The sequence below is a fragment of the Arabidopsis lyrata genome (genome assembly GCF_000004255.2).
Source record: "Arabidopsis lyrata subsp. lyrata unplaced genomic scaffold ARALYscaffold_4, whole genome shotgun sequence".
In the NCBI taxonomy this organism is placed as follows: Eukaryota; Viridiplantae; Streptophyta; class Magnoliopsida; order Brassicales; family Brassicaceae; genus Arabidopsis; species Arabidopsis lyrata.
Genome location: NW_003302552.1, coordinates 13,799,579 through 13,871,667, shown reverse-complemented (window position 1 = coordinate 13,871,667; position 72,089 = coordinate 13,799,579). Strand labels below are relative to the sequence as shown.

Sequence of the window (72,089 nt, the reverse complement as noted above, 5' to 3'; positions counted from 1 at the left end):
AATAAATATCAAATGAAGCTGAACCCGGCGAAGTGCACATTTGGAGTCCCGTCCGGAGAATTTCTTGGTTATATCGTGACAGAAAGAGGGATTGAAGCCAATCCAAATCAAATTGACGCCTTTCTAAACATGCCCTCTCCAAGAAACTTCAAAGAAGTACAACGGTTGACTGGGTGGATTGCGGCTCTGAATCGTTTTATCTCAAGATCAACAGATAAGTCGTTGCCCTTCTACCAAATTCTAAAAGGGAACAAAGGATTCCTTTGGGGTGAGAAGTGTGAAGAAGCTTTTGGGCAGCTTAAGGCATACTTAACCACTCCGCCTATAGTGTCCACACCAGTAGTGGATGAAAAACTTTATTTATACGTGTCGGTTTCAAACCACGCGGTTAGTGGAGTCTCGCTTCGGGAAGACCGTGGGGAGCAGAACCAATTTACTACGTGAGCAAGTCAATGACGGATCCGGAAACCAGATATACAATGATGGAAAAACTCGCACTCGCGGTGGTGACATCGGCTCGGAAGCTGCGCCCATACTTTCAATCCCATCCGATTGAGGTATTAACCAACCAGCCACTCCGAACAATACTTCATAGTCCAAGCCAGTCCGGACGATTGGCGAAATGGGCAGTGGAATTAAGCGAGTACGATATAGAATTCAAAAGCCGGATCAGTATGAAAGCTCAGGTTTTAGCAGATTTCTTAACCGAGTTACCAATACCTGGAACAATAGAGCAGCCGGAGAACCAAACTTGGAAATTACACGTAGACGGGTCATCAACAAAGCAAGGATCCAGAGTGGGAATCAAGTTGGAATCTCCAACATCAGAAATTCTAGAACAATCATTCCGGTTGTTATTCAATGCCTCCAACAACGAGGCAGAATACGAAGCCCTGATTGCCGGACTTCGATTAGCACAAGGAGTTGGAGGTAAGGAAATATTGGCTTATTGCGATTCGCAATTAGTGGTTAACCAATTTAATGGAGACTATGAAGCCAAAGATTCAAGAATGGAAGCGTACCTCGAAGTGGTGAAAGATTTATCTAAAAATTTCTCGAAATTCGAATTAATCCGCATACCTCGGGGAGAGAATACAACTGCGGATGCACTTGCCGCATTGGCGTCAACATCAGATCCTGAGTTGAAAAGAGTCATTCCAGTGGAATGCATTTCGGAGCGAAGCATTCAAGACAACAAAGAAACCCTCGTCGTTACAAGATCTCGAGCAGCGGCACGTGACCGTGGCGAACCAGAGATCGAACCGCCACCCAACAAACGAAGGAAGTCAAAGGAATCAAACACATCTAACAAGGAACCCGTTGTCTTAGCTGAAGAAGTGATTCCAGAAACAATGTTAGAAACCGAGCCGTTAATCGAGGGGGATGTTCTTGAACCAGACGAGCATCCCGAGCCAGAGCCACGAATATTTCACAAAGTTGACCAAATTCCGACTAAAGACTGGGGGGCTGACTGGAGGGAGCCAATAAAGCACTACATCATGACAGGTGAGCTCCCAAAGAATAAATGGCAGGCCAGGAAAATGAAAGTCGTTAGCGCGAAATTTTGTTTGTCAAAGGATGCGTTATATAGACGAGGTGTCAGTGACCCTTACCTATTATGCATTTTTGGGCCCGAAGTCGAAATTGTCATGAGCGAAGTGCATGAAGGATTATGTGGGAGTCATTCATCAGGAAGAGCTATGGCTTTTAAAGTTAAAAGAATGGGGTATTATTGGCCCACTATGATCACAGATTGTGTTAAGTTCGCCCAAAGATGCAAGCGCTGCCAACTCCATGCGCCATTGATCCATCAATCGTCTTAATTATTCTCCTCCATTTCCGCCCCATACCCGTTTATGAGGTGGTCAATGGACATCATTGGACCATTACACAAATCAACTCGAGGTGTACAGTACCTTTTAGTCCTTACGGACTACTTTTCAAAATGGATTGAAGCTGAGGCGTATGTTGGTATCAAGGATTCGGCGGTGAAGACCTTTATTTGGAAAAACATTATATGTCGACATGGAGTTCCATACGAAATAGTCACTGATAATGGACCGCAATTCATTTCACACGAGTTTGATGCCTTTTGTGCGGACTGGGGAATCAAAGTTAGTTATTCTACTCCACGATATCCGCAAGGAAACGGTCAAGCTGAAGCCGCGAACAAGACAATATTAAGCAATCTCAAGAAACGCTTAAGTCATCTAAAGGGAGGATGGTATGAAGAACTCCAACCCGTCCTGTGGGCCTATCGTACAACCCCTAGGCGGCCTACAGGAGAAACTCCATTCTCTTTGGTTTACGGCATGGAGGCGGTAGTACCAGCTGAACTCAATGTGCCCGGACTTCGCCGAACAGAAGCACCGTTAAATGAGGAAGAAAATTCAGCAATGCTTAATGATTCACTAGATACTATAAATGAAAGGCGTGATCAAGCTCTAATTCGGATCCAGAATTACCAGCAGGCAGCAGCCCGGTATTACAATTCTAAGGTTAAAAGTAGGCCTTTCTTCGTGGGAGATTATATATTAAGGCGCGTCTTTGACAACAAAAAAGAAGAAGGTGCCGGAAAACTCGGTATTAATTGGGAAGGACCTTACATTATTACCGAAGTGGTTCGGAACGGTGTTTATAGGTTGAAAGACTTAGAGGGTAATCCGGTCAAGCGACCTTGGAATGTGATCAACCTAAAGAAGTTTTATGTTTAAAGCTACATGCATTGTTTATGTACATGAACTACGATTTGGCTTGATCCCGAAATGGGTACGTAGGCAGCTCGAAAACGAGTTCAGCTATTAATAAAAATTTGTTTTATTTCTTTATTAAAGGAAAAAGGTTCGGCTGTACGAACATACAAGAGGTTGAAAATAGAGCGTTTATTCAAAGACGGGATGTCGCTCATCGTACACTTCGGACTATGAAAATCTTGTCGATGAGCAGAACACTTCAACTCCTTGACCAGCAAGATCGAGGATTGGCATCATGCAGTCTGGAATTCGAGCAAAGTCGGATATTCCAAGCTCAATCCACTCTCCGGGGTGAGATTCAAGGATGTGAACATCTCTTGACACCATATTAAGCCTGCGTTGCATCCGGCTAATCCTCTTCCGGAGTCTCCTCTTTTCCAGTGTAAGCTTCCGATGCTGAAGCGCGAGTGCCTCTATGAATGCCATCGCTGTCCCTTGGTCTCTGATTGGGAGATCCCTGATCAAAGCACATGGGGCTCGGATCCGAGATTTTAAGAAGCCGCGAGGTGGATGAGGCTGCCTGTTTGGCTCATTTGGAACACCTTCGCTCATCATTCCGATTCTGGAGAAGTCAGGCATAGATTCTGAACAGTGAAGATTGAACTCCATACCTACTAAAATAAAAAGAATGGTGAGGAGTAAAGGGAAATTGAAACTATAATTTATAGGAACCCCATATCCTTAGCAAGCTGCGGATTCTATCCAAAGAATGGAGTGATTCGCGGAGAGATTTATGCCCTCGAGCAGATCCTGCATTAAAAGACGCATCTCCGAGAATATTTGAAAAGAAAGGAAAGTTGCAAATGTTTCCATAAATAAAAAGGGGCCGAAGCCCATTACGAGTTTAAAATAAGGGAAGAAGATAAAGAACATTTATGGAAGAGGCTCAGGAACAGGCTCCTTCATCGCCGGTTTAGTCTTCGAAGTGGACGCCTTGCTCTTGGCATCCACTTCGGGATGATCCCGAACGCGTTTCCGACAGGTGCTGGCCTCCTCTTCGTCTTCTTCTTCGCTGTCAGATGGAACGGCGCAGACAGGGGCGTTCACGGGACCCGGACTCCTTTAGCGCGGAGATACATCCGGAGCATCTTCGGGATCTCAGCGACAGAGTCAAAGTTCCGCCATTCCCATTGAAAGGGGTCACTTTCCAGGGCCCGTATCTTCCTCTCCACCCGAGCAATGCGAGCCTCGAGTGTTTGCCTTTTGAGGCCCAGCCGCTGCCTCTCTTCACATAAGCGACGGTGCTTGTCGGCGACCTAGCATAAAGATGAGTGAATAAGATGAAACGAAAAGTTTTTAAATCAAAAACTTTAAATATTTACCTTGTCAATAAAATCGCAAGCCTCTTTCTTCTCCTTTGAAGGAAAGTGAAAGACGGCGTGAGGGAAGAGAACGCCGGCCGGTTCAAAGCCGTCGCCGGACAAGAAGAGTGGGCTGCCAGGATCAACGGAGGCTACTTTCTCGTTTTCCATTCTCGAAATATATCTCAAGTAGGATTTTAAAATCGTGTTTAAATAAAAGCCTAGAAGTAGGTAAGCCCTTATTTATAATGATTTAGGTTTTGTCTTGGAACCATAAGTCCAATAATGGTAGTGTGCCTGAGTGGTTTAAACCATTTTTGGAAAATCGAGAAAAGGCAGTATTGCATTAAAGATGAGCCGTTTTCCCTACTTTTAAGAAATAAAAAGGGAAAAAGCAACCGTCGCATTAACTACAAAAGTTTCTATGGCCCAGGCCCAATAAATTTATCGAGTTGACTAAACCCGAAGTGGGGAACTCGCTTTAAGCCGAGCTCAGTTCTCGCATTCTTAAGAGAAAGGTCTGATCAGCCTAAAAATCTCAAAAAGCATAACCACAAGGCCACAAAAGGTTAAAAGCGGACTTTGCAAACCCGCATATAATTTTAACCAAACCCCCTTGGGTCGTAACCTAGAAAGGTTTAAAAGCCTCCTCAGGCAAAAATCTTGTTCAAAAAAAAAAAAAAAAATGATAAAGCCTCCTTAGGCCAAAAAAATAAGTTTGAAATTAAGTTTAAACTAAATGGGACAATCCCCAGTTTAAAGTGGACACAGCCACTACGGATTGACCTCCACCTCGGACTCCGGCTCAGCTGACAAAGTTTTGCCCGCCTCTTTAATTGGCGCTTGATCAGATGAAGCTCCCTGACCACCCTCCGCGGTACAACCAACCTCCGGAGTGACCTCCGGTACCATAGGAGCTACGGGCGGGACAACGTCTTCCGTCTCACTTGAGCCTAGAAATAATAATTCCAGTCAATCAAAGGTACAAGGTAAGAAAAGGTAAGCGTCAGGAGCCAAGCGTTACCTGCCCAGTCTAAACCCGATTCACTTATAGGAGGTGATTCAGTAAAGAATTCCTCAAAGTCAAGCGGGTTGAAGGTCGAAGTGGGAAGAGCTGCCAAGCGACTCCGTTTTTCAGAATGATTAGTTGACAGTTCGGTCCTTTCTTGCTCCTCGGAGAAATCTGCTTCATGGATTTGATCCAACAGAATCAGGTTGCTCTCATGCTCCTTGATGTCTGATTCCAAGTCTGACCTAGCCTTCTCGGTTTGCATGAAACGGATGGCCCCTTGGATCAACTCCATCCCGCGTCCCTTAACCTCCATTCTGGCCTTCGATGCCGACCTTGCCAACTCGGAATCACGCAACTTGGCCAGCGCCTTGTACTTCGCGTCAAGCTCGATAAGTTGGTTGTTCAGGGCATCGGCGGCTGATTCGGATTCATGAAGTCTACCCTGAACACCAGAAAGTTCATCCTGGAGTTTGTAGTTCCGATCGTACTGGTCTTGCAGCTCCCCCTTTATCTGCGCAAGCTCGGATGTTAAACTGTCGACCTTGTCCTCCAGATCGTGCTTGGAGCCGGCAGAAGAACTGAGTTCAGCCTCAAGGGCAGAGAGCTTCTTCTTCCACACGTCAATCTCCTTCTCCCGTCCAATGACCAACCCTTCGTAATGTTCGATCATGTCGTTAAGTTCGCTATGAGCCTGGCATTATACATAAACCCGGGATGGCTAGTCAGTTTGCAGAATGGCAATGCAATAAAAAAAAAAAAACAAAAAACAGAACTAACCCGAGATGAGTGATGCGCGTGAAGCAAGTAGCGTTCACGAATCGCAGGGCGCCATTTGTCGAAGTCTGGCAAGATTGAACCCGATCGGGTCTTGAAGCATCGGAAGACGCTGCCTTCTTTCTCCATAGCTGCGAAGAAGGAAAAGTTGTAAAAATCGGAATCTTAGTAGAAACAAAAACGCTAGAGTATGTGTAAATCACCAAACCTGAAAGCGATTTGACTTGAGGGACAAGAACGGGCTTTAACCTCGAGTAAGCATCTCGAGATTCAGAATCTCCCTTTTTAGGAGATGCGCTCCGAGCAGTCTTTTCGCTGTCGGGCTGAGAAGAAAAAGACATGTCAACAGGACGGGGAGGACCCATTGGTTCAGTAGGAGGAGACGATCGAGGTGAACGGTCAGTCCAGGCCCTTGATTTCTCCCTTCGCGGAGACGAGTCACTACGGGATGACTTGTCCCTCTTCCTACGAACCAAATTCTTAAGTGGTTCACTGCTGAAATCGTCCCGGGAAGGACGAGGAGAATCACGACGAGGAGACCGCTCTCTCCGAGGAGAACGTTCGTCACGGCGTTCGCGACGAGGTGTTAACCTATAAGCAGCAACGGATCTGGCTCCCTCGGAGCTGTTGTCATCAACCAGCAGGGTCCTGCTGTAATCTTTTTTGTCGATGGCAGTCGCAAGGAACGCCTTGTTTTCATCACAAGCCTCTGCTATCGGCTTGGAGAGTTTCTTACGCTGGGCAGTGAGGGCCCGAGCTGACATTCCCTGAGTTGAGGGAGGAGGCGGAAGACGATGAAGTAGATTGGGAGGACTCATCCTGAGTTTTCGGTTGGCCTCGACAAACCGGTCGAGGGTGAAAGAATTCCAAAGGGTTTCCCCTTCAAGGATTGTTTTGAAGAACTTGACAAATTCTTCGGTCGGGAGAGTTGAAGCGATGAGAGCTGCGAAATGAAACAACGAATTTGGTCAGTAAAGAAATAATAATGAACAGGAAAGGAATATACGACCTAGTCTCTACCAGGTTTCGTAGACCACTTCGATGGGAGTACATCGGAAAGATTCCCAATCGAAGCAGGAGTTTTCTTAATCAGAAACCAAGGATGGTGCCAGTTTTCTATTGGCATTTGGGTATGCCGAGAAGTATCCTGTTTTCTTTGACGAACTTCTCACACTTAGAAGTTCATTCAGCTCGGGGACTCCAATGACGTAGCCAGCCTCCGCCGCAACGGTTATAATCCCGAGGATGGTTCGGAGGAGATTGGGGGTTAATTGAGGTAAAGCAATCTCGAGAGCCGCCAAGAATCGAACTAGGGCTTCGGGAAGGGGGAAGGTCAATCCGCAGCCCTTGAAGTAAATTTCGTAAACACAAAAGTAGCCGGCACGGTGGTTCTCCGGGGATTCCGTAGGATCGGCTATTTGCGCCTCCGCTATAATTCCAGGAGGAATTTGACAAAGCCCCTTTAATCGCTCAAGGTATTGAAGAGTACAGGTGGATTTGTAATGAGGACCGGCGATATCGTTAGGACGAGTGCATTCGTCATTACTAGAACGCCTCTCGTCGTAAGACGGAGATTCAGGTCTTTCAGAATCAGAAGTCATCGGATAAAAATGAAAAATTCAAGATCCGGCGAAGAGAGGTTCGGTGAAGAAAGGTAGAAAGAAGCTTTGATTAAAGCACAAAAGTAAAAGAAGGAAGTAATGGTGAAAAGAAGTTACCTCAAGCTAATGATGAAACCGCCTCGGAAGTTGTATGGGAAGTGGGAAGGTTTTTTCCCGTTTTAATAGTAATTAATTAATATACGGTCATAATGATGACAGATGTCAATCGGGTAAAAATGGTTAGTGCCGAAATTAAAGGAGTGATGAGATTTTCGGCGGGAAATCAGGAAGATTCTCGAGCGCAATCTTTGGTCATTTAAAGCATTTAAAGTCCTCCGAATTGGAATGACACTTCGAAGAACTTGGGGGGCTAATTGTTGGTGTCGGATCCCGCACCAGAAGTCCGAGACCAACCAAAGATTGCCACGTAGTAAAGGTAATGGCCCATAAAGGACAAAGCCCATTGAACCCATGAGCCGAAGGAACGGTCGAAGTGGTTGTCACCACTTCGAGAGTTCGAAGTGGCTGCACTGTGACACGAGTTCGGTGTAGAAGACACGGGTAAGTCGGTTCAAGGACACTTGGGCCAAAAAGGCGAGGCCCATGAAGATCAGAGTCAACTCAAATTCAAACGTTGAGCATTAAAGTCGAAGAATCAAAACGGACACATTTAAGAGGGAATAATTGTACTTAATTATTCATTTTAATGTCGATTCTCTATGTATAAATATAAAGGCCAATCGCCGTGTAGAGGGGATCTTCCTCTCAAGAGAGAAATACTATAGCAATTTTCGTAGCAATTTAGAAGTTTTTACATATTCATTTTTGTCCCTCAAGAATAATCTTTCCAACTTAATAAAATACTTGAGTGTGTGAATCCGACATCCACACCATCTGGAGAATTTCTTGGCTATATCGTGACAGAAAGAGGGATTGAAGCTAATCCAAATCAAATTAACGCCTTTCTAAACATGCCATCTCCAAGAAACTTCAAAGAAGTACAACGGTTGACTGGGCGGATTGCGGCTTTGAATCGTTTTATCTCGAGATCAACAGATAAGTCGTTACCTTTCTACCAAATTCTAAAAGGGAACAAAAGATTCCTTTGGGATGAGAAGTGTGAAGAAGCTTTTGGGCAGCTTAAGGCATACTTAACCACTCCACCTATACTGTCCAAACCAGAAGTGGATGAAAAACTTTATTTGTACGTGTCGGTTTCAAACCACGCGGTTAGTGGAGTCTTGGTTCGGGAAGACCGCGGGGAGCAGAAACCAATTTACTACGTAAGCAAGTCAATGACGGATCCGGAAACCAGATACACAATGATGGAAAAACTTGCACTCGCGGTGGTGACTTTGGCTCGGAAGCTGCGCCCATATTTTCAATCCCATCCGGTTGAAGTATTAACTAACCAACCACTCCGAACAATACTTCATAGTCCAAGTCAGTCCGGACGTTTGGCGAAATGGGCGGTGGAATTAAGCGAGTACGATATAGAATTCAAAAGCCGGATCAGTATGAAGGCTCAGGTTTTAGCAGACTTCTTGACCGAGCTACCAATACCAGAGAACCAAACTTGGAAATTACATTTAGATGGGTCTTCAACAAAGCAAGGATCCGGAGTGGGAATCAAGTTGGAGTCTCCAACATCAGAAATTCTAGAACAGTCATTCCGATTGTTATTCAATGCATCCAATAATGAGGCAAAATATGAAGCCCTGATTGCCGGACTTCGATTGGCACAAGGAGTTGGGGCTAAGGAAATAGTGGCTTATTGTGATTCGCAATTAGTAGTTAACCAGTTTAATGGAGACTATGAAGCCAAAGACTCAAGAATGGAAGCGTACCTCGAAGTGGTGAAGGATCTATCTAAAAATTTCTCGAAATTCGAATTAATCCGCATACCTCGGGGAGAGAATACAACTGCGGATGCACTTGCCGCATTGGCGTCAACATCAGATCCTGAGTTGAAAAGAGTTATTCCAGTGGAATGCATTTCGGAGCGAAGCATTCAAGACAACAAAGAAACCCTCGTCGTTACAAGGTCTCGAGCAGCGGCACGTGACCGTGGCGAACCAGAGATTGAACCGCCACCCAACAAACGGAGGAAGTCAAAGGGATCAAATACATCTAACAAGGAACCCGTTGTCTTAGCTGAAGATGTGATTCCAGAAACGATATTAGAAACCGAGCCAATAAAGCACTACATCATGACAGGTGAGCTCCCAAAGAATAAGTGGCAGGCCAGGAAAATGAAAATCGTTAGCGCGAAATTTTGTCTATCAAAGGATGCGTTATATAGACGAGGTGTCAGTGACCCCTACCTATTATGCATTTTTGGGCCCGAAGTCGAAATCGTCATGAGCGAAGTGCATGAAGGATTATGTGGGAGTCATTCATCAGGAAGAGCTATGGCTTTTAAAGTTAAAAGAATGGGATACTATTGGCCCACTATGATCACGGATTGTGTTAAATTTGCCCAAAAATGTAAGCGCTGCCAACTCCATGCACCATTGATCCATCAACCTTCGGAGTTATTCTCTTCCATCTCCGCCCCGTACCCGTTTATGAGGTGGTCAATGGACATCATTGGACCATTGCATAGATCAACTCGAGGTGTATAATACCTTTTGGTCTTGACGGACTACTTTTCGAAATGGATTGAAGCTGAGGCATATGTTGGCATCAAGGATTCGGCGGTAAAGACTTTCATTTGGAAGAATATTATATGTCGACATGGAGTTCCGTATGAAATAGTCACCGATAACGGGCCACAATTCATTTCACAAGAGTTTGATGCCTTTTGTGCGGACTGAGGAATCAAAGTCAGTTACTCGACTCCACGATATCCGCAAGGAAACGGTCAAGCTGAAGCCGCGAACAAGACGATATTGAGCAATCTCAAGAAACGTTTGAATCATCTAAAAGGAGGATGGTACGAAGAACTCCAACCCGTCCTATGGGCCTATCGTACAACCCCTAGGCGACCTACCGGAGAAACTCCATTCTCTTTGGTTTATGGCATGGAGGCAGTAGTACCAGCTGAACTCAACGTGCCCGGACTTCGCCGAACAGAAGCACCGTTAAATGAGGAAGAAAATTCAGCAATGCTTAATGATTCACTAGATACCATAAATGAAAGGCGTGATCAAGCTTTGATTCGGATTCAAAACTACCAGCAGGCAGCAGCCCGATATTACAACTATAAAGTCAAAAGTAGGCCGTTCTTCGTAGGAGATTATGTGTTAAGGCGCGTCTTTGACAATAAAAAAGAAGATGGTGCCGGTAAACTTGGTATTAATTGGGAAGGACCTTACATTATTACCAAAGTGGTTCGGAACGGTGTCTACAGATTGAAAGACTTAGAAGACAGGCCAGTCAAGCGACCTTGGAATGTGATCAACCTAAAGAAGTTTTATATTTAAAGCTACATGCATTTTATATGTACATGAACTACGGTGTGGCTTGATCCCGAAATGGGTACGTAGGCAGCTTGGAAACGAGTTCAGCTATTAATAAAAATTTGTTTTATTTCTGTATTAAAGGGAAAGGTTCGACTGTGCGAACAAATGAAGCAAATAAAGGTTCGGCTATGCGAACATACAAGGGATTGGAAATAGAGCGTTTATTCAAATAAAAAAAAAAGGGATGGAATGTCCCTCATCGAACACCTCGGGTTATGGAGATCTTGTTGACGAGCAGAACACTTCAACTCCTTGACCAGCAAGGTCGAGGATTGGCATCATGCAGTCCGGAATTCGAGCAAAGTCAGAGATTCCGAGCTCGACCCATTCTCCAGGGTGAGATTCAAGGATGTGAAGATCTCTTGACACCGTAGTAAGCCTGCGTTTCATCCGGTTAATCTTCTTCCGGAGTATCCTCTTTTCCAACGTAAGCTTCCGATGTTGAAGCGCAAGTGCCTCTATGAACGCCATCGCTGTTCCTTGGTCTCTGATTGGGAGATCCCTGATCAAAGCACATGGAGCTCGGATCTGGGATCTTAAGAAGCCGCGAAGTGGAAGAGGCCGCCTATTTGGCTCATTTCGGGCATCTTCGTGTATCATTCTGATCCTGGAGAAGTCGGGCATAGATTCTGAACATCGAAGGTTGAACTCCATACCTGCTAAAATGAAAAAGAGTGGTAAGGAGAAAAGAGAAGTTGAGGCTATAATTTATAAGAGTATCATATTCCTAGTAAGCTGCGGATTCTATCCTAATAATGGAGTGATTCGCGGAGAGATTTATGCCTTTAAACCGATCCTGCATTAAAAGACGCATCTCCGAGAATATTTGAAGAATAAGGAAAATCGCAAATGCTTCCATAAATAAAAAGGGGCCGAAGCCCATTACGAGTTCAAAATAAGTAAAGAAGTTAGAGAACATTTATGGAAGAGGCTCAGGAACATGCTCCTTCATTGCCGGTTTAACTTTCGAAGTGGACGCCTTAATCTTGACATCCACTTCGGGACAATCTCGAACGCGTTTTTGACAGGTGCTGGCCTCCTCCTCGTCTTCTTCTTCGCTGTCAGATGGAACGGCATAGACCGGGGCATTCACGGGACCCGGGACTCCTTTAGCGCGGAGATACATCCGGAGCATCTTCGGGATCTCAGCGACAGAATCAAAGTTCCGCCATTCCCATTGAAAGGGATCACTTTCCAAAGCCCGTATCTTCCTCTCCACCCGAGCGATGCGAGCCTCGAGCGTTTGCCTTTTGAGGCCCAGCCGCTGCCTCTCTTCACACAAGCGACGGTGTTTGTCGGCAACCTAGCATAAAGATGAATGAATAAGATGAAACAAAAAGTTTTTAATCAAAGACGACAGATATAAACCTTGTCAATAAAGTCGCAAGCCTCTTTCTTCTCATTCGAAGGAAAGTGAAAGACGGCGTGAGGGAAAAGAACGCCGGCCGGTTCAAAGCCGTCGCCGGACAAGAAGAGTGGGCTGCCGGGATCAATGGGGGCTACTTTTTCGTTTTCCATTCTCGTAATATTTCTCAAGTAAGATTCTAAAATCGTATCTAAAGAAAGCTTAGAGGTAGGTAAGCCTTTATTTATAATGGTTTAGGGTTTGTCTTGGAACCATAAATCCAATAATGGTAGTGTGACCGAGTGGTTTAAACCATTTTTGGAAATAAAAAAAAGGCAGCTTTTGCATTAAAAACGAGCCATTTTTCCTACTTTTAAGAAATAAGAAGGGAAAGAGCAACCGTCGCATTAACTACAAAAGTTTCTAAGGCCCAAGCCCAATAAATTTATCGAGTTGACTAAACCCGAAGTGGGGAACTCACTTTAAGCCGAGCTCAGTTCTCGCATTCTAAAGAGAAAGGTTTGATCAGCCTAAAAATCTCGAAAGCATAACCACAAGGCCACAAAGGGTTAAAAGCGGACTTTGCAAACCCGCACATAATTTTAACCAAACCCCCTTGGGGTCAAAACCTAGAAAGGTTTAAAAGCCTCCTCAGGCAAATATCTTGTTCAAAAGAAATAATAAAGCCTCCTTAGGCAAAAACAAGTTCGAAATTAAGTTTTAAAATTAATGGGACAATTCCCAATTTAAAGTGGACGCAGCCACTACGGAGTAACAGCCACCTTAGACTCCGACTCGACAGTTGGAGTTTCATTCGCCTCCTTGGCTGGTGCTTGGTCAGATGGAACTCCTGGTCCGCCCTCCACAGTACAACCATCCTCCGGGGTGACCTCCGATGTCACAGGAACTTCGGGTGGGATGACATCTTCCGTCTCACTTGGGCCTAGGAAGGACGGTTCCAGTCAATTTAAAAAAATAAACAAAACATAAAGTGAGGAAAAGGTAGTAAGAGTCAGGAGCCAAGCGTTACCTGCCCAGTCTAGACCCGATTCACTTATAGGAGGCGATTCAATGAAGAATTCCTCGAAGTCCTGCGGGTTGAAGGTCGAAGTAGGAAGAGCTGCCAAGCGACTCCGCTTTTCAGAAAGATTAGCCGATAGTTCGGTCCTCACTTGTACCTCGGAGAAATCTGTTTCATGGATTTGATCCAACAAAATCAGATTGCTCTCATGCTCCTTGATGTCCGATTCCAGGTCTGACCTAGCTTTCTCGGTTTGAATGAAGCGGATGGCTCCTTGGATCAACTCCATCCCGCGTCCCTTAACCTCCTTTCTGGCTTTCGATGCCGACCTCGCCAACTCGGAATTACGCAATTTGGCGATCGCCTTGTACTTCGCGTTAAGCTCGATAAGTTGGTTGTTCAGGGAATCAGCGGTTGATTCGGACTCGTGAAGCCTACCCTGAACACCAGAAAGCTCATCCTGGAGTTTGAAATTCTGGTCGTACTGGTCCTGCAGCTCCCCCTTTATCTTCGCCAGCTCGTATGTTAGATTGTCGACCTTGTCCTCCAGATCGTGCTTGGAGCCGGTAGAAGAGCTTAGTTCAGCCTCAAGAGCAGAAAGTTTTTTCTTCCACGCGTCAATCTCCTTTTCCCGACCAAGGACCAGCCCCGCATAATGTTCAATCATGTCATTAAGCTCACCGTTAGCCTGCCATTATGCATGAAATCAAGATGGTGAGGCATTTCGATGAACGGCAGCACAATCGGAAAAATAAAGCGGAACTAACCCGAGATGAATGATGAGCGTGAAGCAAATAGCGTTCACGAATCGCAGGGCGCCACTTGTCGAAGTCTGGCAAGACCGCGCCCGATCGGGTCTTGAAGCATCGGAAAACACTGCCTTCTTTCTCCATAGCTGTAAGGGAAGAAGAGTTGTAAAAATTAGAATCTAAGCAGAGATAAAAACTCTTAAGCATATGTAAATCGTCAAACCTGAAAGTGATTTGATTTGCTTTAACTTCGAAGAAGCATCTCGAGACTCGGAATCTCCCTTTTTAGGAGATGCACTCCGGGAAGTCTTCTCGCTTTCGGGCTGGGAAGAGGAAGACATATCAACAGGTCGAGGAGGACCCATTGGTTCAGTGGGAGAGGATGATCGTGGTGAACGGTCAGTCCGGGCTCTTGATTTCTCCCTTCGCGGAGAGGAATTACTGCGAGATGACTTGTCTCTCTTCCTGCGAACCAAGTTCTTAAGTGGTTCATTGCTAAAATCATCTCGGGGAGGACGAGGAGAATCACGACGAGGAGATAGGTCCCTCCGAGGAGAACGATCGTCACGACGTTCGCGACGAGGAGAACGATCGTCACGACGTTCGCGATGAGGAGTTAATCTGAAAGCAGCGACGGATCTGGCTCCCTCGGTGCTGTTGTCATCAACCAGCAGGGTCATGCTGTAGTCTTTTTTGTCGATGGCGGTCGCAAGGAACGCCTTGTTTTCATCGCAAGCCTCTACTATCGGCTTGGAGAGTTTCTTACGCTGGGCAGTAAAGGCCCGAGCTGATATTCCCTGAGTTGAGGGAGGAAGCGGAAGACGATGAAGTTGATTGGGGGGACTCATCCTGAGTTTTTGATTGGCTTCAACGAACCGATCGAGGGTGAAAGAATTCCAAAGGGTTTCCCCTTCAAGGATTGTTTTGAAGAACTTGACGAATTCTTCAGTCGGAAGAGACGGAGCGATGACAGCTGCGAAGTGAAACAACGAGTTTGGTCAGTAAAAAAATAAAACAACCAGGAAGGGAATATACGACCTAGTTTCTACCGGGCTTTGCAGTCCACTTCGATGGGAGTACATCGGAAAGATTTCCAATCGAAGTAGGAGTTTTCTTAATCAGGAACCAAGGATGGTGCCAGTTTTCATCCTTGTTCGGGAGGTGCGAGATGATGTTCCTGTTGGCATTCGGGTACGCTGAGAAGTACCCTGTCTTCTTTGACGAACTTCTCACGCTTAGAAGCTCGTTCAGCTCGGGGACCCCAATAATGTAGTCTGCTTCCGCCGCAACGGTTATGATCCCGAGGATGGTTCGGAGAAGATTGGGGGTTAGCTGAGGTAAAGCGATCTCAAGAGCCGCCAAGTATCGAACCAGGGCTTCAGGAAGAGGGAAGGTCAATTCGCAGCCCTTGAAATAGATTTCATAAACGCAAAAGTAGCCGTCGCGATGATTTTCCGGGGATTCCGTAGGGTCGGCTATCTGCGCTTCCGCTATGATTCCAGGGGGAATCTGGCAAAGCCCTTTTAATCGCTCTAAGGATTGAAGGGTACAGGTGGATCTGTAGTGTGGACCAGCTATGTCGTTAGGATGAGTGCATTCGTCATTACTGGAGCCACCTTCAAAGGATGGAGACTCGGGTCTTTCGGAATCAGAAGTCATCGGAGAATATGAGAAATTTAAAATCCGGCAAAGAGAAAATCGGCGAAGAAAGAGAAGAGAAAGTTTTCGATTAAAGCGTAAGAGTAAAAGTAATGATGAAAGAAGTTACCTCACGAAAGCTAAGTGATAATGATGAAACCGCCTTGGGAATCGTGGGGGAAGTGGAAATGTTTCCCGCTTTAATAGAAAATAATTAAGATACGGTCATAATGGTGACAGATGTCACGCGACTAAATACGGGTAGCGCCGAAATTAAAGGGCTGATGGGATCTTGGCGGGAAGAAATCAGAAGATTCCTCGGAACGCAATCTTTGGTCATTAAAGCATTTAAAGTCCTCCGAATTGGAATAGCACTTCGAAGAACTTGGGGGGCTAATTGTTGGTGTCGGATCCCGCACCAGAAGTCCGAGACCAACCAAAGATTGCCACGAAGACAAGATAATGGCCCATAAAGGATAAAGCCCATTGGACCCGTGAGCCGAAGGAACGGTCGAAGTGGTTATCACCACTTCGAGAATCCGAAGTGATTGCGCTTCGAGATGAGTTCGGTGTAGAAGACACAGGTAAGTCGGTTCAAGGACACTTGGGCCAAAAGGCGAGGCCCATAAAGACCAGAGTCAACTCAAATTCAAACGTTGAGCATTAAAATCAAAGAATCAAAACGGACACATTTAAGAGAGAATAATTGTACTTAATTAGCCATTTAAATGTCATTTTTCTATGTATAAGTATAGAGGCCAATGGCCATGTAAAAGAGATCTCTCTCTTGAGCAAGAAATACGATAGCAATTTTTGTAGCAATTCATAAGCCTTTTACGTTCTTATTTTTTGTCCCTCAAGAATAATCTTTCCTACTAATAAAAATACTTGAGTGTGTGAATCCGACATCCACAATGGTGGTGTTTCTGAAGAAATAAGTCTGCTTGGTGAAAAATATGAAACAATCTATTTGTTTATCCTTTTTCTTATACGATTAATAAATGATTGTATATTTTTTTTAATCTTTTTCTATATTTAAATCTTTATATTTTACAGTTAGTAACTTATAAATAAAATTTTTGTGAAAAATATACATATTATTTTCTTATATACATATATTTTTCTTTTTATATTTTTAATTTGTTAAAAACAAAACTTTTGTTTACTATATGGCAAAATCTCTTATGGAAATATAGGTATAATTTCCTTATAGTTATCTTTTTACATTTTAAAACTTTTTAAATTTACATTTTTTTATAATTAGCTTTTTTATAAATATTTTTTACATTTTTAAAATTATTTAAATTTATAATTACGTACAATTATCTTTTTTTTTTTTATTTTAAAAAGGAAATTTTTTTTTTACACGTGTCAAAATCTAAGATCGGTAGATTTGACACGTGTCACGATCCTATGAGTTATTAATTTTGAAAACTATATTTTATATAATAAGATCACGAAGAAGAAAAAAAAAACTTCCTTTTCTGTTTTACTTTTATCTTCCACACTAGGATATGACCCGCGGTACACCGCGGGTTAATTATTTGATTTTTTTAATCTTTTTTATAAATAGATAAATTTGTAGTATATAATAGTTTTTGTTGTACATCGCGTATCACATGCGTTGTAACTAAAAAGTAGAAATTGTAAGTTGCATTTGTTTTGTTTAGTGTTAAAGATTGTATAACTGTATTTTTATTTGTTAATTCTAGGATTTCACCCGTGGTATACTGTCTCATATTAATATCAACCCAAACCCGTCCCACCATATAATTCCGTCCCGTGAAATTACATATTTTGTTATTTTTCTTTTTAATAACTATTTAAAAGACATATAATTCGAGTCAATTTAAAAGTTTGCTTTGACATAGTTTCCGTAATATATATATATTTTTTAATTAGTGTGTATTTTTGGACCAACCCGTAAAAACAATTTATAATTGTATCATAAAATACTAAAGAAATATATATATAAGCATAATATTAATTCAAAGTTTTGTAAATGGATATTTGCATCTAATATATAGGTTATGATAATAATAATAATATAGATTGTATATGTGGGTTAAAAATATTTAATTTTTGATGCATCATTTGTTTCTAAATAAAACACACAAACAAACAAAGTTTAAAACAATGCAAACCCAATAAACAAAACCGAAGCCCATATATCCCAAGACAGCAAAACCCAATTTGATTAAAATTTTTATTATATTTTAATATTTTGTAAAAGAAATTAAAAGGAAAAGACATACTTAGAATAGACCAAAAAAATGACCAACGTTTACTCGAGAAAAAAAAAATCGATGGCTGGTACAACAAATCGAGAAAATTGTCGATTTCTCTCCGAGCCAATTCAAGATGGATTCAGATGATCAATTTTTATTTTATTTTCCGATCATGTAATCGAATCTACAAGATGGCCGGTGAACATGCTCCGATTTGAAACATGTTTCTTCTAAATCCCTAGGTAAGATCTTCTCCTTCATCTCAGACTCCATTTTCGAATTTAGGGTTCTTAATTTTCTTCTTATCGATCCTTCAAAGTCTTGAACTCCGATTTTGTTTCACAATAGATTGATCAACACCAGCAGCTCATAGACTTTGCCGATTACGACGATCCCAGATCCGAGAAATTGGGTTTCTGTGTAAAAGCTAAAAGACGTGGAATCGATTTCTTATTTTTTGTAGATATAGAATTCTTCGAATTGAAATCAAAGTTAACTGTATCTAGATCTAGATTGATTTAGGAAATCAAGAAAGAACATGTTGCATCTCTTAATATCGAGTTATGGTTCGGATTGTGAAACCATGGATCAAGTTTGGTGATGCAGAAAAAAAAAACATAAACTTAGGTTCTTTAAATCTGCGAACGATGCAATAATCTGAAACAATAAGGTTTTGCTAACTGATATAGTATATAAATATAAGAGTTCATTATCATCTTGGGTACATAATTCATATAGTCATACTTGAATATAAAACTAACAATTGTTTTGCATTATAGGTGATTACTGCCACGGATATACATATTAACTCACGTACCGGCACTAATGGCTTATCTCCCAAGAGCAGACAAAGGTTAGTGAAGACATATGGTATATAATAACAGTTAGTACTTTAACATTAACCATCGAGATAGATTTAACATTGTTGTTTGGATCTTATATGAGAGCATAATGAAAATAGAATTCTAAAAATTAAAAGAAAATGAACAAAACATGAAAGTATTATAGTGTCAACAATTGGAAAAAATTATCATTTAGATGGTAATCCATTGTATCACTTATAATGCTTGGAGTCGTTGTACCATCAATGATCCTCTTAACAATTTGAAAAAGTAAAAGTGATAATCTATTTTATCAAAAAGAAAGGGAAAATAAATTGGTAAACTAATATATTCATAGTGTAGATTATGATAATGATTGCTTATGGGGTGAATTCTGTATTACTTAAGGTGAAAAACCCTAGATTCTGGTGTGATGTCTGCAAAAAAAATCAAAGAAAATTAAACTAAACAAACCAATAAAATTGCAAACGTCAACGCTAAAACATAACACCAATTCACTCCTCAATCTTGACCTTAAGACCAAGCAACTTCTTTGAGTCGACCTTCTTCTCCGTAATTTTTACATCTTCCTTCTCCTCACCATCATTTTGTATTGTTTTCATGTATGCAGGATCCTCAATTGAAACACGCCATGCAAACTTGCAAGGTAAAACATCTCTATAAGTATGCAAAAGAAATATCTTGCTAGATAAAAATTTAGAGGGCTCGTTTATAATGAGGAAAATTGTGGCTGTGGGAATTGTTGGGTAGGAGATGGTTATTTATAGAGGAGATTCTTAGGCTAAGGTTTTGGTAGCGTCGGTTTCAGGATATATTGGAGAGCAAGCCGAAAAATCATAGATACGAATCAAAAATTAGAATGATCCATGCATGTTTAAGGGAAGATTCGAAATCATTATATAACAAAAACAATATTCTTGTTAATAGAATGTTCTAGATGTTTTGGTTTAGGCAATATTCTGATATTTGAATATCTTGAGAATATGCTTGTTGTTAGTTTACAAATCTAAACAAAATTAAAGCGCAATTGTTAATGTGGTTTCCATTTTTGTAGGGAAATTTTGCCAAAAAGATATACTATTAACGATTGACGAAAATTAAGGAAAATTCAAACTCAAGATTTGCGGACTACCACAGATAGTTTTTTTAGGAAAGTCTCAATTAATTGGGAAGTTGCAAAAGTGGAAAACGATAATATTTCCCCGAGATTCTTGCAATTATTTTTGGGAAGTCTCATTTTATGGATCCGTAATCAAAATTTGCGGGTCATGAGTCGGGTCAAAATTTAAAAATATCCGACCCGATTAGGTACCCCAAAAACTGCTGCAAAAATGTATAGTAGATTTTATATTCTCCGCCACAAAGGTCTCCTTTTGTCTTTCCCCTTTAGGAAAAGGAAATTTACTCAATGACCAATCATTATTACCATAAAATAGTTTTATTATTTTCAGGCCAATTAAGGACAAACAAACAAACATTGATCATTGGAATACCGGCCGCTTTTAATTCAATTATAATTTTGTTTTCAACTAACCGATTATAAATTACTAATTTTTTATTTAAATACTAATTTGACCGCTTATATGATTTAAATTTAATTCGATTCGTAACAATATAATTATAATTTTAACCCAAAAAAAATCGATACCTCTTACTATTGAAGTGAGAGACTACTAATCAAATTCATTAGTATCATACTCTCAACAAGAGAAACTGTATAATCTCAATGCAGAAAAAAAAAAGTATTTTAGTATTCATTATAGTTCTGTTTTTAACTAATCAAATATAAGTGAGTTAATTTCATTTCAAAAACCAGTATGACCTTTCATACTACTAATTTTTGAAACAATGAAATATCAGGATATAATACTCTCAACATCGCACACTGTACGTGAAAATAGCTTCTCATCTATATCATGTCTTATTGTGAGAGTGTAGTAGGTATGGTATAATGACAAGTGTGGAAAAATAATAAGAACGGTATAACCGCAATAAATGATCATTCATTGATACTTTTAGTACACAATAAATAATCCTTTTGTGTATATAAAAGTATAGTTCTTAGGATTAAGACATGTAATCTTATTAGTTTGTACTAATAATCGTTGATAAATCACTACTTGGAAAAGTTTGGTAGAAATCATTACATTGAGAGACAAATTGCTGACGTGGAGGGCGAACCTATAGGCGATTAGGGTTTTTGGCGTTTGAAGCACGTATGTCGCCGTCGGCGGCTTCTTCGCGTCGATTTGAGGAAGATCCGGCGCCGGAGATCAGTGGAGGAGTGTCTCCAGTGGTTGCAGTTGGTCGAACAGAGGGAAACGAGGGTTTGCAAAGGTTTGAGGAGGTGGTATCAGAAAGTTCTATGGGAAAGTCGAAGGAAAATAATTCAAATCAGCTGGAAGTCGTTAACCAGGAAGTATCATCGTCGATCCCAGTGGCTACTGGCAAAAACGAGAAGAGATCTTGGGTTAGTGTCGCTCAAAAACATGTTTTCACCAAACAAAAGTTCGTGGTTTCAGAAGTGGAGGGGCAAGAGAAAGTTGTAGTACCAAGAGAGGTGTTTGCAGGAAAACCATTATGGGAAGATTTCTTGATCGGAAAGTTCCTCAATACAAAAGCGCCACACGTCGGGAAAATTCACATGATCGTGAATAAAATCTGGCGAATGGGGGATAGGTCTTCTTTGATTGATGTCTATGAAGTAAACGATAACACGGTCAAATTTCGAGTTAGAAATGAGGTAATGCGAAGGAGAGTGCTGAATAGAGGGATGTGGAACATCATGGATATTCCAATGATCATCTCGAAATGGACTCCATATGAAGAGGAGGCACAACCAGCTATGAAATCTATCCCACTTTGGGTGACTTTAACAAATGTCCCGCCAACTTTGTTCACAGATAAGGGTCTGGAGTTCTTATCTAGCGCAGTAGGCGAGCCTAAACGACTCCATCCGAAAACGGACACGTGTGTTAGTTTTGACGAAGCACAAATCTTGGTTGAAGCGGATCTGACTAAGGAATTACCAAAGGAGTATATATTCACAAGTGAAGAAGAAGGAGAATTGGATGTCGTGATAAAATACTCATACCCTTGGCTTCCTCCAAGATGTAGCTGCTGTCTCAAATGGGGACATTTACAAACGACCTGTCTAACAGCTGTGGCTAAGAATATGCAAGATCACCAACCTACAGAAGCAGCACTCATGGTAGAATCAGTCAATAAGGCCCTTTTAGTTGCTGATAAAAGTAGTGATAGTCCAAAGGCAGCTGCTGTTGTCGAAGAGACAAGTATGGAGGAAAAAGATAAGGAGCAGGAACAGGGCTGGATAACACCAAAACACGGTCGCAGTCCGGGAAAGAGACAAGAGGGGCTTAAATTTGGTGAGGTTTCTATTTTATCTAACTCTTACTCTGCTCTTAGTGGAGAAGAGGAATCAGGCGAAGAAACTAAGAATGATGGAAATAACAAAGCTGCAGAGCTTATGGAAAATAAGGACTCACAACCGGAGGCGTCTCTTGTGGTAACTAAAGAAGCTCCAGGTCCAATAAAGCCTAAGGGGAGTAAGGCAGAGCTCTCGTTGCGTCCTTCACTTCCCCGAGAATCAAAAACAGCTCACAAAATCGTATCAAACCCTTCTACTCAATCTACTAGGGATCGAACTAGAGATCAGAGTAAAAGGATCCCTCCCAAACATCTTTAATGTCGGGTTTCTTTTGGAATGTTCGCGGCCTCAACAAATCATCAAAACATTCCGTTATTAAGAAATGGGTAACTGATCAGAATTTCAAGTTTGGTTGTTTGATAGAAACAAGAGTAAAGGAGAGAAACGCGTTTCGGTTGGGAAGTCAGTTGTTCAATGATTGGACGGTGTTGACAAATTATGAATACAACAGACGTGGTCGTCTCTGGGTAGTTTGGAGAGGTAGTGTACGTCTAAGTCCTTTCTACAAAAGTGGTCAACTAATAACATGTTCTGTAAAATTGGAGGACCAAGAGGATGAATTTTTTTGCTCTTTTGTGTATGCGTCGAATTTTGCGGAAGAACGCAAGGTTTTATGGAATGAGTTGAGGGATCACGCTGATTCTCCTATCATTCGTAGCAAACCCTGGATAATATTTGGTGATTTTAATGAGATTCTAGACATGGCAGAGCACTCAAAGATGGAGGACAATCCAGTGATTACATCGGGAATGAGGGATTTTCAGATGGTGGTGAACCATTGCTCCATCTCGGATCTAGCTTCCCATGGACCGCTGTTCACATGGTGCAACAAAAGAGAGAATGATTTAATCTCTAAAAAGCTGGATAGAGTTATGGTAAATGATGCTTGGCTCCGAGTTTATCCGCAATCTTATAGCGTGTTTGAAGCTGGAGGGTGTTCCGATCACCTACGTTGTCGAATAAATTTGAATACTGATGCTGGGGGACAGGTCAGTGGTCGTAAACCTTTTAAGTTCGTCAATGCACTTACAACTATGGAGGAGTTTAATCCGATGGTTGCAAGCTACTGGGAAGAAACAGAGGCCATTTTTCTGTCTACCTCATCACTTCATCGTTTCTCAAAAAAATTAAAGGGGCTTAAGCCCAAGATTCGAATCATGGCAAAAGATAGACTGGGAGATTTGGAGAAGAAGACAAAGGAAGCCTATGAAACACTTTGTCAAAAGCAGGAGATAAATCTCAGAAACCCTTCATCGAGAGCTATGGAAGAAGAAACTGAAGCCTACAGTAGATGGGATCTAATGGCTGGTTTAGAGGAGCGATACCTTAAACAAAAATCAAAACTGCATTGGTTGGATGTTGGGGACAAAAACAATAAAACTTTCCACAGAGCGGCTGCGACAAGAGAAGCACAAAACTCAATCAGAGAAATCCAGAGTGAAGATGGTTCTGTGACGTTCAAAGGAGAACAAATAAAAGAGGAGGCTGAAAGATTCTTTAGGGAATTTCTGCAGTTAATCCCGAATGATTATGAAGGTGCAACAGTTGGTGAGCTCCAAGACTTGTTGCCGTTTAGATGCTCAGAAACGGATAAAGAAATGCTCACAGGTACAGTTTCGGCTGATGAGATTAAGACAGTGTTATTTTCCATACCAAATGATAAATCACCAGGTCCCGACGGCTATACTTCAGAATTCTATAAAGCGACTTGGGAGATCATTGGAAAGGAATTCACATTGGCGATACAATCTTTTTTTGCGAAAGGTTTTCTCCCCAAAGGTATCAACTCTACTATTCTTGCTCTCATACCTAAGAAATTGGAGGCGAGAGTAATGAGAGACTACAGGCCAATCTCGTGCTGCAACGTGATCTACAAAGTAATATCAAAAATCATTGCTAACAGGCTCAAATCGGTGCTCCCTAAATTTATCTCCGGTAACCAATCTGCATTTGTGAAAGATCGGCTATTAATCGAGAATCTGTTACTTGCGACGGAGTTAGTAAAAGACTATCATAAGGACAGAATCTCGGAGCGGTGTGCTATTAAAATTGACATCTCGAAAGCTTTTGATTCAGTCCAATGGTCATTCATTACTAATACTCTCACCGCTCTGAATTTTCCGCCGGAATTTATTCACTGGATTTCTCTTTGTATTACCACAGCCTCTTTCTCGGTTCAAGTTAATGGTGAGCTTGCTGGCTATTTTAATAGTGCAAGAGGGCTGCGACAGGGGTGTTCTCTCTCGCCATATTTGTTTGTAATCAGTATGGATGTGCTTTCCAAAATGCTTGACAAAGCCGCGGGTGCGAGGAAATTTGGTTACCATCCCCGATGTAAAAGCTTAGGCTTAACTCACCTAAGCTTTGCGGATGACCTTATGATTCTTTCCGATGGTAAGGTGAGATCTATTGAAGGGATAGTGAAAGTGCTTGATGATTTTGCTAAACGATCGGGTTTGAAGATTAGTATGGAAAAATCAACAGTATTTCTGGCGGGAACTCAAGATTCTGTCTCGCAGGAGATAGCTAACAGATTTTCTTTTGATGTAGGCCAGCTTCCAGTGCGGTACTTGGGGCTCCCTCTCGTTACCAAACGCCTTGTTAAAGCTGATTATCTCCCATTATTAGAGCAGATCAGAAAGAGAATTGGATCATGGACAGCGAGGTTTCTCTCCTTTGCTGGAAGGTTAAACTTAATCAGTTCGGTTTTAAGGAGCATATGTAATTTTTGGTTGGCGGCGTTCAGGCTTCCACGAGAATGTATACGGGAGATTGACAAGCTATGCTCTGCCTTCTTATGGTCGGGAGCAGAAATGAGTTCAAAAAAAGCAAAGATAGCTTGGGAAGCAGTTTGTAAACCAAAGCTAGAGGGTGGGCTTGGTCTACGATCACTAAAGGATGCAAATGATGTTTGTTGCTTGAAGTTAATATGGAAAATTGTCTCCCACGGCAACTCACTGTGGGTCAAATGGACTGAAACAAACCTCCTCAAACATGAATCTTTTTGGTCAGTAAAGCACACAACGAGCTTGGGATCTTGGATTTGGCGGAAACTGCTCAAATATAGAGATACGGCAAAATCTTTCTGTAAGATGGCTGTGGGAAATGGAAAGCAGACTTCTTTTTGGTACGACAATTGGTCGCAGCTGGGAATTCTTATGGAAGTTGCAGGTTCTAGAGGTGTAATCGATCTTGGTATAACCCGGCAAATGACACTAGCGGAGGTTTGGACTGATCGTCGACGTAGACGACATAGAACTGATTGTTTAAACTCAATTGAAGAAGCAATAATCTCAGCTCGGCAACGCAGAACAGAGGAAGACGATGTTGTGTTATGGAGAGGGAAGCAAAACGTTTTCAAGCCAAGTTTCTCTACTAAAGACACTTGGAACCACACTAGAACTGTTTCAAATAAAGTTGCTTGGTTCAGGGGAGTTTGGTTCCCCCACGCAACTCCCAAATTTTCTTTTTGTCTCTGGCTTGCGGTACATGATCGACTACCAACAGCAGATAGGATGGCAAAATGGCAGGGGGGGCCATCAATGGCATGCGTTTTTTGTCATCATAGCTCAGAATCCCGAGATCATCTATTCTTCTCATGTGGTTTTGTTTCTGAAATTTGGGCAGCGTTGGCTAAAGGCATTCTCAAATCAAGGTACACGGTTGACTGGAACTCTCTGGTTACATACGTCTCTCAACTTCAAAGTACTCGATTGGAGAGCTTTATAGCTAAATACCTCTTTCAAGCTACGGTGTATAATGTGTGGAGAGAGAGAAACGGGAGACGGCACGGTGAGGATCCGATCCCAGCATCACGTCTCATAAGAATGATTGACAAACAAGTACGGAACAAGTTTTCCTCAATCAGGGCAAGCGGTGATAGGAGATACGACAAAGGACTTCAACTTTGGTTTGAATCGAGAAGTTAATTTTTAAGTTTATGCATATGTTTTCAGCTTCAAATTTTCAAAAACTGTTGCACTTGTTGTACAAACGTTTATTTTCTTTTGAATATAATTTAACATTACATTCAAAAAAAGATAAATCACTACTTGGTTTAAAATTGAGAATGTATGTGTTATTGACATAAAAATGTGTAGTTCACATACTTTTTTTAAAAGTGTAGAGGAGATTTACGTTTACGACATACGGGTCAACATCAATGTACTATATGACAATCGAAGAGTCGAGATTGAAGAAATCGAGCTCTCCGAAAATAAGTTTCCTCTTAATAAATTTTGTTGGCTTTGAATCCTCTCTATGATCTCTTGGTTAGTATTATATGTGTAGCATAGTAATTTTAGTTAAACTCTCAGTTTCTTAGGAAGTCGCATGAATGAGATTTCAAACGAAACCAAATCATGTTTAGGTTAACAACTTTGGATTCATCAGGCATTTTGCTCGGTCAAGTCCCTATGAGTTCTATGAATTGGAAGATAGAGTGAGGTGATTAAACTTGGGCTAGGAAGGTTCTAATTTGATTTTCTAACCAAAGATGATATCCATGAGGTACTCAAGATGTAACCATTCTAGACTTCTAGATAGTTTTCTCTGTAAGGTGGGAATGGGAAATTCATAAGATTATCCTTCGTCTATCATAATTTTGGGTTCATATTTTGGATATATAGCCTTTTATATTATTGGTAGATCAAACAGTTTAGGGCATTGGGGGAGCGTTAGGATCATAGTGAGAAAATTTTATAAAGACAAAGCGATTATTCGAGTTACAATTGATGGGAGTAAGCGTTACAATGACAAATGTTAAATTATCTAACCACTTTTCTATAGTCTTAACCACGTACGGCCTCAAGGCGGTGTGAGTGATGGATCACAAGGAAAGTATAGACAGGGAATAGTTGTTATAAATAAAAGAGGGTTTAGTTCATGGTGGAGGAATTGGAGACAACGAGAGACATGGTTCTGGTTAAAAAGGCATTGGATCACCTTTTTGGTCTGTGAAAGCCTACAAAGAGTATAGTTAATCCACAAAAAGAGATCAGAATTATTTTCAACAGTCACATTTCGACATAAGTTTTGGTCATGAAAATAAAATATTTACAAACATTTTAATTTTTATGCACACATACTATACTTTCTAATTTTTCCCTCGGCACCATTTTTTGACTTGAACGTCGGAAAGTATTCGAAAAGCACAAGTTACAAACAATGTTACTACTTTAGATTGGTAACTTAAGGAATGTGAGATCGGTGTACGATCATATATAGCAATAAGCAAAAGCGAGAGATTTCGACATTGGACATGTGGTTGCGAATAAAAGTAAGACACGTCGATTTATCTTTGGCCAACAACATGTGGATCAAAGATGAAACCTAGCACATAGAAGATTGTTACTTGAACGATGGAAGGGAAATGTGTATTGAGACTCAAACTCTCGAGACCACAGATGACTCCACAAGACAGGAGTCGATTCTAATTAAAAGGTATTCGATTTGACCCTTACTTTTCTCTATTATTCTTTTCTTTTAAGCATCTTATTTTCGTTTCAGTCAATTCTTTATATACTTTTCCACCATCCATTGATTAATTATTCTTTTTTCAAAAAATTCTCCATCAAAAAGAAAGTAGAATCTATTAGTTTCATCTTTTTAGATACGCAAATTGCTAGAATCTATTAAAGATCACTGTAATTCATAATCTATGCATCAATATGTGGTTTATTAGGGTTTAATCTTTCTTAAACCAATTATCATGCAAAATTATGACGATTCGTTGTATATAAATACTCAACCCGGTTTCAACTGTAATTTCAAAATAAATGACATGATTTTATGTGTTTAGATAGTTATTTTTAAACTAATGTTGATGATTTTATATTTAATTATTAATTGTGAATGTATTTAACGCTTGAACCATTCAAAATGTTAATCTACTAAAATTTATGCAGAATTATCATTTCAAAATATTATGTTTATAGCTCCAAATTAGTGGAGATTTTTTCTATGGTGAATGTGTGAGTGTATGGTGAAAATATCATGTGAATATATTGAACGTAAAAGAAAAAAAGAAATGTGAAAAAATTAGTTGTCTTTATAAGGATTGCAAACTTTTGTGTCAATTGTCAAAAGATAACGCAGATGTTTTATCTTTCTAAAAGTAGCCTGTTTTATATTAAAATCTAATGACTTTTTTTAATGAATACTTGAGTGTGAAGGCTCCAGCGATTACGGATGAAAAGTGAATGTTTCAAAAGTATGTGGATCAACATGTAATTATGTCAGAATTTGGTATATATTCCAAGAACATATTGTCCTGACATGCGTCAAGTAATTAGTGATTTAATTAAAATTAATATGGAAAATAAATGACGCAACGATGATTATGTTTAGTAGAGAGACTAGAGAGAGGTTGGTACTTTTGGGTGATGTCGTTGTCGTCTTCGTGACACTACCACGACAATGTTTGTGGTAACTGGTCAATTGTGGTGACCTACTTTTTTGTATGTTTTTCCTAACGAGTCAAAACTCGATATTAACATATTCTTCTAAAAACAACTTATATTATTAACCTTTCGGTTTTGATTGGAAGCATATTTTGAAACGGTTTTCGACGTCAATCTCCTTATCGTTACGATTAGATGTATGAAACACATGGTCTAAATAGATACTTAAAACATAAGTTTAGAGTTTTAACAAAGTGGTTAAAAAACCAAATGGTTTTTTTTTTTTTTTTTTTTTTTTTTTTTTTTTTTTTGGGGAAAGATAGAAATATTTTAAGCTTTCAAATTAGTTCGCAATATTTTTAGTACTAATGCATACTGGTATGTATTGAATTTATTAAAGAAAGCTACGAAAAAGTGAATGATATGTATGTTGAAATATCTACCTCTGCTATCATGTCTAATAAAAAATTAACGCTTTGAATGGATCATGGATAGTGCGTGCCAAGCGGACCAAGCCGTTAGTAGATCAGTCTATTCTATTTTTGATGCAGACAATGTCGCGGACCAAGTTTATTTTTATATAAAATCGGTCCGTAGTTGTTCCGCGACGAATTTCTTTATTTTTCTCGATCCGTACTACGAAATATAACTTATGAATGGTAAATAAAAAGCGGTTTAATCCGTAAACGGATTTATCCACTCCAACCGCCGCTACCATTCGAATCCTAAGAGTTTTCTCTCCTAGTAAACCTATTATAACCAAAAAAAAACTAGTCTCCTCTCACCTTCTTTTGTTGCTACAAAACAAAAAACAAAAAAGCTAAGTCAGATTTTTTTCAATTTCATGATGATGAATATGAGGAATTTACCTGAATAAACTGTTAACTAAAAGGATTGATTCTCACCAAAAAAACCAATAAAGGCGCACATTAGATTTAAAAAGCCCACACTAAACCCACTAAGAAGTCCAATAACAAACTCCGGCGTATGTTAGCTTTGGATCATCAAAAAAATAATATTTCCTTTCTTCAACTACTCTGTTTTCACAATCTGTTTCGATTGAGAAAAAAAAAAAACGATCACGAAGATGGCGAAAGCAAGCTCTATTCTACTTGGCACTCTCTTCCTCTTCGGAGCCATAGCTTTGATTCAGGTAACTTTCTTCATATCCTCTCGAATCAGGATCTGTTCAAATGTTTCGTTACCATAATGATCCAGATCTACAATGCTCTAATGGAAGTGTCACTGGATTGTTTAAAGCTTCTAGTGTTGTCTATATACTTGTTACTTAGGCTTCATGAATTAAGAACTATGTGATTACTGTTTCTGATGTTCCTATAGATTTGTGATGTGGACAGTTCATATCTTTGTTGACTTGTTATGAAGGAATTTGTGATTGAGGGTTTGTGGATTTAATTCAGGCAAAAGAAGATCTCAAGGAAATTACTCACAAGGTTTACTTTGATGTAGAGATCGACGGCAAATCCGCTGGTATGATTCGATGATTTTAGCGAAAATGTTGTTCAGATTTGTTAAAATGGATTGTTTTTGTTTTCATTTGTTCCTTAGATACAGCTGATTCTTGGTTTTTTTTTTTGATGTTTGATTGATTCTATGATTATGATTATGCCCAGGTCGCGTTGTTATAGGCTTATTTGGCAAGGCAGTTCCTAAAACTGCAGGTAAAGTTATATGTTTTTGAAGTTATTATTGATCATGGTTCTGGACTATTTTAGTGTGTGCACATAAGAGTTTTTTAAAATCCAAGGTAGTAATTCGTGAGTGTGTTTGCTTCTTGCAGAAAACTTCAGAGCTTTGTGCACAGGTAATCTACTAACTATATTCTTATAGTTTCACCGTATAACTTAACATTATGCACAATCTCGAAACAATATTACAAGGCGGACAATGAGAGTGCCAACATTTGTTTGGAGATCAAATGAAACTATTGCAGAGCTATGATGAAGATAGATATGATTTGAGATCATATTCAGAATGTTTTCACAGTGTGTAGCTGAATTTTGTTTATTTTTTTCGGAACCGGGTTGTGATAAAACGCTTAAATTTGGCAGGGGAGAAAGGTGTTGGGAAGAGTGGGAAACCTCTACACTACAAGGGAAGCAAGTTCCATCGAATCATTCCCAGCTTTATGATCCAGGGAGGGGACTTCACACATGGAAATGGTATGGGTGGAGAATCAATCTATGGTCAGAAGTTTGAAGATGAAAATTTCAAGCTGAAGCACACTGGACCAGGTTGGTGATCATTATTTTTCTTTACGCAAAGTTTGGCAAAGTATATAGAAATGTATGATGGTTGGAAATGTGAATGGACACAGGTTTGCTTTCGATGGCGAACTCGGGAGAAGACACAAATGGTTCGCAGTTTTTTATCACAACCGTGACAACAAGCTGGTTAGATGGAAGGCATGTGGTGTTTGGGAAAGTGGTTCAAGGAATGGATGTAGTTTATAAGATTGAAGCGGAAGGAAAGCAAAGCGGAACTCCTAAGAGCAAAGTCGTAATTGCAGACAGTGGAGAACTTCCTCTCTAAACCCTAAACCCTTCCTTCTTCAGAAGAATATGATTTTAAAGTTACTCTTACGAGTTAGTTATAATCTAAACACGTCCCAAATCCTACAAGAACAGAATCACTTTCAGTTTCAAAGGTTGTTTTGTTTTATCAATAAATTATTAAAATTTGGAGGTCTCTTTAAAAATTTGGTGGTCTTTTTTTGTAATTTAGTTAACCTTGTGCATAACCCTACATATACATATATATACGTTTAATGACTAATGTGAATGAGTCTATGGAGCCGTGACAAAAAATGTTAGGACGGCTTTTGCTCATATTAGGTTCCATATGGTTGGGACAAAAATTGATACACAATGCACGACAATTCATCAAGAGTAAGAGTAGGAGAACTGATTCAACTGTAGACAAGAGTACACTACCCGACGATTTGCTCGTAAAGATATTGTTGCTTCTCCCTACAAAAGATGCAGTGTCTACCGTGGTTTTGTCGAAAAGATGGCGGTCTATTTGGACGATGCTACCGGAACTCGAGTACATAGATATTGAATATAAACAAGGCCGTGGAAAGAAAAAAAGCATTTCGTGGTTTCTTAACGTTTCAATGAAACTCCATAAGGCCCATGTCTTAGAAACTCTTTGTGTACAACTCGTTCATGGATGTCCTATTGATGTTGATGTTATAAAGTGGATTGAAGATGCGGTTGATAGCAAAGTGCGCAAGTTAGAGTTCAAGCTCAGCTGGTTGTCCGAGCCTATCAGCTTACCTGATGGGCTTTAAATATGCAACACGCTTGTCTTTCTTACTATTTCCGACAAGATTTTGGTGGGTGTTCCTTCTCAGGTTTGCTTACCATCTCTAAAAATTCTTTGCGTCTTCTATGTGGTGTACAAAGGTGAAGATGCTCTTGTGAGGCTTTTATCTGGTTGTCCTGTTCTTAACCATTTGGGTGCGGTTAGACATGGTAGGGGCAACTTAAAAAATACCAGTGCCAAAGGGCTATTCTCGTCAACACCAAGATCGTATATAGTCTCTCATCATAATAAACCAAGCCATAACATTTTTTCATATAAAGAAAGAAACATTTAGTTTGATGTAATTTACATATAATGTCATTTACAAAATCTGGCTTGGTTGCAAGTGCATATTGTCTCAAACCATAATTCTTTCAAGTGTACAATGTCTTTTTTTTTTTTTTGTCATCCGAAATTAATTAAAATTCAAAAGAGCCATTCCTGAGGAATGTTGTTTACATATGTGATATGTTGCGGTTCTGTACGAACTTTTCGTGCCAGATTATCCGCTTTTACATTAGCGCTACGAGAAATTAAAGATAAAGAAAAAGTAGAGAATTCTTCCTTGTCACTCTGAAATTCCTCCAAATACACTGAAAACGCCGGCCATTCGGTTGGAGAAGACACCATCTTCACCAGGTCAGAACAGTCTGTAAAGAACGCTACCTCTTGATTATCTGCACCAATCATGCACTTCATCGCCCAGAGAAGGGCCTCGGCTTCTGTATGTAGGGGAGATAGACTTCTACGGAGGTTGGCAGCTCCCATGGTTGGCGGTTCTCCATTTCAAGTATACAATGTCTATAAAAATATAAATGGATTTCGATATCACAAAAAAAACTTGATATTAATTTTAGCGTTGCATTTATGTAAAATTAAATAGACGATTTATATTTCAATCATTGCATTTATGTCAAATTCATTAGCTAGGGGTCGACTTAAATCCACCGTTAGTTTATGATGTTGGTATATTCTTAGTATGATTTACTCCTTTCATCATAGAGATATATATACTAGATTTTAACCCGCGGTACACCGCGGAATAATTTATTTTTTAACCCGCGGTACACCGCGGAATAATTTATTTTTTAAAGTTAGTATATTTAAAATTTTGCAAATTGTATCTCCTTATAAAAATATTTATATTTTATAGTTTATAATTTTTATTAAGTAACGGTATACCACGAGTCTACGAGACAATTGTTAATAAACTGAGGATTTAACCTGTATTAAAGCGGCATGTGAATGATATTTTAAAATTTTATAAATATTGATTCAAACCCGTCCGCCATATAAACCCGTTCCGAAATATAACATAGCCCGTAATTTCTTAACCCGTTCCGTGATTTGTTTTCTAAAAGTAGTGATTTTAAAATTTAATGATTATTTATTATATATAAAAGTTTACAAATTGTATAATTTTTAGACATTTATAATATTTTAATAAACTGAGGATTTAATCTGTATTAAAGCGGCATGTTAATGATATTTTAAAATTTATAAATATTAATTCAAATTCTTCCACCATATAACCCCGTTCCAAAATATAACCCGTCATGTAATTTCTTAACCCGTCCCGTGATTTGTTTTCTAAAAATAGTAATTTTAAAAATTTAACAATTATTTATTTTATATAGGCTATGATTGGTAACCAATTTTAAAGCTGTACAGCTTTGTACAGCTTTGACAGTTACCAATCACAAAAACTTTATGAAAAGCGGTACACTATTAAAAAAAAAAAACACTGTTTTCTGGACAAAAACAAAAATAAATTAAAACGGTAACGGTTAAATACGGTTACGATTAAATACGGTTATAACGGTTACAGTTAAATACGGTTATAACGGTTACGGTTAAATACGGTTACGGTTACGGTTACAACGGTTACGGATAATTATGGTTATAGTTATTTGATGACTACAATACGGTTAATATCGGAGGCAAAATCTTACGAGTTACCTAACTTATTATAATACTTTTCATAAAATCAAAAAATATGTTACAAACCAAATTTTCTTCATTTCTAGCAAAATAACAGTATAACATATTTGTTTGAGAAAAAGACCATTTTTTATAACGTAGATTTTTTCATATGCGGTATCATTTACTTTGTTGAAAATCTTAATCTGAATATTCGATAATTTTTTTTGCATTATATGGAGTTACAATTATATTTTTAAAGTTTTAACTATGCGGTTAACCATATGGTTAAATAACGGTTTTCATATGTTTACCGTTAATTAACGGTTACGGTTAATATATTTTTTAACTGTAACTAATTATTTGTTCCTGTTACGGGTTTTAACCGTTTTATACGGTTACGGTTGAGAAACGGTCCGGTTACGGTACAACATATGGTTATGGTTAGCTTTTGGTCATGCCTAGTAAGCATGACGACCAAAACCATAACCGTATTTTGGATCGTAACTGGACCGTTTTTCAACCGTAACTGTATAAAACGGTTAAAAACCATAACCATTCACCGTAAAACTAAATTAGTTACGGTTAAAAAAAATATACTAATCGTAACTGTTAATATACCGGAAACGTATCAAAACCGTTATTTAACTGAACGATTAGCCGCACGGTTAACCGTATTATTAACCGCATAATTAAACTTTATAAAATATAATTGTAACTATGTATAATGCAAAATAAAAAGTCTCGAATGTTCAGATAAAGATTTCCGAAAAAGTAAATAATACAGCCTATGAAAAATTCTCATTAGAAATAATGGTTTTTTTCTCAAACAATTATTTTGGAATGTTATATTATTCAAAATAAAGAAAATTTTATTTATTATAGGACTAATAAATTCATATTATTATTCTAACAATAAAATATTGTTCATTCTATATAATCTTAATTTTCATATGTAATTATATACTAAAGTATATTTCTATATAATTTTTTCTTTCTTTCTAAATTCTTAATATTATTTATTATGTGTACCGCTATGATGTTTCTAATCAGAATAAATTTTTAAAATTTGTTCTGCGTTATTTTTTTGTACAGCTTTCATGTTTTATTCTTTTGTACAGCTTTGCACTATTCCCTAACAGCTAACAGCTCCAGCTAACCGCTCCAGCTAACAGCTAACAGCTTGTTACCAATCAGACCCATAAAAGTTTGCAAATTGTATAATTCTCTAAGATATTTATATTTTATAGTTTATAATTGTTATTAAGTAACATTATACCACGGAATAATTTTTAGTTATATACAATCTTTTTTAAATGAGACTGATTTGATATGTCTAATATTGGTGGTACTACAAAAAATTGAGAGGCTGACGGAGATAATCATGAAGACGTGAGAGGCTGCTGCAGAGACGACACTATATACATATATACATACACACGGTTTTAGGGTTTAGTGGTTTTGTTTGGGCCTCTCATGGGCATGGGCCTCACAATAAGGGAGTGGAGTGTTATAATCTCCCCCACTTAAATGAAATTCGTCCTCGAATTTTTGCGGTGATTTCTTTCCAAAGAAAACAATTTACTTTCCACTTATTATACGTACATCCAAGGAACACCTCATCCACACATTCTAGTAACTTGTGAGCGACCTCCCATTAGAACTTCTAGCTTCCCTTTCCTTTATGAAAAACTACGACTTGGTTCATAACATTGGCTATGATGTGCCATCCTTGTAGCTTAGAAAAACGTGGATTTTTTCCAACTTACAGTGAACTCTTAACGCAAAAACACTTATCTTACTTTAATCTCAAATAGATTAATCGCAAGCAACAACTTACGCAATCAAGCTAACATATCATTCAACATGTTTGTGCGCTTCAAGGCTAGCTACTATCCACTACTTGAACTTATTAGAAATTCCAACACCATCTTCTTGGAAAAAGTTTTCCTTTATTTCCCATCATACTTCCATTGCGTTTGAATCTTTTATCTTAAGAAAACTAGTTTCCAAGCTAGTGTTAATGAACTTATAGATTGAGAAGTTGTCCTTACTTCTTACGTTATACAACATTCCCTTTCGCAATGCTTACTCGCCAATGATGTCCTATGATTTCGGTAAACAACCACTAGATCGATCCATCTTACGAACATGATTATCTTTGTGGGTGTAGCATCCAAGAGAAATATTTTTTTCCCAAGCTCTCCCAAAACTTATAGAATATTCTCAAGCTTTCCCAAAGCTTATACGATTTTTTTTTCTTTTTTTTTTTTCCTTTTTCTAGGTGAACCCTTCACTTTTCCAAATTCACTTGTACTATTGCTGACATCTATGTCGTACAAATTGACATTTTCATCCAGAGCACCATATCGACTTAAGGTGATAACCCTTGTACCTTTATATGGGTTATCAGATCTAAGATTTCTAATCTGCTCAATCTCATGGGTTCTTCCCATTTTCTCCATGGGTTCTAGGGCTCCTTCCCCTTCCTTTGTCAATTTAGCATTGTTACTCATCTCTTAGAGATTTCGTCTCCCTTATACCTTATATATCTTCGACACTTTTTTTTTCCTTAAATACTCTTCTCTTTTACTTTCTCGATTACCTCATCCTCTGGCTTTTCTTAGCTACTCTAATAAACTAATCCTTATTTGGTACTTCTTAACCACACACTAATGTAAACAAAACATGAGGATCCTCTTTACATTCCCAAACAGAAAACAAGCAGGCATAAAAATTCACTCAATCAAATAAACATTTTAATTCAATCAAAACAATCAATCATCAAGCTCAAGCAAAACACATAATCAATCATTCAAACAACAATTTTTGTTTTTTCATAAAAACTTTTTATGAAACTGATTTTCAAAAATCTGACCCTCCATTGACGCTGAGATCGGAGCTGCCGTACGTTGTGTTTCGTTTGATCACGTCTAAGTGGGGAGAGAAAGCAAACATCACATATCGTCACCATTCAACATTGGTTTGATTAGGTGAGTAAAACCTATCATGGCTAGGTCTTATCCTACTGGAATTGTCTCCTTTAGCCATTGGATTCGTGGCTTATGTATCAATTATTGGTTTTTCTTGTGAAGGAGTGAAAGAAGAAAACAGTGTCAAGTAGTGGATTTGGGTATCCGTTTCCCGATACGTCCAAACGAATTAAGGCAATTTGATTACGGATATGGATAGCCCTTGTTGCCAAGATTTCAGAACAGTTTTCGGATTCTCAATCAGAGGTAAGGTCAATCGGGAAATCGTGTTTAAAGTTGACAAAAAGTCACAGTTTTCAGCCCAGATTTTTCTAAGTATCTGAGAAAAATTACAGTTTCAGGTAGAGGTTTTGAGGATTGATTTCCCGTTGAATATGAAAGAGTTATATTGATATTTTGATCTCTTTGAATAGATCTCGCTGCAAAGAAGCAATTGCAATCGACGGTTTGTAAAACGGAGGTATATTCCATTCAGAATTCGTCTTGCAAGTTGATGAAAAATTACTTATTCTGATTTCTGGAAAACTTAAGTTATTTCATATAAAATTTCAGATTCAACTTGGGTGTTTTTTAAGGCTCATATCTATCGAAGCAGAGAGAATAAGTTGACGTGAAGGGTGTCTTTGGAAAGCTCATATTGTCAAGAATGCACCGCATGTGTTGGAGATTAAATCGAGGTTATATTCAAGAAGTTACGAGTGTTTCTTTCTGGCCAAATAACTGCAGAAACTGTCCAAATCTGTGCTAAGTATGAACCAGAAAACAGTTCCGAGAGATGTGATTGATGGCAACGTTTGGAGGTCGAAACAGTTTTTGATCGGGACGAAATTTGGTGGAGAGCTTCATGGGACTACTGGATAGATAATCAACGGTGGGATTACGTTTATAACGGTTAGTTCTTGACTTATGTATATGTTTCCGAGACAGTTTTGTGTGAAGTAAATTGTGACGAGTTTGTGTTGTTGGTTGGGTAAATGCGCTCGGTTTAAGCTGAAGCTTTGTAGGAGCTTTAATGACTCATGAATTCAAGTCCCCGTTGATGGAGAACCAAGGTAGAACTTAAGATCGTGTGGTTGCAGTAAAGATATTAAGTGTGCCTAATGAAAAGAAAGGAGAAGTGAGTCTTCGTCTTCAATAGGCTAAGGTGAGGGTGGTATTTGCGAAGCATGGTATCATTTTCTTTTGTTATGCTTCTTGGCACATGATATGTAGGCTTAGATCTGATTGTATAGGATAAGATTATATGAAGTTATGACTTGATGATTGTTGAGTTTGATATGAGTTAGTATGATATTTGATAATGTGATGTTATGTATGCTACGATGAGTATGTATGTATGATGTATGTAAGACTGGGGAGAATCGAGCTACGGGCCATGGTCTCCCTAGTAATGTGGAAAGTGATGGGCCGACGGGTTACATGCTGGTCAAGAAAGGCTGACGAGCCCGAAATGCATGGGAGTGTCTGAGCCACGAGGGCCAGCCTTCACTCATGAGGTTCTAGTCATCACGAGGATGACTGGACCTAACGATACGTATGTGTGTGTTAGTATGGATAAGATAGTTGTTATGAATGTGATGTTAGAAGTTAAAGTATTGTAGGTTGATTGTTGTGTCTAAGTTTATATGTTATGATGATGGTTGTATAGCTTTAGAAAGTGTTCTATGTTTCAGTGGGCAGAGTTGATTCCCCTCACTGAGTATTCTTTACTCACCCCTTTTTTCCCTTTTTCCTCAGGTGAGTAAGCTTCAGGAGTTGTGTGCAATATTTTTGTTCGTGTTTGAAGTTTATAGAAAATGTTTTGGCAAGATCGGATGAATAATATACTGTCTTAGCCTGTATGACGGGACGGGTGTTACACTTATTAAGAATTCTTTGTTTTTATGTTCTCATGCACTCAAGAGAATTTTTGAAATTGTTATTTAGATGTAACCCCAACAAGGATTAAGGGAAATAGGGAATGAGCCATTTTTGGTATATTATACTATTCTTTGTTCTTATGTTAACCCAAAATTTATCTGAAAGTCTGAATTGTAGTTGGGTGGATGGCTTAAATTTTGATCTTTTATGATCAAAATATGAAAACTCTTTAAGCAAATAACCAAAGAAAAAGAGAAATGCTTATTATTTCTTTAGATACGACTATACGTCTATGAAGGAACTATGAAGTATGAACTAGGCCTGGCCACAAATATGGATCCACGTAGAACCGAACCGAACCGAACCGAAATTGATGGGTACAGTTCGGTTCTGGTTCTAGTGAAAATATCGATTGGATCTTAAATCAAAGAACCATGGGTATCGGTTCGGTTCGGGTAAGAACCGGTATCCATTCGGGTACCCAAAAAATATAGCACATTAACCTATATTTATATAACCCAAAGTCTCAAACCCATCTAGACATAAACCTAGCTACCCAAGCCTAACAACCAACCATATATCTCTCTTAGCCTCTTATATATTTCTCTGAAACCTAAAGAGAAACCCTAGTTTGTTCTCTCTTTCTCAAAGAAGGAGACGCCGCAGACAACAACTCTCTCTTTCGAATCATTGCAAATAAAAGACAAAGCTTCTTTTGGTGTCTTTAAAACTTGTGTTTTGTGGTAATTTTGAAACTTTGGGTGTCTTTTGACTTAATACTTTCCAAGTTTCAACTATTTTTTGAATTTGTAATGGTATGATGACTAATATGTGATGTTGCATTGCATACTTGCAAAATTGCATTTGAATTTTGCATTATAATTCTATTGTTTTTTTCGGTTCCAAAAATATCCGAAACAGTTAGGTTCCTATTCGGTTCCAAAATTTATTACCCGAACCGAACCAAACCGAATAGGAACCGAACCAGAACCGAACCGATATTTATTTGGTTCCAATATGGTTCCTAAATCTCAGAACCAAAATACTTGGAACCGAATGGTTCGGTTCTAGAACCGAACCGAATACCCAAACGCCGAGGCCTAGTATGAACAATGGAGATACTTAATTCGATAATTATTAATGGAAGTTTGTTATTGTGACTTTTGTAACGGTTGATGGTGAGATATTGTTGGGCTTCGTTGATTGTCTAAGGCCCAAAGCTTCACAATGTCATGTTTCTTTCTTGGTGAGAGTTTAAAGCTTCTTGTTGACAAAGAGTCTTTTTGGTCCGGTTTAAGCTCTGTTTTGGCATTTGTGTCTTGTGATACACGTTACATCTCATTAGTTCACTTATGCATTTCTCTTTAACAACAAACGTTTGTTAGAATCTCGGTATACGTTGAGCATGATAGAATAAGGAATCATGATGTAAAGAGATTTTAGCAAAAATTTGTTGTTAAACATAAAAAGAAAAAAAGAAAAAAAAAGAAGAGAAATGCATAAGTGTACCAAGAAGCATCATTTCCATGGAGTGTGTGTGTGTGTGAAGAGAGATATTTGATGGGTCTCTCTTTATATATATAGTCAAGGCACAAGGAGGGTTGCAGAAAGATTTTAGTTTTTCCTTATCATTGTTTTTTTTTTTTTTTCTCATAAAATTTGCGTGAATTGGTAAATCCTAATTATGTTTACCTAATTATCATCCAAAATAAGCATATCGATTCCGGTAAATCCTCCTCGTTTATCTTTTTTGGAAATGTCCATAGATGGACAACCCTAACTTTGATTTTACACGATTCAATTGCCGGAGCTATTTGTAAAATAAGTGTAAAAATCGAGGAGCATCACTTTAAGATTCGTAGAAACAGATGTCGAAGCTTTGCGAAAAAAATAAGAGAGAGAGTTGGACATGAGAGAAAAACAAATTGACAATAAAAGCGTCTGCAACAAATTAAAATTATAATCTATTTATGAAGTGAAGAAATGGGGATCATGGCTCGTGGGGGAGGTGGGGAGAATCAGTTTCTACAAAGTTAGAAATATATTCATTTTAAGTAATACGTTAACTGGATTTAGGTTTTTGTTTTAATCATGTAATATCGCCTTTTTTTTTTCCATGATCTCTTTTTTGTTTTATAAATTCTTTTAAAAAAATTTGAGTTTGCTGATATGTCAAAATTGTATTGGTCATGTGACTTGTGCTTTATAATATAAAGGATAGAGAGATATTTGATGAGTCTCTCTTTATATATATAGTCAAGGCACAAGGAGGGTTGCATAAAGATTTTAGTTTTTACTTATCAAATTGATTTTTTTTTGGGAAAATTACGAGATTAACCTAAATTATGAGTTTAATTACTAGAGTGTCTTAAAAAATTTAGGGGTTAAGTAGGTTATTTTCGTGACCATAATACTCTTTCTCTCTTTGTTAGGAATAAAAAAATTCAAAATTACCCTTAAATAATTAATAAAAACGTGGAAAAAAAAATTAGGAAAAAAAATATTTGAAAAGTCTGCTGGATAAGTTGTGACAGATTTAATTTCCATGACAGACTTATTTGTCTACGACAGATTTTTTGCGACATATTTTTTTTTCTCACAGACTTACTTGAAATAGGTTACGGCAGATTTTTCGTTTTGTATTTTTTTCGTTTTATATATTTTTTTTTTCTTTTTTTTCAATTTTTTTTTCTTTATATATTTTTTTCTAATTTTCTATTTAATTTAATTATTATATGTTAATTAGTTTATTTTAATAGAATTGAAAATAAAATTGGTATTCGGTCTTTTAACACAAAAATTGTGTTATTCTAGTAAACCACAATATTTGGGTATTAATCTAGTTATTTTTCCCAAGATTTGGGTCAAACTAGATAAATTACTAGATAAATTTCAGTTTTTTTTTTCTCATTAACTTGGTTGGAAAGGGTTTTTACTAGACTTTTTTTTTGTCTCACTCACTCTTAAAAAAAATGCTTATACGCACGTGCCACCACAGCTTCTCCACAAAAAAAAAAAATATTATATTTGCGTCGCTCACACTACTATTTATTTAAAAGTTATTTGCGTTGCTCACACTACTAGCAACATTATGAATTTGATGACGCTTAAGTAAGCCAAACTTTACCTCATCTACAACATTATAATATTATGTATTTATGCTATATATATAAAGAGAGATATTTAATGGGTCTCTCTTTATATAGTCAAGGCACAAGGAGAGCTGCAGAAAGATTTTAGTTTTTCTTTATCAAATTGTTTTTTTTTTTCCTCATAAAATTTGCGTGAATTGGTGTTTAGGTTGTCTTCTAGGAGAATGTGTTTCACTTTGGCACAGCCACAATAACTATTCCAAAATCCACAACCAATTAAATCACAAAAACAACGATTAATATTTGTAACTCCAAATATGTGACAAAAGAAACGTGAAGAAGATAGAGATTAAGTGTTGAACTGAATTTTCATTGGTCCCAATCTCCATATTCATGTTCTAGAATTTTTCTTACTCACTTTATAGAATTATACATATGTGCAATACTATAACCTAATTTTATTAGTCTAACTAGGATTTACATTCATATTATATTTAACTGACATAGAGAAATTAGGAAATAAAACTATTATTATTTTACATGAGACATTAATCTTTATGAAACAAAGATTACGAACAAAATTCAACATTATTGAACGAGATCAATTGAACTATAAACCCTAAACTAAGCAAAACAGAATCAATATTCAGTGTACAAAACTATAAAGCCTAAATAGAGCAAAACAGAATCTTTTTTTAGGTATGTTTTTTTTCGTCAATGTCAGAAAAACTAACTTAAAAAAGAATCCTAGCTATTCTTAAAACGGAACACGAATGACAATGGCCAAAAATATCAAAGTTAGTCACATAGGACTTTTATCTTCGCTGGAAGTTGAGGTATTTGACTGAAAGTGCAAATGTTGAGAAGAAGAGAGCACAAAAACCGACAAGAACAGCAGCAGACACACCGATCATGTTTGGCTTGTAGCCGAAGTAAAGTTCAATGAATTCTTAGACTGTGCCATGGAACATTGGCTCGTTGATCATGCTCTCCACGTCATCAAGCTGTGAAAGGATTACTCCTTGAAGTGTCCACGCCACTGAACATATGTAATAGAACCAGGTCCGGTCCTTGAACTTTTGGGGCCTAAAGCATATTTGAAACTATTGTTAAATTTTTTTAAAAAATGTAAAAATAAGGATTTGAACTCGGAACATGACACTAGTTAACCAACTACCTAACCACCAGACTAAGGAAGATTCTTAATAATGAGCCCCTAAAAACTTTCTTATATTTTGTGGCCTAAAGCAAATGCTTTGCCTGCTTTATGGGTGGGCCGGGCCTGAATAGAACCATATCCACCACACTGGAATCAACTGAAGTACCAAAACAAACACACACAAAAATTAGTTAAAAGATTATAAGGGTTCAAAATATGGTAAGGCTGATTAGTCAAGAATCAAATCCTTAATGTTTTGCACTAAGTTTTCGATTATTTGAATCCATAAATATATAGCTACCTTGCACTTCATAGAGTGAAATACTTACAGGTTTTTGGACGAGGAAACCGGAGAGGAGATTCCAGAGAGAGTAAAATGCAGAGGAGATAACAGCGGCTAAATGCTGATTCGGGGTGAGAACAACCGCCATAATGCCATAGAAGGTGAAGTAGGTGAAAGTGAGGAACATGAACACCAAATACAGTACAAACTTGCTTGCGTTACAATGGTAATATATTAGTATTATTATATAGTTGACGCATGTAGAAAAAGATTGAGATTAATGAAAAAGAATCAAAGAAAACTTACTAAATGTTCTTTCAAAACCAATGGTGAAGTATGTGATGACACCATAGAGAATGGTTTGGGTGAGAATGTAAGGTATCTCCACAAGACCTTGAGCAGCTGCATATGGAATTGGAGCATACATACCGGCGGCTTTCTCTCTGTAGAAAACTGTTCTTTCGATTGAAACGATTCACTTTCAGTGATCTGTAATGGTGATGGGTCAACTGGCCATAGTCAGTGTTTTTGAAAGTGAATATGAAGAATAGACTTGCTTGACGAGCTAATGACTTGGTCAGATAAGCATCCACAAAATATTTACAGTGGATTGTAAACTTCAAGAGTTTTGATACGTTGAAGAATCTCAGTAATATTTTAACTGGAAATCCTCCAGCCTCTAGTTTTCATTATCTGAAGATCATGAATTTCCCTTTCCATCCGAAATCAAAGTCCTACGCTTGATTGTTTCCCCCACTTTATCATGTTGCTATGAGCATTGGAGAAAAAAATTGTCTTGTGCAAATGAGATTAGAATTTGAATCTAACTGTTTTGGTCTTTTGGAATCGACGATGAAGATGATATATAAACCCAAACCCAACTCCACTATATTATTTGTATCACACATTGTTAGTAGATATAATGAAGAAAATTCACAGCTGGAAACCTAGAAGATGTAGTGAAGCGGTTACTCATCTTCATATGTGTAAGTCATAACTATCTCTTATTCTAACTCCTCTACTTTGTAGCTAATTGTCGTAGCAAAACTTATTTTTTCAACATATTTTGCTTAGAAAGTGAAGATATTTTGCTCAAAAAATAACATATTTTAATTTGCTTAGAATATTTTGATAGTTGGATATCATAATTTTTATTGGCATCCTACAATTTCTCATTAATCTATAAATTTGATCTTATCCAGTGGGTTTTTAAAATCCAAACGTAAACAAAATCCCGCATGATCCGTTGTATGTTGCTGGTCGTATCACCAGTGATTTTTTTTAAATTTATTATGCACCATTCACCAAATTCTTAATTAATCACATGGAGTTTACCTTCTTAATTATCATGCATGTAACGTCAAATTTATTGATTAATCAAGAAACCAAATATACTATGCACTTGTTTGTGGTCGAACTTCTTGGTGATCATCCATTAGGCTTAATTGGTTAGTTTAAATAAGTTAGCAGTATCATAGCATAGCATATAGTTGGCAATATCAAGCCAATACTACTCTTTTAACGATGTAGTCCGTTAACACTTAGTCTCTGAAAGTGAATATGAAGAATAGCCGCCGTTACTAACTCCAAGAAACAGACAAGCCGAGTAGAGAGCTCCCATTACAGTGATCAAATCCTGTGAGGAAGTCCTCCATAGTGGCAGTAAGTACTGCCCAAAACGAGAAACTGTAACTCTGAATGAGGATAAAGCTTTGATTCTATAAAGCAGCACCATAGTGTTTCAAAAGAGGATAACTCTATGAGAGAATATATTATTGAAGCATAGTTTCCAATCCTACTTATAGATATATGAATGAAAGCTCACTATGCAAATAGATGTGGCAAACATAAGAAGCCAATGTAATGGTGTAGAATTAGTATCTAGGTGCAAATTATCAGAGCCATTCAGTCAAACATCTCATATACCTTGTTGCTTTAGTCAGGGCCAATAAAGCTGTGAGAATGACAACAACTGTGTGTAAAACTGTGAGAATGGCAACAACTGTGTGTATTGTCCTCTTAACCGCTTCATCAGCCTTGGATAAGTACACAAAGCTACCAATCACCACCATGAACGAGAGCTAGAAAGCCATGAACTGAAGCATAAAAAATTGGATTACCATCTCGTAACTAGAGTACAATTTTCACACAGAGAAAACGATGCAGCTACCTGTAAAACGTTGTAACTCAACACACACACCAGGTGCCTACATCACATGCACGATACAGAGCGCTGGAGGTGAACAAAGAACCCACTCTGGACACTCCTGTATAGGACTTGAATTAGCAGCTTTTAAGATTATGAAAAAAGGAACAAGCCATGAGCATCAAACTAAAAGTGTAGCCAATAGGCCACACGATCATTCAATATACCTATGCCATTATGTTCTTTTTATACCTGGTTTATAAGACGCAGCCCGAATCCGCCACACTTATAAACTCAATGACCTCGCTATGCTCGATCTTTTCCAATAATCTATTTATCCCGAACCCGAAGGTAATCAGAATCGGTTTTAAAATCGTTGGAAAAAACCGAGTTAGCCTCCCTCACTCAATTTTTTTTTTTTTTCGTTTCAACTAAAAAGACAATACAATTTCCTTTTACACAACCATCATTCGTTTAACCGATGCCATTATGTCTTTATTATACATGTTTTATAAGACCTAGCCCGGATCTGCCACACTAATAAACTCAATAATTTCGTTACTCTTCGAGTTCAGATAAAGTGTTAACATCCGCTATATATTTAATTCTTTTATTCTATTAAACCATGGTCGGTTTTTTTTAAAAATATATAAATAGCATAAATTTGAACACTATCTCTATACTATTAAAAGAGAAGTACAAATGTAAATGGGTCGGATCAAAATCAGAAAATTGACCCGAAATTCTGAAATCGGATCTTTGAAATTTTTTTGGAATATAAATTCGAATTAATAATGAAAAATCGAACTAAAATCAAATGTTTATGGAAATCAAATAAAATTTGATTGTACTTATGATAACTAATTATAAAATCATATTCCGAACAATATTATACATTAATTACGTATAATATATTTGTTCATATACTTTTGGAACTAATTCCATAACAATCGACGTTTTTCTCATTAATTTTGCTTATTTTAGCCAGTTATCATTAATTAAAAGATATCTTACTTGCTTCTAGAGATTTCTAAAAAATTTATCACAACTAACCCATCTATTTTATAAATTAAATAGATATTTTTATTTTGGTCGTGTAAATTAAATAGATATGAAATCTATGTAACTAATTTTAATTTAATTAGATTAAATCAAAATTATGGTATTTTCATACAATCATACTTATAGTTTACCAAAGAAGTTTAATTTTCAAATTATAAAGATTTCTTGAATATGATTTTTAGAATTATTCAACAAGATGATAAATATTTATTAAATTTTGTGAATCATGAAAAATATTAATTATTTTTAATCATTATATTTCACCTTTCAATCTCTAATCTAACAAATAAGATACATATTCTATAATTCCTATGTCCAAACTCCATTGAGTTGTATGACTAAATAATATTTCCATTAGAGCTGTCAAAACGAGTTGATTCGTCCCGTTAAGCCTGTTTTGCAATAGGCAAAATATAGTTTGGCATGTAGTTAGTCTGTCTGCACGACCCGCGGGTAGCATATAAGAAACACAACCTCGTCGCGCGAATGTATGCTGATTTGCGGGGTTATCCGTGGATTTTGTTTAAATAATTTTAGAGTAACCAAAATTTAAAATTCTACTAAAATAAATAAATTAAAATGTTTTTAGAGAAAATAATCTTATTTATCATTATATTTATAAATATTATAATTTCATTTATTAAAAGTTTTTTAAACTATCACATGTTGAATAAATTATATTTTTATCAATAAATACTATCATGCGGGTTGATCCGCCAACCCCCGGACGAAAACCGATGACCCACTGCGAATCAATCCATGTGGCCCGCTTATTTGCGGGTTTAATATATTTTCCCAAATCTAGCCTATAGTGAGATGATTTGGGCTCGACCCACGGTTTTTGACCTATTTTGACTGCTTTAATTCCCATGATTCGTCTAATTTTTGAATTCTAAAACACAAAATTCCATTTTGTAAATCATAATTAATACGATTGGTTTAATTATAAACAATTTAATATTTTCTTTACAATTTGTTATTAGGAATATTTATAAGTACATTACACGATTCTTTCTACTAAAAACACGCACAATATTAAAATCAACGTATGTAAATCAATATTCTCCCGCGGTGGACCGCGGATCCGATCCTAGTTTAAGTATTAAAACTACTTTTAAATCTGAAATTACTATTATGAAACGCTTCCGGTTCAGACGCAGTGCTAACATCCGCTGTATATTTAATTTTTTTTATTCTATGGATCCATGCTTGATCTTTTCCAATAATCTATTTATTCCGAAGCCAAAGGTAATCTGGATTGGTTTTAAAATCGTTGGAAAAAATCGAGTTAGCCTCACTCAAATTTTTTTTTTTTTTTTTGTATTCTTCGTTTCAACTAAAAAGACAAAACAATTATCCTATATATATATATATATGTTTATTTTTAAAAAAATATAATTACAAGGGAAAACCGATATGTTTAAGGACACCAATTAACACTAATTAGATATTTAGATGCAAATGTCAAAAACAGGCCGAAACCACGTACGGGTCAGGAAAACAACATCGGAATCAAACACGAAATTTTACGACTACTCAACGTTGCCAAACAAAAAGTTGTAGAGAATTAGTCATATAAAATATTAGTGGTCAGCGACAACAAAACACAAATCCATAAGAGTATTTTATATTTCCAGAGTCCGATACTATCCTCTACACTAATGTTCTCGTCGTTTACTCATGGACTAGATTTTAACCCGCGGTAGACCGCGGGATGATTTAATTTTAAAGTTAGTATAAAAATATTTTGTAAATTGTATCTCCTTATAACATATTTATTTATATTATAGTTTACAATTGTTATTAAGTAACGGTATACCACGAGTGCACGAGATAATTATTAATAAACTGAGAATTTAACCCGTATTAAAGCGGTATATAATATTGATTCAAATTCGTCCGCCATATAAATCATTTCCGAAATATAACCCGTTCCGTAATTTCTTAACCCGTCCTGTGATTTGTATTAAAAAAAATAAGGATTAAATCCGTATTGAAGCGGCGGATTAATGATATTTTAATCTTTTTATTATTGCTGATTCAAAAACCCGTCCCGCCAAACCCATCCCGCAAAAAAACTCATTTATTTTATTAATGTTCTTATTTATGATATGATTCTGAATCATTGTCTAAATATTTTAATCGATGTAGAACGTTGAACACACATTTTCGTCAATTGGATAATATATGTCCGTTTTTAAAATTTCGAATCACAGTATATGCAGAAAAAAAAATTGATTTTTTTTACTTAATGATTCAAAACAGTTAAAAACAAATCAAACAAAGATGATAGGAGAATCATAATTATAAATCTTAATCAAATTTTCTAAAATCTAAATTATTAAATATGGAATATCCGGTGTATGAGTTGGGTTAAATATAACCCGACCCAACAAATTTTTTTTGAAGGAATTTTTAAAATGGGTCGGATATCCGATATACTTGAAAGCTTTTTTACCCATCCGTCACAAAAAGTGCTGCGATTATACTAGTATAGATACGTAAATCCCATAGTTACTTTTTCTTTTTTTACTTATTATTGTCTTGCAGGAAACAAGTATATATCAACAACTGAGCTATATCCCCCCGAACCTTTAAGCCAAGTGGAGCATACATAATAACATTCACTTTTCCGAAGCAAATCTTTCGATAAACCAAAATCAATAATTTTTATTCAAACTTTAGATACTAGTAAAAGAAAAAGAGAGAGAGAGGTACTGAGAAAATTAATTAATATGTTTAAAATTGTTATCAGTGCAACAGAAAGAAAACTTCAAAAATAATGAATCTATTTCATGTATTTTATTAACAAAAAAAATAATGAATCAATTTCTGTTGACTCTAAAGTTTCTGACACTGACTATGCCCAGTTGACCCCTCACCATTACAAAGTTCCTGAATTTTTTTTTTTTTTGCGGATCATCCAAACCGGAGAGTCATCGGAAAGTTGTTGCGGTTGCGTAGGCGAAGCAACCACCACCAGAGAGCTACTTCCACGAGACACGGATCTTCGCTCCACTTTCAATTGCTCCTCCACCGCTCAGATTTGGGACATCAATCCGGTCTACCAAACTCTAGCGGATCAATCAAGAAGTCCAGGAAGTTTTTAAGACTTCTGATTTCCGCCGCGAAGCGACCGACCAAAAGCTCCACTGGCTCTCGCCGCCGTCCTTGAGCGAGCGCAGATCCGACACAAAGGAGCAAACAGGAAGTTTTTAAGACTTCTGATTTCCGCCGCGAAGCGACCGACCAAAAGCTCCACTGGCTCTCGCCGCCATCCTTGAGCGAGCGCAGATCCGACACAAAGGAGCAAACCAGACTAGCCACTGACGCACCGGCTTCCACTCAGCTTCCAGCTGCGACCTTCCACGCCTCAGCACCGCCAGAGATGTCTCAAATCAACCCCAAATCCTCATCTTGAAACTCCCTTTCGCCATTGAAGCTCCAATGGATGCCGGAGACGGAGAGAACCTCCAAAGAGAAAACGAAGGTTGAGTTTTGCTCGATTTTTGAGAGAGAAAGGTGCAGGCGCGTGAGACTCACGGACCAAAACTTATTTTTGGGACATAAGCTTTTTGAACGAAAGAACCTTTAGGTTGATGTAATTTACATATCATGCCATTTACAAAATCTGGCTTGGTTGCAAATGTATATTGTCACAAATCATAATTCTTTCAGTGTATAATGTCTATAAATAGATTTCGAAATCACAACAAAACTTGATATTTATTTTAGCGTTGCATTTATCTTAAATTAAATAGACAATTTATATTTCAATCATTGCAATTATGTCAAATTTATTAGTTAGGGGTCGACTTAAATCCACCGTTAGTTTATGATGTTGGTATATTTTTAGTATCTGTTACTCCTTTCATCATAGAGATATATACGCACAATGTCTATACAAGTATTCAATACCAAAAAATTTCTTTTGGTTGGTTACAAAATTTATTCCAAGTTGTACATAGATTACACACACAAGTGATAAATGCAACTATTATGTATAGAAAATTTCTTGTGTATAAGGTTCCATTAAAAAACCAACTTCATCAGTTTTTTAAGACAAAATGTGGCTATTGCACACAACAGATCCAACTCTCTCTCTCTCTCGATCGACAAGAAAAAGGTACAACTCTTACAAAAGATTGTATTTTGATTTAGTTGTCTCAAAACTTAGAGAAACATGTCTATGTCAAGTATTTTGGTTTTTGAACAAAATTAGCTGAAACATGATGAATGTTCAAACAAAAATCCAGAAAGTCAGATAACAACATGATAAGAGTTAACTAGACCAAACCGACTTTAAGTCTTTTTTTTTTTTTTTTTTTCATCAACCGACTTTAAGTCTTTTAGATAACAAGAAGACTAACATGACCATAAACTTGACTTGTTACAAAGACAAAGGACAAACTAAAAGAGAAGATGACACGTTACACTACTTAATTATTACAGACCCATAATTAAAAGATAAGACTTTTTTAAAAATCATTAGTCAACAATCACTATCTCAACCTCTTTCATTACCGATTTGGCTTCCGAACTCCAAATCACAACACCTGGACCTCCTCCTTCCCTTCCCACGCCAATACGGAACCCTACATGCACTCCAAGCTTTTTGAGAACATAGTAAGCGATTAGAGCACATGACACATTACACTACTTATTACAGACCCATAATTAAAAGACAAGACCTTTTAGTCAACAATAACAATCTCAACCTCTTTTATTACCGATTTGGCTTCAGAACTCCAAATCCCAACACCTCTTGGACGTCCTCCTTCCCTTCCCACACCAATACGGAGCTCTACCGGCACTCCAAGCTTCTTGAACACATAGTAAGCAATCAATGCACAGGAGCTGCACAGGAGCCCATTTTCAAGCCAGTCTTTACCAAAGGAGGAATCTTTGTGTTTTTTCCCATTACATTTCCCATGTTTTTTCTTTGTGTTTTGTTATTTGGAAGTTTGTGTTTTTGTTACAACAATGTGATCTCTTGTCCTCTATTTATAGAATTGAAGAAAAGAAACCCTAACCTTCTTATTTTATTATGGGCTTGGGCCAAGTGGCTATGTAGAGAAAGTCTAGTGTGTGAATCCATATCTAGATCCTTCTGATACTTATATCCATAAGATTTGTTGATATAATAAAATGAAATTTCTAATCTATACTAGTATTTTTGCAACACTTTGGTGACATGTGCGTAAAAATGCTTCTGGATTAATCGGATATCCGATCCGTTTTTTAAAATCCTTCACAAAAAATTTGTTGGGTCGGGTTATATTTAACTCAACTCATACACCGGATATTCCATATTTAATAATTTAGATATTTAGAAGATTTGATTAAGATTTAGAATTATGATTCTCCTATCATCTTTGTTTGATTTGTTTTTAACTGTTTTGAATCATCATATAATACATAAAGTAAAAAAAAAAATCAATTTTTTTCTGCATATACTGTGATTCGAAATTTTAAAAACAGACATATATGATCTAATTGACGAAAATGTGTGTTCAACGTTCTACATCGATTAAAATATTTAGACAATGATTCAGAATCATATCATAAATAAGATCAACATTAATAAAATAAATGAGTTTTTTGGCGGGACGGGTTTGGCGGGACGGGTTTTTGAATTAACAATAATAAAAAGATTAAAATATCATTAATCCGCCGCTTCAATACGGATTAAATCCTTATTTTTTTAATACCACCAATATTAGATATATTAAATCAGTCTCATTTAGAAAAGATTGTATAAAACCAAAAAATTTCTCGTGGTATAATGTTACTTAATAACAATATTTATAAAATTTTAAATATCATTAACATGCCGCTTTAATACATATTAAATCTTCAGTTTATTAAAATATAAATGTCTTAGAGAATGATATGATTTGTAAACTTTTATATATAATAAATAATCATTAAATTTTAAAATAAAAACAAATCACGGGACGGGTTAAGAAATTACGGAACAAGTTATATTTCGGAAAGGATTTATATGGCGGACGAATTTGAATCAATATTTATATACCGCTTTAATACGGGTTAAATCCTCAGTTTATTAATAATTGTCTCGTGGACTCGTGGTATACCGTTACTTAATAACAATTGTAAACTATAATATAAATAAATATGTTATAAGGAGATACAATTTACAAAATATTTTTATACTAACTTTAAAATTAAATCATCCCGCGGTGTACCGCGGGTTAAAATCTAGTGGTCTTTATAAATGGACCTAGAAGGCATAGAAATGCATATGAAGGTTTTTATTGGACTTATTATTAATTCTTTGTTTTTATGTTGTCAAGCACTCAAGAGAATTTTTGAAATTGTTGTTTAGATGTAATTCCAACAAGGATTAAGGGAAATAGGGAATGAGCCATTTTTGGTATATTGGACTTACTATTCTTTGTTCTTATGTTAACCCAAAATTTATCTGAAAGTCTGAATTGTAGTTGGGTAGATGGCTTAAATTTTGATATTTTACCATCAAAAAATGAAAACTCTTTAAGCAAATAACCAAAGAGAAAGAGAAATGCTTATTAATTCTTTAGATACGACTATACGTCTATGAACAATGGAGATACTTAATTCGATAATTATTAATGGAAGTTTGTTTCTGTATATATACACGATTAGTAGATAGAAGTAACCATTGGCGGACCTATGTGTTAAGGAGGGGGTGCAACTGACCCCCCTAAAATTTACAGAAACTTTGTTTTATATGTTACATGGAAAATGTCTTTGGAATAATTGGTAGTGTTTGACCTCATTAATATCAAAACCTGAGTTCAATGACACCCCTTGCAACACTCATTATTCATTGTTTTTGAAGATAATTTCCTTTTTTAGAATATCTTAATATGCAACACTCATTTTCTCACTTAGTTTACATTTCATTTTCTCTGGAATATAATTAATTATTAATTATCTTCTCTTTCATAATACATCTATTTTCTGTTACAAGTATTAATCTATTACAAAACATTTTTTCTATGGATTTAAAAAATTGACAAAAATTGTAGTTAACACCAAATACTTTCATACAATAAGTATATGTGATTAAGCATACTGTAGATGATTTAATTTTAATATTTGCATTACTATTATCGAAATATGGTATCATCTTAAGAAAATTTTAAAAATTAGGTTATATATAAATATTAAAGAAAAAAAAATTATCGATAATATATATATATATATAGAATCTTTTAGTAGTATATATAAATAATATACTTTAAATTATTTATATTTTTGACCCCGGTAATATTATTTTCTGGGTCCGCCACTGGAACACTACAAGAAAACATGGTTTTCCCGACTACATCTGGCGACTACATAAGTAGTCGCCAAAATTTACGACTACATAGCGACTATTTGGCGACTATTTTACGACTACAAATATTTAGTCGTCTATTAGTCGCTTTTTTACGACCGAAGACAGTAGTCGGTAATTTAGTCGTAATTTAGCGACTATTTTATGACTACATTGCATACAAAAACTAATAGACGCAAAATAGTCGTTAATTTGGTGACTAATAAACACGTGTTAACCGTTTTGGTGTTGGTATACCGGTTTTATGCGACTACAAAGCGTAGTCGCCATTTGGTAGCTTTGTAGTCGCTATTTAGTCGCCATAAATATCTATACAATCAAAATTCACCCATTTCTCTAAACCTAAAACACAAAACTCTAAATCTCTAAACTCAAAAAACTATCTACTTACTATAATATATCCAAAAACTGAGGTCTAATACTTAAAAAAAATTATAGTTTTCAAAATCTTATTTGTTTTAATCAAATTTTAAACCTAAATCCCAAACCCTATACTTCAAACCCTAAACATTAAATTTTTAACTCTTGTAATGTATATATATAAAAATTAAATAGTAAACCATTCAACCAAAATATAACCATTATATATGTATAATAATAAAAAAATATGTAAAACTATTTATTATTTACATATAAATTAATCTTTCCAAAAACTATTTAGTTATAAATATATGATGTTAACTAATGGTTTTGAAATTTCTTTAAACAGAATTTGAACCCTAAAATAAACTCTAAACCTTAAATCTTTAAACTTTTAATCATATAAATTAAATCATAAACCACAAAATCAAAATAAAACCATTTTAAACTATATACAAATATTTTGTTTAAATTTATTCACTTTTTAAATTATAAATCACAATATACCTCTAAACGAATAATGTAACCGACAAAAAAAAACGGATGATGTAACTATTATATATATAATGTTTTGAATTTATAAATCTGAAAATTGTGAATTTGTTTTAAAGTGTTTGATTTAATTTTTTAAAAGTCCCATAATATGTTTATATTCAAAACTGAAATTAAACACTTAAAACAATCAAAATTTTCAGATTTAAAAATATAAATGATTTTAAATCTAAATCATATCTAATACTTTACAAATCTTAAACCCCTATATCTAAATTATAACATAAAAACTATAGTACAATAACAAAATTTATCAAAAAAAAAAGAAAAAAAAGAGAAAAGTCTCTCATTGGTTGATCCTAAATGACAAAGATTCCCTTTGGTTTATCATCAACCGTTGATAGAGTCAATCCAATGGACATAATCCTCTAATTATTTTTCCTTTCTTTTTTCCTCCTCTCCTCATCTTGTCTTTCCTTTCCACGCAAATCACTTCTTTTTTCTTTTCTGTTTTTCTTCTCTTCTCTCGTTGTCTCCTTCTTCTTTTCGTCAAGTTGAAGAAAAATTGCAAAGCCCAGAAGATTAATTGATGAGTTCTAGAAGGTATGTTTCATGAATTCATCAGATCGCTAGATTTCCCAACACATCGTTATTCAAATATGGAGATAGATCTGGGGAAGTTTGATAATTAAATAGGTTTCATCGCAGATCTGTGTCAATGACGAGGCCGAACATCGACGGACGCACATGACTGCCACGGCGACACCACTACTTAGCCGAGAGACGCCGTTAAAGTACTAAGGAGACAGAAAAATAAATCCGGCGACGGAAGAGTTCTAAGGAGACGGTGACGGAGCAAAAGGCTTGTACCGCGGGTGGAGTGCCGGTTCTAACCCTCCACCGGTTAGGTTGCAGCCGGCAACTGGACTCGTCGGCAAACGAAATCCGGCTGAAGACACAGGCGGCGGCTGAAGACTGAGGCGGCGGCTAAAGACTGTTATGTGTGATTAGGGTTTTTTTTTTGTGTTTTTAGCATCCGGTTCAACCGGGGTTTTGTAATTGATTCAATTTGGTAACTCTTAACCATTCCCGGTTTGGGTTCTTTATTAATACAAATATATTTATTAATTAAAAAAATCTTTTCACGAAATCTATAAATATAAATATATATATATATATATATATATATATGAATAAAAAAATTTATTTTTATTTTGTTTGATTTGTATAAATAAGATCACAGTCGTAAAATAGTCGTCAAATAGTCATTAAATTTGGCGACTACGCTACGACTACTTTTACGACTACGAATATTAGTCGTAAAATAGTCGCTAATTAGCGACTATTTTTACGACTATTTATTTTAGCGACTCTCGATTTACGACTACATGAATTAGTCGCTATTTAGTCGTAACCCACCATTTAGCGACTATTTAGCGACTTTTAGTGTAGTCGCTAAAATCCAGTTTTCTTGTAGTGGAAGTAACTTATAAAACATGTTCGATAACAGTTAAAGGATATCATTTGTTATCATTGTTATCTGGACTGGCATTAAAAAAAAACATAAATTTGTTTGAGAAGGTTTATTGGACTTCTCCACCTTTGTTCTTATGTTAACCCAAAATTATAGTTTGAATTAAGAAGGTTCAGAGTGAGTTTTGAAATATTTGTCATTGTTAGTTAAAAAGGAAAAATTCAAGACGGGACAAGATGAATATGTCGAGAAGAAGATACTAGATGTCCAATTAGTATTTATATATATTGTACTACAAAAACATTGTATTTATGTTGCTAGCCAATACTTGTCTCACAGTGACCGTATGAAGCTGACGTCCGTTTCATTTCTATGCACGTCAAAAAACCGTTTCATTTATATTATTTCTTTCTTAGCCTATGTATTTGTAACTCCTAAGATATATATAAAACCATAAAATTTTAGCCAAAAAACAAATAAAATTATCTCACATTATTTCATTTCTCAACGTGAAATTATGGAAATACATGTAAAAACAAAGAAAATGACAAGAAAAGCAAGTTCATAAGAAACTAGCTATTATTTAGAGAATTTTAAACAAGCAACCTTTAAATAAGTCCTAGCTGTTGATATTGCGGAAGTAATAAGAGAGATTTGGAGAATAAGTAAAAACAGAGAGAGTTGTAAGAACAGGAGAGTTGATGTTTTTGCTGAAAGATTAAATAGAGAATAGGAGAAAGATGATTGTATTAATTGATAAATAGTATTTGCGTTACATTTCCTTTTATAGGAGATACCAAAGAGGTAAGAACTAGGTTTAGAGGCAACACAATGATGAGAGGCGGCCAAAGTGGTCCAACGAGTAAGCCGTACGGTTTGTTTGTATTAGGAGGACAATGCCGCGTCACTCCTTATCAACAAACGGCTATATGTGTGTTCCAGCGCCTTCTAGAAGACTTCTCCTTGGGCTTGTCTTGATAAAGGCCTCAAGCTTTGATATCTCTCGGCCTTTAACACTTATGCACATACTAGGCCACATTGACTTGCTTGTTGACGGTATGGTCACCTCTTCTTGATCAACTCTTACACCCGAATGTTCTCTTCTTTGTTAGTTCCACCAACACTTCTATCCACCACTTTCATCGACCCATCTCCTTATTGTTAGACATAATTAAGCTTGGTCAATACTAGCAACTTCTGTTCTAATAACTCTTTGAGTCTTTTTCACCAAGCCTATGCACATTTACCTTATATTATTATAAATATGAAGTACAAGAGCAAATTCATTAACAAAAGAAGCAAGGCTTAACCTCGACTACGTTCTCCGCTCATGACAGAAGCAGAGGCCTTAGATGGGCAATGGAGTGCGCTTTGTCATGCGGAGGATTTGGTTTCGGCTATTGTGGCCTAGTAGTAGGCTGTTTCACGTCAGTTGCTTCAACTTTCTTTAGAACAGTCTTCCGTCTCGTACCATCATGTGTGATGATGCTCTTGATAAATAATTTTTATCTTTAGATTGGTTTGTTTTTAGTTGATTATGTAAACTTTACTTCGTCCATTACAGAGGTTGATATGCCAAAAACATGTTCCGTTGATTCTAACTAAAGAATCAGTATGCTTAGTTTAGACAAAAGATTAAAGGTGACCAAAATCGAGTGTATATCAATGAAAATTCATATCATTCTTCTTTATAAATGGTATTTATTATACTAGGAAATTTTAGAAATCTACGAAGCCAAGAAATTGTCACAAAATTATATCATCATATCACATCCTTAAGAAATTTAGATCATTTGTGTCTTCTATTATATTTTACACCAATTCAATAAAGGGAAAAATGTCAAAAAATTCGCGAACTTTCAAATTTGGGACAGAAAAAACATGAACTATCGAAATGTCATTTAAATCATAAAGTTTAGGTTGACTTTTTGACAAAATAGTGAAGTTTAGTTTGACTTGGCCATTTCGGGCATGCCGTTAAAATTTCCGTTAACCAGGCGATAACAGTTTTAAATTTCCGTTAGATTTCTCCGTTGAGTCAAAACGACGTCGTTTTGAAACTCTGAAACAACGTCGTTTCATTAGAAAATAAAATGGAATAACTGTGCATCTGTGGGGAATCGAACAGCTGACCTACTGGACTAATGAGAGGTGCTCAACCGTTGCGCTACGATAACATTTTGGTATTGTACCAAACCGAACATATATATACTAACAAATAACTATATACAATTAATTCAAACAATATACAATTTATTAACAATAACAAAACTAAAAAACAATAACCAAACATATACAAATATTAAATATACTTCCATAAATATATATATTGAAATTTTTACAATCCTATAATCCTATAATTTATAAAATCTTTATTCCTATAATTTATACAATCTTTAATCCTATATTTATGTCAGAAGAATTGTATAAATTTTTTATTTATGTGAGAAAGATTTTATAAATTTTTATGTCATATATTTAATTTACTATATTCTATAAGTTTCATTTTTGTTTTTTTTTTTATAATTTAGGAAAAAAAACAATTTTTCAAATAAAGAAGAAATCTATATACATAAAATTAAATATTTCAAAATTTCAAAATATATATTTATGGAAGTATATTTAATATTTGTATATGTTTGGTTATTAGTTTTTAGTTTTATTATTGTTAATAAATTGTATATTGTTTTAATTAATTGTACATAGTTATTTGTTAGTATATATATGTTCGGTTTGGTACAATACCAAAATGTTATCGTAGCGCAACGGTTGAGCACCTCTCATTAGTCCAGAGGTCAGTTGTTCGATTCCCGACAGATGCAGTTTTTCCATCTTTTTTTCTAATGAAACGACGTCGTTTCAGAGTTTCAAAACGACGTCGTTTGGACTCAACGGAGAATTCTAACGGAAATTTAACACCGTTATCGTTTGGTTAACGGAAATTTAACGGTATGCCCGAAATGGCTAAGTCAAACTAAACTTCACTATTTTGTCAAAAAGTCAACATAAACTTCATGATTTAAATGACATTTCGAAAATTCATGCTTTTTTCGTCCCAAATTTGAAAGTTCGCAAATTTTTCGACATTTTTCCCATTCAATAAACTTGTTAGTTTCTAATTTATCATGGTAATCAGTAGTGAACTAATGTGTGTATGTTTTCAAAATCTCTTAATTTATTGGATCTTTAGGTGAAACGTAGAGATCCAAAAGATGACTATGCACTAATTCGTGTTTACAGTAACTTTACATCATCTGTAACACATCACGTCTGTGTATACATACATGTATATGAGTTTCTAAAAAAAAATCAACAAACATCAACTTGACATTTTTTTATGTTTAAGTAACTTGACCATGCAGTTAAACCCCAATATATAATATAGCTCGGAGAAAAGATCCACAGTTTGTTGTAACAAGTATTTAAAGTAACCGGGCCTTGTGGCCTAGTGGTAAAGGGGTCACAGCTGTGACTTCCGCCACCAGGGTTCGAGACACGGCCACTGGCAGGTTTACATAGGGGAATTGCCAGCCTCGTGGGATTAGTCCTTGGGCCTAGGAAGCCTTTGGGAGACCCGCGGTTATTCAAAAAAAAAAAAAAAAAACAAGTATTTAAAGTGGTCCGATGATTATATATGTCATGTACGAACGACTAGATTTTGTTAATTAACCGTATTCAATGATCGACATATGATTCATGTAAACCTCACCCTACCCTCACTGACAAACTTATGAACGTTGGGATTTCAAGTTGTCCTGTTCTTAAGCATTTGGGTGTGGTTAGACATGGTAGGGACAACTTGAAAAATATCAGTGTTAAATATCTTTAAAGACCTTATATTATACTCATATAGAAGTAGCAGAAGATAATCAAGGATATGCGGAGGGGTCTTTGGTTATCGATTCTCCAAATTTAAGAACAATCTTCCTCCGGGATAGTTCGGCAAACTTTTACTCGAATGAGAACAAGCCTCGCCTTGATAAGGCACTTATCCAAGTTTTTTTCTAATCTTGATGACGAGTTTACCAAATCTCTTTCCCCGGTTATGTATCTCGACTTCCCTTTGAACACCGAGACGGTGCGTAGTGGCTTTTTCAACCTTATTTATTATTATTATTATGATCATATTGCCATCATCAACTTATTATGAACAGTTCATTGTTGCAGGTTGGATGTCTCACTCACTCTTACAAAAAAATGCTTACACGCACGTGCCACCACAGCTTCTCCACACAAAAAAAAAAAAAAAATTGTTTAATCCAGCCAAGAGGAATCGAACGAGGAAACATGAGCCATTTAATAAGGGCGGTGTGTAGCCAATAACCACACGATCATTCGATATAGATTCAACATTATATTTATTTATACAATATTTGCCTCGCTCACACTACTAATTTATTTAAAAAGTTATTTGCCTCTCTCACACTACTAGCAACATTATGAATTTGATGACGCTTAAGTGAGCCAAACTTTACCTCATCTACAACATTATTATATTATGTATTTATGCTATATATATACTAGTATTAAAGCCCGTACTACGGCCCAAATTTTCTTTTGAATGATTCTACTTAGAATAGTTTCCGTATTGTTGAAAAAAAAAATAGTTTCCGTATCTATATTAAATTCAGATTCTAAAGTTATTTCACACTTACTACAATTAATATCAATGAACCATGTTAACATGATGACCAAAAAAAAAAAAAATTTGCACATTGAAATATATTACGAAGATAAAATGGATGTTAACAAAAAGCAAAATAAATTCATTACAAATTAATTCTAAAAAGCAAATAATCAAATTATATTGTTACTTATATTTCCACCGTGCTGTAACCGCAAGATAAGTTCCTACTTCCTATGACATGTTCTCCTTTTCCTCCGAATTATTGTTCATGTCTTGTAGAACTTCCATGTTCCATCCAATTTTTAGTTGTGTTGTAACGCTTTTGAGGACTGGATGATTGGTATTGTAGTGACTAGTGAGTATGCAAACGTGCCTCATTGAACCTCACTCATCAAGCCAAAGTTTATATAAACTCTTCATCACTGGAATCTGGAACCTTCCTAATAAATTAGGTAGCTGCTCACATGGCTTGACACATGAGACTGATCATGTAAGGATGTGAAGAACTTCTAAATTGTCCAAGATTGAGGCATAACTCAAAATTCATTAGGATGTTGCACTCCCATTCTTGTAATTGCTTCTGGAATTTTGATAGTGAATTCTCTTTGATAGAACACATATCATACCTCCCTGTTTCATTAATCATATATATAAAAGTTGGTCAACTCTCTCCATACAAGTGCCACATCATCACACAAGAAGATGACATGTGTCATTCAACATTATTTAAATTAAAAAAATCATCAAAATTAATTGAGGCAAAATCAAAAGTCTTCTATTATGTTAAATCCTCCATTAATTCTATTTCTAAACGATTTTTCAAAACAAAAATAAAATTATAAAATTATTTTAATAAATCAAACAAATCCATTTCTCTTATATGGCTATACGCAATAGCATAAAGGCCATGAATGTTTGAGAGATTTTAGAGGGTTTTTAGATTTTAGATTTTGTTTTTGGTTTTTGGATTATGTAAAAATAAAAAGAAAAACTAATATAAAATTGATAAAAAAAAAGATCTCATAGAGGAATTCTCAAAAACTTATTGAAATGAGATTTTGGATTTTGTTAAGAAATTAATAAAAATTCTTAGAATCTAGATTCCCTATTTTTTAGGAAAACCAATTTTCTCAAAATCTTGAATGGCTAAAAAATGGATTCTTGGATAACTAAAACCAAAAACCATTTGAAAAACCATTACCATTCAAGGCCAAAATCTAAAAGATTATTTCAATAATTATTTAATTTTTGTTTTTTTTTTCATACGAAAACTCTTGAGATCGAAATACCCTATATTCTTGTTGTGTGTATTCATGATGGTGAACGAATATTAGAATCTTAGATATAAAAAATCAAATTATATATGAAAATATATAAATTAATATTTAGAGTCAAAAAGGAATCTAACCATAAAAATTATAAGTACATAAGATGCGTCTAATTTTATTAACTATACAATAACAAAAAATAAATAAACATAAATTAGCGATAAAAACAATTAACATATTTATCTTAACAATTTTCAAAACAAACACAGGCGTAATTCATCAAAACATAAAGATTAAAGACAGTTACTCAATTGAAAATGAAAGACAGGTTAAATAAATGGTTCAAGGAAATTGAATGATTATTATAAGACAAAATTTTAAGTTTGAAAGATCAACAATTTAACGCAATGAAATGGACTTTTTCTTTCTTCATTCGTGAAGGCAATTCAAACAGTCAATATATGTATGTGATATAAAAAATTGATCGCACAGTAGAAAATACCATAAAAATGTTTACCTAATTATCATCCAAAATAAGCATATCGATTCCGGTAAATCCTCCTCGTTTATCTTTTTTGGAAATGTCCATAGATGGACAACCCTAACTTTGATTTTACACGATTCAATTGCCGGAGCTATTTGTAAAATAAGTGTAAAAATCGAGGAGCATCACTTTAAGATTCGTAGAAACAGATGTCGAAGCTTTGCGAAAAAAATAAGAGAGAGAGTTGGACATGAGAGAAAAACAAATTGACAATAAAAGCGTCTGCAACAAATTAAAATTATAATCTATTTATGAAGTGAAGAAATGGGGATCATGGCTCGTGGGGGAGGTGGGGAGAATCAGTTTCTACAAAGTTAGAAATATATTCATTTTAAGTAATACGTTAACTGGATTTAGGTTTTTGTTTTAATCATGTAATATCGCCTTTTTTTTTTCCATGATCTCTTTTTTGTTTTATAAATTCTTTTAAAAAAATTTGAGTTTGCTGATATGTCAAAATTGTATTGGTCATGTGACTTGTGCTTTATAATATAAAGGATAGAGAGATATTTGATGAGTCTCTCTTTATATATATAGTCAAGGCACAAGGAGGGTTGCAGAAAGATTTTAGTTTTTCTTTATCAAATTTTTTTTTTTTTCTCATAGAATTTGCGTGAATTGGTGTTTAGCTTGTCTTCTAGGAGAGTGTATTTCACTTTGGCACAGCCACAATAACTATTCCACAATCCATAACCAGTTAAATCACAAAAACAACGATTAATATTTGTCAGATTCCCTATAACCGTATGGTTCTACAAAGTTAATCAACCGTAGCAAAATCTTTTCAATTTTTGGGGATCCAAAGATGTTTTGAAATTCCCAAATCTCATTTGGGAAGTGTCTTTTAGACTATCTGGGTTTTGATTCATTTTATCTCAAGTTAGACATTGTGACACGAAATCTATGTGGTAATATAGAAGATAATCTAACTACTCGTAAAAGAGAAAAACCAGTGAAATTAAAAGGCCAAAAACATCAAATTTAGTCATGTGACTAATAAATATATAATAACATAGTACTTCTATCTTCTCTGGAAATTGAGGAATAAGAGAGCACAAAAGCCGACAAGAACAGCAACGAATACACCTATCATATTTGTCTTGTAGCCCAAGTCTTGTGCTCCTAGAGACCTATTGCAGTGAACTATTTTCTAATGTATGAGGAACCTAGTGTCGCTCATCTAAGACTCTCTTGTGCTTACAAGCATTTCCAAATAACCTAGCCACTCATTGCTTATTCTCATGGATCATCATGATCTATTCAAGAACTAACCAGAGCCATCTTTTTTTTGGTGCAACTCATATCTTCTCTAAAAGCTATTTAAATCCATAATACAGACAACCATCCATCGAAAAAATCATGAAACTAGTGAATGATTATACGAATGAGACATGCAAGAATCAAACAAAAGCAGAGGAGCTGAATACAGAAGAATAGAATACCTTAGAGAACACGTAAGAGACTAGTGCAACATCCTAATCCACCACACTAATTCACATCAACCCCAAAATAAACTCCTAATTCTTGTAATCATATACAAACTTCATGAAACAGAACAGTGACTCCAGCATGAAATTAGCTAAAATCGGAGTTTGCTGTTGTGAATTGCGCTTAGGAACCGCAAGAGCTCCGTCTACCACCGTAAGAATCGGTGGTGGTAGCTGCAAAGTCGCCGTTCTTTGCCGTCCTCCGTTGTTTTTTGTTTTTTTTTTTTATAATTTTGTTAACTTTGTGCATAGCCCTTAGTAATTTATAGGATCGTGCCACGTGACAAATTTATTGATTCCAGAATTTGACAGGTGTAACACAACAATTTTCTTTTATTCATCAAGAAAAAAAATTATAAGAAAATTATACGTATATATCTTATATAAAAACAAATCTAAAAAAATCATTATAAGAAAACTTTATGTATCTTATTAAATAAAAATAGAAATTTAAGAAAAAAATTATAAGGCAACTATACATATAAATCTTATACAAAACAATTTTTTAAAAGTAAAGAAGATAATTATAAGGAAACTATATGTATCTTATTAAATAAAAATAGAAATAAAAAATTCATTTACTAATTCTAATTTAAAGCTACTAATTCTAAAAGAAAAGGATTAGTTTTTCCTTCAAAATTAAAAAAGGAGTTAAGAAATTATACAATCTTATTATATTAAATACAATACTTAAGGAAATTTTACAATCAATTATTAATTCGAGAGAAAAAAGGATTGTAATTACTCAACTCTATATAAACAAATAGATAGTCTCCTATTTTCTTACAAAAATTGTTTTTTTATTGATATCAGATTTGGACACGTGTAACACAACAATTTCCTTTTATCTATTTAGATTTTTTTTTTAAGAAAGTTATACGTATATATCTTCTATAAAAACAAATCTAAAAATCTAAAGAAGATCATTATAAGGAAATTTGATGTATCTTATTAAATAAAAATAGAAATTTAATAAAAAATTATAAGGGAATTATATGTATAAATATTATACAAAAAAATTTTAAAAAGGTAAAAAAATAATTATAAGGAAATTATATGTATCTTATTAAATAAAAATAGAAATGAAAAAATTATTTACTAATTCTAATGTAAAGTTACTAATTCTAAAAAAAGGATAGAACCGACATATCTAGTATGTATATATACGCTTAATGACTAATATGAAGGCGTCTATGGAGCCGTGACAAAAAGATGTTAGGACGAATGAGTATGGAGCCGTGACAAAAAGATGTTAGGACAGCTTTTGCTTATATTCGGTTCCATATGGTTGGGACAACATTTAATACATAATGCACGACGATTCATCAAGAGTAAGAGTGAGAGAACTGATTCAACTGAAGACAAGATTAGCAAGAGAACTGATTCAACTGAAGACAAGATTAGTACACTACCCGATGATTTGCTCGTAAAGATATTGTTGCTTCTACCTACAAAAGATGCAGTGTCTACAGTGGTTTTGTCGAAACGATGGCGGTCTATTTGGACGATGCTACCGGAACTCGAGTACAGAGATACTGAATATAAACAAGGAAGGAAAAAAAACATGTGGTGGTTTCTTAACGAGCCTAGTTTATGGTGGTTTCTTAACGAGTCAATGAAACTCCATAAGGCCCATGTTTTAGAAACTCTTTGTGTACAACTCGGTCCTGGATGTCCTATTGATGTTGATGTTATAAAGTGGATTGCAGATGCAGTTGATCGCAAAGTGCGAAAGCTAGAGTTCAAGCTAAGCTGGTTGTCAGAGCCTATCAGGTTACCAGATCGCCTTTACGTATGCAACACGCTCGTCTTTCTTACTATCTCCGATAAGATTTTGGTGGATGTTCCTTCTGTGGTTTGCTTTCCATGTCTAGAAATTCTTTGCCTCTTCTCTGTGGTGTACAAATATGAAGATGCTCTTGTTAGGCTTTTATCTGGTTGTCCTATTCTCAAGCATTTAGGTGTGGTTAGACATGGTATTGACAACTTGAAAAATATCAGTGTCAAAGTGCCTTCTTTAAAGACCTTATATTATAGTCATATGGAAGTAGCAAAAAATAATGACGGATATGCAGGGGGGTCTTTGGCTATCGATTCTCCAAATTTAAGAAAAATCTTCCTTCGGGATATTTCGGCAAACTTGTACTCAATTGAGAACAAGCCTCGCCTTGATAAGGCACTTATCCAAGTTTTTTCTAATCTTGATGACGAGTTTTACCAAATCTCTTTCCTCGGTTATGCATCTCGACTTCATTTTGAACACACAGACGGTACGTATAAGTGGCTTTTTCAACCTTATTTATGATTATTATGATCAAATTGCCATCGTCAACTTATTTGTGAGGTATATGTTCATTGTTGCAGGTTGGATGTTGTTACAACATTAACTTCTCGCAGCTTGTAGAATGTAAAATTATCCCTTTTAAAAAAAAAAAAAAAAAAAAAAAAAAAAAAAAAAAAAAATTATCCCATTTGGATTACATTGGTTGCAACCATTTATGCTTTTTCTTCAAAATTCTCCTAAGCTAAAAGTCCTTCTCATCGAGCAGGTACATATATATGGACGGTTTAACAAATTCAAAATGAAATAAACGTTTTAGTTACTTATCTTGATGTTGTTGCTTAACAGGTCTGTAACGAAGAGCTCCCACTTTGTTTCAACCCACCGAGTTCTGTTCCAGAGTGTTTGTTAAACCGTCTCGAGATCTTTGAGTGGAAAAACTATAAAGGAAGAAACGGAGAGAAAGAATTGGTGAGATATCTACTTGCCAACTCGGAGTGTTTAAAGAGAGTTGGAATCTCCATCGCACCAACCTGGAGTAGTGGTAGAGTTAAAAAGGAGTTGAAATCAATGGCAAGGCTTTCAGCATCATCTCATCTTCTCTTTTCTACTCAACTCAAGTTTGAGTACTCTATTCAAGGTGAGACTCAGTGTCCATTCAAGGTGTTCATTGAAGGTGAAACCTATGACGAGGCCCGGTCCTATTATATATGAGGCCCAATACAGAATAATTTTTTTTTTTGATGGATTTTGTAGACAAATTTAAAAATGATACCAAATCTTAAATTTTCAGAAAAATTGGGCCTATTTTTACAATATTTTAAAATTTAAGATTTGAGACTAAATCTTAAAATTTTGGAAAAATAAGGCTTTTTTTGCAATAAAAAATTATATTTGAGGCCTAATTTTAGTACTCAAAATCTTTAAAATTTGGAGGTCTATCTTGGGTATTGGTGGCGGGCCGGGCCTGCCTATGACTACTGATCATAGACCACTAGGTTTTCTTCCTCTCAAACATACCTCATGCTTATTTAGAATCCAAGATTATGAAATCGTTTATTATTATTATAATTATTATGATTTAATATCCATTTGTCAGGTTCCCTATAACCGTATGGATCCAAAGATGTTTTGAAATTTCCAAATCTCATTTGGTTTATATGGTGCACTTGTAACTTGTGGGAAGTTTCTTTTAGACTATATGGTTTTGATTCATTTTATCGTAAGTTGGACATGTTGACACGAAATCTCTGTTGTAATATAGAAGATAATCAAACTACTCGTAAAATGGGAAAAAAAAAACCAGTGAAAAGGCCAAAAAGATCAAGTTTAGTCGACAAGAACAGCAACGTGTTTGGCTTGTAGGCCAAGTCATGTGCTCCTAGAGACCTATTGCAGTGAACTATTTCTAATGTGTGTGGAACCTAGTCTCGCTTATCTAAGACTCTCTTGTGCTTTTCAAGACTCTACGTACCATTTCCAAATAACCTAGCCACTCATTGCTCATTCTCATGGATCATCATGATCTATTCAAGAACTAACCAGAGCCATCTTTTTTTTGGTGCAACTCATATCTTCTCTAAAAGCTATTTAAATCCATAATACAGACAACCATCCATCGAAAAAATCATGAAACTAGTGAATGATTATACGAATGAGACATGCAAGAATCAAACAAAAGCAGAGGAGCTGAATGCATAAGCATAGAATACCTTAGAGAACACGTAAGAGACTAGTGCAACATCCTAATCCACCACACTAATTCACATCAACCCCAAAATCAACTCCTAATTCTTGTAATCATATATACAAACTCCATGAAACAGAACAGTGACTCCTGGCATGAAATTAGCTAAAATCGGAGTTTGCTGTTGCGTATTGCGCTTAGGAACCGCAGGATCTCCGTCTACCGCCGTAAGAACCGGTGGTGGTAGTTGTAGTGCCGCCGTTCATGGCCGTCCTCCGCCGCTGATCGAAATTTTTGGCTAAATCGACAGATAAATCAGAGTAAATCTCCATAACTCGAAAAATATTACCGTTGATTTCGTTGATCAAGCCAACGTTTCGAGAGACGTTATCTGGGATTCGAGACCTTTGGTTTTCATTGACTCGTTGGATCAAACCACGATTTTGATCAAGAAAAAGCTGTGCACGCTTGTTTTCCTCTCTCACTATCAGCCTAACGTGGGATGTTTGGTTCTATCATAGAAAAACCGTAAGCAACTACACAATTTTACAGATCTTGCAGAGAAAAAATTTGTTGTTAAACATAAAAAGAAAAAATAAATAATAATAAAAAGAAAAAAAAGAAGAGAAATGCATAAGTGAACCAAGAAAAACGATTTCCATGGAGAGTGTGTGTGTGAAGAGAGATATTTGATGGGTCTCTCTTTATATATATAGTCAAGGCACAAGGAGGGTTGCAGAAAGATTTTAGTTTTTCCTTATCATTGTTTTTTTTTTTTTTTCTCATAAAATTTGCGTGAATTGGTGTTTAGGTTGTCTTCTAGGAGAGTGTGTTTCACTTTGGCACAGCCACAATAACTATTCCAAAATCCACAACCAATTATATCACAAAAACAACGATTAATATTTGTAACTCCAAATATGTGACAAAAGAAACGTGAAGAAGATAGAGATTAAGTGTTGAACTGAATTTTCATTGGTCCCAATCTCCATATTCATGTTCTAGAATTTTTCTTACTCACTTTATAGAATTATACATATGTGCAATACTATAACCTAATTTTATTAGTCTAACTAGGATTTACATTCATATTATATTTAACTGACATAGAGAAATTAGGAAATAAAACATTATTTTTATTTTAAAGGAGACATTAATCTTTATGAAACAAAGATTACGAACAATATTGAACGACATCAGTTGAACTATAAACCCTAAACAGAGCAAAACAGAATCAATATTCAGTGAACAAAACTATAAAGCTAAATAAAGCAAAACAGAAATTTTTTTTTTAGGTTTGTTTCTTTTCCGTCAATGTCACAAAAACTAACTTTTAAAAGAATCCTAGCTATTCTTAAAACGGAACACCAATGACAATGGCCAAAAATATCAAAGTTAGTCACATTGGACTTTTATCTTCGCTGGAAGTTGAGGTATTTGACTGAAAGTGCAAATGCTGAGAAGAAGAGAGCACAAAAACCGACAAGAACTGCAGCAGACACACCGATCATGTTTGGCTTGTAGCCGAAGTAAAGTTCAATAAATTCTTTGACTGTGCCATCAAAGGCGTGCCAACATATATGGAGATCAGAGACGAATATTAAAAAAAAAAAAACCAAAAGTTAAAAAATATCATCGTTTTGTGACAAAAGAACTACACCAATAAACAAAATATTTTTCTACCAACATTTTTAAGATTTATTAATCGAATCTTAAAAAAACAAACATGAATCAACCATCACTATAGTAGATTAATAGCCAATTATTTTTTTTTTGTTTAAAATTTTAGTAAAATTATACAAACTACTATTCTTAGATGACAAACAGAAATCATAACGAATAATCTTATAACTTGATAATGTGGTCGATTTGTAAAATATAAAAGAACAAAAAAGTTAAATCAAAATTTTTAAATTGATGATTTAGAACAAGGTGAATAAATTGGTTACTCTAGTTTTTCTATTGAGGAAAACGAGGATTGGAAATTGAGGACATCTTGAAAATTGATGAATAATAATGAATCAAAAGGATTCCTTTATAACATAGGTCTAGGAAGAAGGATAATGAATTATCAGGTAAATGTGGTAATTTATCATCAAATTAATTATCAACTTCATGTAGTAATTTATCAGGAGCCGCCAAAAACACAAAATTATGGTCATATATATGTTTGTTTCTATTTGTTTAGAATCTCAATTTTGAATCTGTGACTTTTTGTCAGTTTTTTAAAAATATATATTATTTATGTTTTGCCTATATTTTGCTTAACATTTGCAAATTTTTGATCAATTTATTTTCTCTTGATTATTTACGTTATTTCAGTAATTATAACATATTGATAGATGTTTAGTCATTATAAAAAATTTGCATCGAAAAGTTTTAGATTGATGATTTAGAATAAGGTGAATACATTAGTTACTCTAATATTTTATTTGTTTCATTTTATCTCAAGTTGGACATGGTGACACGAAATCTCTGTTGTAATATAGAAGATAATCTAACTACTCGTAAAAGGGAAAAACCAGTGAAAAGGCCAAAAAGATCAAGTTTAGTCATGTGAGTGATAATATAGTACAAAAGCCGACAAGAACATCAACGTGTTTGGCTTGTAGACCAAGTCTTGTGCCTGGAGACCTATTGTAGTGAACTATTTCTAATGTGTGTGGAACCTAGTGTCGCTCATCTAAAACTCTCTTGTGCTTACAGGCATTTCCAAATAACCTACCCACTCATTGCTCATTCTCATGGATCAACATGACCTGACTCTATTCAAGAACTAACCAAAGCCATCTGTTTTTGGTGCAACTCATATCTTCTCTAAAAGCTATTTAAATCCATAATACAAACAACCAGCCATCGAAAAATCATGAAACTAGTGAATGATTATACGAATGAGACATGCAAGAATCAAACAAAAGCAGAGGAGCTGAATACATAAGCATAGAATACCTTAGAGAACACGTAAGAGACTAGTGCAACATCCTAATCCACCACACTAATTTACATCATAATAAAAATATTAAACTCTTATTTTCTACATTTCTTACACATAATATCCTCTTATTCAATAACAAAAAATATATATTACATATTTTTAAAAATATTTATAATATTTAAATTATATAAAAAATTTGTAATATTAATATTATTTCAACTCTATACAAATTTAATATATATGTATATATATCTTATGGGAACCATTTAAAAGAAATTTTTAAATTGACTTGAATTATATAGCTTTTAAATAAAAGTATTATTAAAAAGAAAAATAACTAAATAATGTTTAATTTCACGGGACGGGTAATATGATGGGACGGGTTTGGGTTGATATTTATAAAAGATCGTATACCACGGGTGAAATCCTAAAATTAACAATCAAAATAATCTATCAAACAAATTACATTTTGATTTTTTTAAGAAAATATAGCCCCGCGGTGTACCGCGGGTTAAAATCTAGTTTAAATCCATAATACAAACAACCAGCCATCGAAAAATCATGAAACTAGTGAATGATTATACGAATGAGACATGCAAGAATCAAACAAAAGCAGAGGAGCTGAATACATAAGCATAGAATACCTTAGAGAACACGTAAGAGACTAGTGCAACATCCTAATCCACCACACTAATTTACATCAACCCCAAAATCAACTCCTAATTCTTGTAATCATATACAAACTTCATGAAACAGAACAGTGACTCCTGGCATGAAATTAGCTAAAATCGGAGTTTGTTGTTGCGTATTGCGCTTAGGAACCGCAAGGGCTCCGTTTACCGCCGTAAGAACCGGTGGTGGTAGTTGTAGTGTCACCGTTCTTGGCCGTCCTCCGCCGCTGATCGAAATTTTTGGCTAAATCGACAGATAAATCAGAGTAAATCTCCATAACTCGGAAAATATTACCGTTGATTTCGTTGATCAAGCCAACGTTTCTAGCGACGTTATCAGGGATTCGAGACATGTGGTTTTCGTTGACTCGTTGGATCAAATCACGATTCTGATCAAGAAAAAGCTGTGCACGCTTGAATCCATTACTCAACGTATCCCACACCTCCACGTCTTCCACCGCCACCGCCGCTACATCTTCGCCGTCGTCGTCTTCGTGAT

At 35.9% G+C, this 72,089-nt stretch overlaps 3 protein-coding genes and 4 long non-coding RNA genes across 8 annotated transcripts in view; 5 read left to right on the top strand and 2 right to left on the bottom strand.

The window, feature by feature from the left end:
- Positions 1–17,791: 17,791 nt before the first annotated feature.
- Positions 17,792–19,782, top strand: LOC110228971. Its single transcript, XR_002332482.1, has 3 exons — positions 17,792–18,128; positions 18,666–18,739; positions 19,339–19,782. It is a non-coding gene; the product is annotated as an uncharacterized LOC110228971 (long non-coding RNA).
- Positions 19,783–29,605: 9,823 nt separating this feature from the next.
- On the top strand, positions 29,606–31,296 carry LOC9315308 (peptidyl-prolyl cis-trans isomerase CYP19-4). The gene is made up of 6 exons (XM_021029818.1): positions 29,606–29,730; positions 29,999–30,068; positions 30,212–30,259; positions 30,379–30,402; positions 30,650–30,832; positions 30,916–31,296. The coding sequence occupies exons 1-6, from the start codon at positions 29,665–29,667 to the stop codon at positions 31,128–31,130; spliced, it is 606 nt and encodes a 201-aa protein (XP_020885477.1). The 5' UTR covers positions 29,606–29,664; the 3' UTR covers positions 31,131–31,296.
- Positions 31,297–36,305: 5,009 nt separating this feature from the next.
- On the top strand, positions 36,306–38,804 carry LOC110228898. Of its 2 annotated transcripts, XR_002332397.1 has the most exons (6): positions 36,306–36,817; positions 36,920–37,063; positions 37,231–37,277; positions 37,370–37,708; positions 37,808–37,961; positions 38,555–38,804. It is a non-coding gene; the product is annotated as an uncharacterized LOC110228898 (long non-coding RNA). The 2 variants fall into 2 exon arrangements; XR_002332396.1 differs by having other exon boundaries at positions 36,307–36,817; positions 37,370–37,961.
- Positions 38,805–44,927: 6,123 nt separating this feature from the next.
- LOC110229504 lies at positions 44,928–45,548 on the bottom strand. Its single transcript, XR_002332892.1, has 2 exons — positions 45,382–45,548; positions 44,928–45,307 (listed from the first exon to the last, which is right to left on the bottom strand). It is a non-coding gene; the product is annotated as an uncharacterized LOC110229504 (long non-coding RNA).
- A 9,509-nt stretch (positions 45,549–55,057) lies between these two features.
- LOC110229388 lies at positions 55,058–55,753 on the top strand. The gene is made up of 2 exons (XR_002332805.1): positions 55,058–55,219; positions 55,325–55,753. It is a non-coding gene; the product is annotated as an uncharacterized LOC110229388 (long non-coding RNA).
- A 9,512-nt stretch (positions 55,754–65,265) lies between these two features.
- Positions 65,266–67,011, top strand: LOC110229277 (putative F-box/FBD/LRR-repeat protein At5g52460). The gene is made up of 2 exons (XM_021029044.1): positions 65,266–65,982; positions 66,646–67,011. The coding sequence occupies exons 1-2, from the start codon at positions 65,266–65,268 to the stop codon at positions 67,009–67,011; spliced, it is 1,083 nt and encodes a 360-aa protein (XP_020884703.1).
- A 4,467-nt stretch (positions 67,012–71,478) lies between these two features.
- Positions 71,479–72,089, bottom strand: part of LOC110229437 (protein ELF4-LIKE 1) — a 1,732-nt gene continuing 1,121 nt past the window's right edge. The window contains exon 1 of the mRNA XM_021029611.1: positions 71,479–72,089. This exon is cut by the window's right edge and continues 1,121 nt beyond it. Within this exon, the coding sequence (XP_020885270.1) occupies positions 71,734–72,089 (356 nt within the window). The 3' untranslated portion in view covers positions 71,479–71,733.

Bases quoted from the DNA above. Each gene is read 5' to 3' on its own strand.
- LOC110229277 (XM_021029044.1), top strand. From the start codon at position 65,266: ATGTTAGGACAGCTTTTGCTTATATTCGGTTCCATATGGTTGGGACAA. The intron at 65,983-66,645 runs GTTAGACATGGT...GTTGCTTAACAG, and splicing joins TTCTCAAGCATTTAGGTGTG to GTCTGTAACGAAGAGCTCCC.
- LOC9315308 (XM_021029818.1), top strand. From the start codon at position 29,665: ATGGCGAAAGCAAGCTCTATTCTACTTGGCACTCTCTTCCTCTTCGGA. The intron at 30,403-30,649 runs GTAATCTACTAA...TAAATTTGGCAG, and splicing joins CTTCAGAGCTTTGTGCACAG to GGGAGAAAGGTGTTGGGAAG. The intron at 30,833-30,915 runs GTTGGTGATCAT...GAATGGACACAG, and splicing joins GCTGAAGCACACTGGACCAG to GTTTGCTTTCGATGGCGAAC.